This window comes from Halichoeres trimaculatus, unplaced genomic scaffold, assembly GCF_033239565.1.
Source record: "Halichoeres trimaculatus isolate MK-OKI-2021-1 unplaced genomic scaffold, fHalTri1.1 fHalTri1_scaffold_23, whole genome shotgun sequence".
NCBI lineage: Eukaryota > Metazoa > Chordata > Actinopteri > Labriformes > Labridae > Halichoeres > Halichoeres trimaculatus.
The window spans coordinates 13,461,036-13,516,950 of NW_027437201.1; the positions used below are offsets into that span (position 1 = coordinate 13,461,036).

The following is a 55,915-nucleotide window of genomic DNA, read 5'->3' on the forward strand; positions in this document are numbered from 1 at the left end:
CTTTCATGAAACTGTTCGAAGCAACCTCAAAACACAGAATGATTGATGTACAATACCCTCTGAATTGTTTGATCTAGTATAAATCCCACTCACAGGTTTGGATACTAGAGTAACACTGATCTGTGAAATTCAGCTCATGAAGGAAAGCCCGTGTTCAAATTGAAAACAGGATTTCACTGAATTTCAGCTGATGTCATCACCCAATCCTGTCAACGTCCCTTCCTGTCCAGACCTCTTTCTTCTTTATCTCACTTCACAGTTTCAACACATATCCTCCCGATTAGGCTCACAGCCCACCCAAAACATGTTTGTCATGTCTATCATTCCCAGAGAAAGGGAACGGCTCAGGATTAGTCCCCTCTGGTTTGAAAAGTAACTGAACCTGAAGGTGTGCATCACTGTGTGTTATCTCAAAGTTTCCTGGTTTGCAAAACTGGAGAGAGCTTTCTGATCAAGCGTGTATCTGGTATTTAGAAAGAAGTGCAGAACATGTGCAGTGGAAACATGCAGTATTTTAGCGCCAATTCACAAATCCATCTACTCAGATACCATCAAATTAGTAGAAAAAATTCATAAAACTTAAAACTGAAAACATATCTCCTATTTGCTACTGAGGATCCATAAGGATCCTGAGTAATGGAGCAGGCCTCATGAAATCCCTTCAGGAAGGCAGACTGCAGCAGTGACACCTAGTGGACAACAGAGTACTCCTTCCTCAATCCTCTCTACATCACACATGAAAGCTACATCAAAGATATCTTCTGTTTCATGGAAATAATTAGATTATCCCACAGGACGCCATACTCTTCACCCTGGACATTGAAACCAGTCAGCATCCCTGACACACCTTTGCTGGATTTGTGAAATCTCAGCTGCTCAGGTTTCCAACAGGCCTATAAAACGTTGTTCTCAGCTTTGGCCACAAGAGGGTGCTCTCGCTGAGAAAGTGCTTCAAAACTAAACCCAGACAGGCCATTCCAATCCTCCCCTTTGTCACTACATATTTACCATCCTCTGTGGAATCAGTGAATCAGTGAGAGTGATTAGGAATCATTATAATTTCATCACTGAGGGGACGTATATGCTGCAGGGTCAGAAAATCCTAACTGCATACAGAAAAAAAACCAGAAACCTGCAATCTCACCTGCTGAAAGCAAAACTTCCGCCTCTGTTGACCCCTGCAACCAGGGGTCACAGACAGTTTCTTAGCACCAGACCAAAACAAACAAAAGCAGTTTTTACAATACAGCTGAGGGGAAGCCATCACACTGCAAACAGAGTTTACCTGATGAACGGTGCTACCTGCGGGATGCTGTATGCTAACTTTGTTATATTAGCGTATGTGAACACAATCTTGGTGAGGTTCGCTCAGCACAGACACAATATTTTAATGGGGAAAGAGACCCCTATCTTGGTAGTGGTGGGACACTTTCACCTCCATGGTTGGGACGCTGTCAGAGCCTCAGTCCTGGAAGCAAACCCGCAATGGAGTTTGGCACAGAGACAAAGGGCCAAACATCTCTGGATTTAGCATGTCCCATCCTCACAGTCTAAATGAGGGCTGTGATGGACTGTGCGAAGGACTCACGCTGTCCCTTTAGGTACACCATGCGTCCCCTTCCCCAAACTTCTAACCCATGATGATTGTTTTAAGTGTTAACTTAAAGGTTGTCTGAGTCTGGCCTCATCCTGCATTATCTAGCAGCTAACCCAACCATAATCATCTGAATATCTGTTATTTTAAGTAAGCTAGCACCCTTTCTATCCACCCTGTGCGTGCCTGTCAGCTGATTTGTTGATATTTTGTTTAAATTTACATCTTTGGTATTTTTATGCACATATCAAGCATGGCAACATTTCTACTGGTTTAACCTGATCCATCAAAATAGCTGAAGATATTTTCAGAGATTATTTCCAGTGCAACATGGTCTTGTTTTGGTCAAACGTTTGCAGACAATTATTAAACCATATGAACAGGCCAGAGTCAGTTTTTGATGTATAAATCTTGGGTCTTTCCAGGCCAATGATCAGAGTGCTTCTTAAAAGGAGCTAAATGAAAGAGGGCAGTGTCTGTGAAAGATGCAGTAAGATGCAAATTAATGGCATGGGTTGGCAAACAAAGTAGAGACCTTTGTCAATCCCTCTCTCTGTCACTTTAAATGTAGATGAAGTGAAAGATTATTTTATACAGAAAACAAAAAGAAAGCCATCAGAAATTGTGATAAAAATGTTTGTTGACAAATATTGGAGCAGCAGGCTTTTGCTCTAGGTTAAGTAATAGACAGTGAGTAAATACTCATTGGAAGAGGATAATAGCACATAGGTGGAGCTAACAATACACAAACAGCTGGACTGATTTACACGGCCTCATGTTACAGTCTTTTTCATACATCTCTTTCAGCTGCAAGTATTTGTGGATATATTGTATGAAACTTAAACCCATGATTAAGCTCTGTCATTGGCTTTATTGCAGTGATGTTAGCAAAACAACAGTACGGTAGCAACCAAAGCACAAACCATGATTCTAATCGGGGACGCAGTACGGTTTTAGACTGAGGGTTTGGTTTTTAATAATTAGTGTAAGTGTGTAAGTGTGTAAGTGTGTATATCTGTATAGGTGTGTGTGTGTGTGTGTGTGTGTGTGTGTGTGTGTGTGTGTGTGTGTGTGTGTGTGTGTGTGTGTGTGTGTGTGTGTGCGTGTGTGTGTGTGAGTGTGTTTTGGTTTTGGCCATCAACTAAATTTAGGAGCGAGGAGAAGAAAGACAAAAGATGCAGCACCAGATAAAGGAAAAGGTCTTGAGTCACACATTCTGACGTTACCACCTTTAACAGGAAGTGAAGACTTCCTGCCTCTATGTGGTAGTTCAAACACATCGCACTCGCAGCTTCCCTTTATCACACAATACACACACAAAGCACACCAAGAGGAGTATGGTCGTCTGATATTAGCATCAAAATGTCAAGTAGCTCTGAGCCCACAGACACCGGAAACAATCTACTGCAAACACCTGAACAGGTAGGACTTCATGTACTTTATTTATATACTAGATGTGTTGATGTTTTGTTCTTGGCTCAAATTTTTAATGGCACTGTGTTGATAATCAAAGTGATGCTGCTGTCCAGTATACCAAGTATTAGCCTCTTTTATTCAGAAGGTATTCTTTATGTGCCTTTTTTATCAGATCTGCACAGAATTTAAAGCCTCATGTAATCTTTACTAATGTGGTGCAATGATTCTCTTACAATGGAGCCCAAAAATCCCCAAACCTTCAATAGTCTACAATGTAAAACCCCAATCTTGGATGGTGACTCATATTGTCCAATCTGGTTTTTTTTAAAAGGCAGTGACTGTGACTAACAGATATTTCAGTCATAAACCTGGATCAGATGATGCACAATGAGGTTTATTTTTCTCTGAAGGCGGTGTTGCAGCATGGTGCTGTATGTTGCAAGTGTTGACAATTAGATGTTGTAAATTCAGCTGATTGAAAAAGTCATTTTTCATTTCTTTTTTTGAGCTCAAAATGTGTCAAAGCAGTGCTGCTGTTTTCAGACAAGATTTAAGCGCTAAGGTGTGTGAATGTGAGACACTGAAGGGCTCTTTGCATATTTGTATTAGTGTCTAAAAGAGTCTCCTTTAAGTTAGTTTCCTTGGCTTGAACATTGAGTAAGTTGTTGCCTGTAACTCATTTTCGTTATCAGAAATAGAGGAAGTGAAGATGGCCCTTATCAGAGATCAAAACCATGACTGTTTCTGTTCCTAATGTCTATGTACATATTTGATGAACTCCCTTCTTAAACACCAATAAACCTTAATCTTCTCATTTCTTTTTTTGCTTACAGGGAAATGGCTCAAGACGCAAACAGGTAAATAAAATCTGCCTCACATCTAGGGTTTTTCTCTTATTAAAGCTGTAGCTCCTTCATTTCACTACTTTAGCACTGGCATTGAAGTTTACCATCACGGTTCACATTGGGTCTCTTGAAGTGCACCGCTAGACTCTCAATATATAAAACTAAGTTAAAACTGTTGAAGGGGAAACACGTTCAAACCATAGCATGCTTTGTAAAACATTTAGCTGTTTCATTTCCTTCAAAATTCACCAGCCAACAGTATCTACAGTCTTGTCCTTGAAGTCTTTGTAGCTGAACTGTATTTCATCTCTTCTGTTAGTTTTCTCCTGGCCATGTTCGTAAATTTGGGGTGACAAGGAAAGTTCGTGAAAGGAGGGTATGCAACTCTTTTTTAACTTATAATACCTGATTTTATTTACAGATAATCTTTTTCAGTAACGTGCATTTGATATCATTGAAGGTCAATTTCACTATCTCTCTGTTTAGGATCTAAAGGAAGATGAAAACCCAGAGGAGAAAGCACGAAAACACAAGGAGATGGAGGTATCACGAGTCACATGTTGTGTTTTCCTCCATATTTTCCTCCTTCTTTAGTGACGCTCACTTTTCATGTCTGTTTCCAGCTGAAGCCTCTGTATAAAGAGCTGTTATACACTATTGCTCATAAAATGGGAAACCCATCATCCACTGAGGTCTTCACAGAGAGCCAGCTTCAACAGTACATCAAGGAGGTAGACTTTATCTTCACACTTAACTTAACCACAGGCTCCACGCTGTGATTGTTTGACTAACTTTGTCGCTTCTTCACGTATCTCCATCCTATATACCAGGCTTTCGCTATGACAGACTCGGAGCATGAGAGCTTAAGTGAGAAAGTACAGAGCACAGAGGTGAGAGAAAAACACACTTGTTACTGTGAACACATTTCAGAGACCCCCACATCTGTTCATACTCCCCAACCAAACATCTTAATGTTTAACAGCTTCCATTTCCTGTGGAAAAGATGATAAGTGTCTATCTGAGTATCATCATAACTGTAAATCTGCACATCCCTTACAGCCCCCAGTTTACTGCCTGATGGCCACCGTCAAAGAGGCAAAGGGAATCCTGGGTAAAGATGTCACCGGTGAGTTCTTTTTTTCACTTTGGACCAAGCAGCTTGAATTCTTCTCTCAAATCTCTGAATGTTATAGCAGCTTTCTTGTGTGTTTTGAACAGGTTTCAGCGACCCATACTGCATGCTGACAATAATGGAGGATGAAGAAGAGAGTCGAACACGCAAGTCCAGAGCCAAGCCCTGCAAATCTGTCGTTAAAGATGCTGTTTCTGACGACAAAATTTACCAGACAGATATAAAGAAGCAAACTCTGAACCCCATCTGGAACCAAACCTTTATACTGTGAGTTCATGTCTCTATCCGTGAATGAAAGGTAACGGGTTGAACCCAGCTTCTTACAGCTTTTCTTTTTGTTTTAGAGAGTTTGAAGACATCATTGGCGCCAGCTTCCACCTTGAGATGTGGTGAGAAAACATCCAGAGCTCCTCCAAGAAATCTTCCTCTGTTTCCTTCACTTCATCAACTCTGCTTCTGTTTCAGGGATAAGGATGAAGAGGTTTCACTCTCTCAGAAACTAGAGGAGATTAAGACTAATTTCAACAGTTTGAGAAGGTACTGAGCTCTCAATGAATCACATACAAACAATTTTCAAGCCAGAGAGGTGAACTTTCCATGTTTCTCTGTTTAGGATGATCAAAGAGGCCAAAAAAGAGAAAGGCACAGATGACTTTTTGGGAAGTGTTGTCCTGAAACTACAGGATCTCCACTGTACTGAGGACAACTGGTACAATCTGGAGCCCAGAACAGAGACGTACCCTGATCGGGGACAGTGTCACCTGAACCTCAAGTTCATACATAAGTCGGTAGGGTTTCTGCCTTATTGGCCTTTTTTTTAAAGCTATCTTATGAAAATTTTTCACACTCGTTATGATGAATACTATTTTTGAGATTTTTTGTGCTAGTTTAAAGCCCATACACTTTTGGTAATAACATTTCTAAACCTGTGTTTTATGCTCAACAGAGAGATGGGACACTGAGCGCTGGTCGTAGCGCTTACATCAACTACTGTGGGATCCTGCAGCAGTTTGTTCAGGCGTACATCTCCAAGGAGCAGGTAAAAAGCTTCAAAAAGTGTCATAAAAACCCCAAATCCTTATCATTTTTATCATAATAAAAGCCCATCTCATGTGATCTCCCCCAGAGTTCTGCTCCGTGGAAAGGAGCTCTATGTGGTGAAGCCCAGACGCTGCTGGAACTCTACGCCACACAGAACAACCTGTCACCTTTCCTGCAGGACCTTGCGTAAGCGCCGTGCTCATGTTCGATTATCTGAGAGAAAAAGAAGTGTTGGTGTTAGTTTCTCATTCTCTTCGTGTGGATGGCTCTGTGACAGGAAATGGGTGGCTTACAGTAAGCTGTACCAGAGCTTAGAGGTGGACTCATCCGTTCTGTTCCAGCAGCTCACCAGTATAGAGTACCACTGGCACCAGCAGGAGCTGCCATATCAACAGGTGAATGCTTCACTTTGAGTTACCAACTGTTATTTCATTACGTTGGAAGTTATGTTCCTTTTAACTCCCCCAACTGTAGTTTTTAATGTCTTCTCTGGTGGATGTTGGTGCCTTCAAAAGATTTTTTTTATTTTGGTTTGACTAAAGAAGCTAAACTATTCAAGATGATCCACCTGGTTAAGATTTTTTTAAATCTCATTTTTAATAGAAACAGGAACTCGGAGACTCTCTCCACAGTTTTCTGCAGTATGGATTGTGTCTGGTGGCCAAATACAGAGACATCTTCCCTCCATCCTCCAGCGCTACTCCAAAACTACACACACTCCTCAGGTACACAAAAAGACGCGTGTTAATGCAGCTGCTGTAATTGTTATTGCAAATGAATGTACAGATAGTTTGTTGTTGTCTTTATTCAGAATCCTGGTCCAGATCTGTAAGACTCAGGCTTTTCAGAAACTGAACCCAGCACAGTTTGACTTACAAGATGAAGTCTGTGATGCCATACAGGTCAGAGGTCACACACTAAGTATTACCACCAGTGTGTGCACCATTACGAGTCTTTAATCTTTTACACAATAATGTTCGTGACAGACAGGAACACAGGAGTGGTTTACCATCAAGAAAGGTTTACATCAGCCCATGACAAAGGTAAAGACAAGCAAATATCGAAGATCATAACTTCCGTTTATTTTATTTTCCAGGAAGTATTGTCTTCATTTTGTTTTGTTTTTTTAAAATCATATCCACATTCAGGACCTGTCAGAGATTGTAGGCGCCCTCTCCAACTTGATCAGGGAGGTGCAAGAAGACATCAAACACAATAAGGACACGTGGAACAGAGTGTTTGTCAGGTGAGTCACTGCAGCTGGAGCAGTTGGAGTAGAGGAGTGAATTATTTTATTTTTAACATCTGGTGTGTTTGCTCTCATCATTAAAGTGCTGTTCAGGTGGACGTCTTCACTGTGGCCTACAAAAAGTTTGACAGTCTGGTAAGTTGCATTTGTATCAATCATAGATTAGACTTTTGTTTTTCAAACTTGCTGTCCTTTCATCCTCCTCTTTCCTCCTCAGCTCGCAAATGAGGTGATGGAGACCATGTCCCGGATTGAGGGTCAGATGGAGCAGAGTCTCGCAAACAGCCTCTTCCCGGTTTACCTGAGCCTGCAGACCATCCACAAAGACAAGGCCTTCTTACAGAAAAGGTCAGAAATCACACATCGATGTCAAAAATATACTTTCTGTTAGTTCAACTATAAAGTTTAGGCAGGTCAGTGTTTGAAATAAAGTGGATGAAGCGTTTAATGTGAAGTCATAATTTTTTCATCCCGCCAGCAGGGGGAGACTCGCTCCATGCAGTAGTCCCTTAAAGTTTTTTAAAAATCCTTTACTTTAAATTAACTATCCAGAATAAAGCAAATCACAACTCTAAAGTCAATGCATCAAATTTATTTAATAATCAAAACAATTCAGGATTATGCCACTTTAAAAAAAAAAAAAAAGGTTATTTCACCACTCAGAAACCATTTCCACATGAACCAGCAAACCCTTCTATAAAACATCCCATGACAGGAGTTTTTTTTTTATCTTGTTTCAGGGGATTACTTGAGCTCACAAACTTCCAAGAGGGCTTCAGAGAGGCTTTGCCCTACTGGCTGAACCAGGCGTTCACCACAACCCAAGACAGGGTGGAGAGGGCTGTGCAAGTGGACCAGGTAACACTGATGCTTCACTGTCAGGATAAAAGTTTAGTTTCCCTCAAAGGTGGAGTTATCATAGATAGATTTCAAACTCTTCTTCAGCTCCAGCCCTTACAGACTGGGGGCGTACCCATAAAACACAGCACCTCTGCGGTGGACCTGGTGGCGTGTATCCAGCCTATCTGCCAGCTGTGGGAGCAGCTGTCCTGGCCTGATCCTGAGGAGGCTTTCATGCTCATGGTTAAACTCACTGAGGTACAGTGACATGACCCAAACTCAGATGATGTATCAGTCAGAATATTCCCAGGAAATGTGGATTATGATAATTCTTTGAACTCTCTCCTGTCTGTTTGCGTGTATGGTTTTCAGGATGTGTGTAAGATTGTGGTGACCTACTGTCACATCCTGAAGGAGCGTGTGAGGGCGCTGTCTGAGAACTCTGACCCTGGCAGTGCCATCAACATGGTGAGAGCAGACAGGTGAAAAAGCTGCAGAGAAACACCTAAAGCGTCATGAATCACTGATCTGATCTCTTAATGTAGCTGTGTGTGGTTGTAAACGACTTGGAGCACTTGCGGTCAGTGCTGACCCGCCTGCCTACGCAGCTGAACTGGGCCGGGCTGAGAGATCGAACCCAAAACGTCATTGGGGAAAGCCAGTTCCAGAACACTCTGCCCTTGCAGCTCCAGCAGGCTCAGAGCGTCCTCGGCAGAGAGATTCGCTCTGCTTTAGACACTCTTGGGAAAAAGGTGACATCATCCTTTAAATCCTCCAAAATCAGTTAACCACTGAAACTATACACACATAGCCAACATGACCTCTGAACTTGGCTTGTGTCTGATTCTCCAGCTGAACACGGACATTGAAACTCATGTGAAAAGCATGGCGACCAGGCGGAGGATCCCCTCCAAGTCCACGGAGGATGTAAGAAACTATCTCAGCTGATTTCACACAGATTCAGAGGCTTTCATACTCAGCATCTTCTCTCTTTCAGGCTGCAGCACCTCTGATGCGATACCTGGAGCAGGAGCTGCAGTATATGAACGAAAACCTGGTTCAAGAGAACTTCAACAGGCAGGATTATAAAGCTCTTATGCTTCTTAAATCCTGAGGTCTAAACTTTTCACGTTTAAATCTCATAATTGTCTCTGCGGGTTTTTCCTCCAGTCTTCTGACTCCTTTGTGGAATAACTCAGTGAAGATCCTTTACCAGGTGGCGACCAAGCATCCACAACAGGAGGGGCTCATGGTGTACTGCCAGAGACTGCTCTATACACTACAGGTTTTGTTACCTCTAAAGAAAAACTTTCAGCACCCATTTGGCTTTTACATGAAGTCATGATTGTGATGTGTTTTTATATTCTCTGTTTTTGTCAGTGCTTGGAGCAGTGCTTCAACGCAGAGGGGAATGGGCTCCCTCTGAAAACACTCCACTCTGAAGAGTACAAGGTGTGTAACCTCAGACCTCAACAGAGAAGCTTGACCCCTTTCTTTCACTAGAATATAAATGATTCTGCTCTTTCTTTTTCATCTCTTCCACCTGTTTCCAGACTCTCAAAGGTCACCTGACCCACAACTCTTTGAGCAGCCGCGAGCTTGTAGAGAAGTTTTTTGAGAGGAAAATAACAGAGCAGGTGAGACCACCTCTAAGAAATGAGATTCTCTCCTCAGAGGATATCTCAAATCACTCCAACTTTTTTTATGATGATAGAAAGTGTATGGTGGAGAGAAATATGGTGCAGTCACCCTCCTCACGTCTTACCGGAGATCAGACCAAAGGCTCAGAGTTGAGGTGTTGAATGCAGTAAACCTCTTACCGATGGACTCTAACGGTGAGATTGCGAGAATCATTCTCAGACACATGCAGAAAACTCAGAGCAGTGAACAAATTTCCTGATGCCTGATGTTTGATACTTCTTCTTCCAGGTTTAAGCGACCCGTTTGTGCAGCTCTGCTTGGAGCCTAACCACATTTTTCCAGAGGTCGAGCCTCGGAGCACGCAGATTAAGAGCTGTGATCTCAACCCACTTTTTGATGAGGCCTTTGAGTTGTACGTATTTTACATCTCAGCTTTCACTTAAACAAATAAATCATCAATATTTCCAATAGTTGCTGATGTCTGTGTCCTCTCTCTCGCAGTTTGGTGTCCCTGGATCAATGCCAGACCTCAGGGGCCTGCCTTGTAGTGACAGTTCTGGACCACGACACTTTGAGGACAGATGACTTTGAAGGTGAGGCCTTCTTGGCTCTGAGGTCCATACCTGGAGTTCCTGGACGAAAGGAAGACGATGGACTCGGCTCAAAGCCGGATGCTGTTCCTGCACAGATCAGGCTGCGTCTGATGCATCCTAAACCAAACGGTAAGATCTGAGAGGCTGAATAAAAAGACTAAGATTGTACAAGTCTGCCAAATCACTTAATTATCACCTTAAAGCTTTAAATTCTCCGAGGGTGGATCTATTTATTCTGCCAGTCCTGACCTTGTTTTTTTGCATGTTTTCAGAGGACAGTATCCTGAGGTTACTGGAGTCCAGGAAAGGGGAGCGAGAGACACAAGCTTTCGTGAAGAAGAGAAGATTGAGAGAGAAACAGTCCCAGGAAGAGATTCAACAGTAACAAACTTACAAACAACATTTTCCTCCAAAAATATACAATTTGTTTTAATGATCTGTACCAAAAACAAAGAAAAGTCCACTCAGAAAGAAACACTGTTGTTGGATGAGTTGTGTATGAAAGAACGCTGAGCACGTTCTTCAAAGACCATCACAGTGATCATGATCATTCAAACCTCACATCTTATCACATCTGTCTGCTTCCTGATGTTGTGTCTAATCAGAGATAAGTTTGACATCACTTAACTACATCCCGACACAATGAAATGTTGAAGTTTACTACAGCGGTAAAAATATGGCAGAGAAACATGTCACACATTGATTTGAGATATAGAAAAAAGGGTTGATTTGAACAAAAATATCTATGTTTGAGTTAACATGAAAAGTATTTAGATAAAAATAAAAAAATGTTATTTCAAAGACTACACAAGTTGACTGAGTACATTTGCTTTGATTGTGTTAACATGCTTTCCTCTTCCAGTTTATGTAGAAGAATATAAGAGAAAACCTGAGAGCTTTAACAGAGGCCATCTGTTGTAACTTTAAAGAAATAATAATAATAATAAAGTTTTAAATAACTGTTTTTATTCAACAGTAATTGAAGTTTTGCAATTTCTCTCGCTAAAGAAACTCAAAATAATCTAGAAGTGCTACCAGCAGATAAGTGTGGCTGATTTGATTAAACCAAATATAACGTTTACATGTTTTTATTGAGACCAGATAAAGCTGTTAGGACAGCTCATTAAGCTGCTAACCTTAAGTGTCATCTATCCATCAGGGAAAGTTAAATATCTTTGCTGCTTTCCAGAAGTTTAAAAAGGCTGACATTAAGCATCCAAGTCATGCTCCAACTACTGAGAATGTAGAATCTGTTTCATGGTGTAACATAATATATGAGTGTACTTAATTACAGAGTGTACTAATTTAAACAGATGATGATGAAATCATTACCAGGACCTGACTCATGACGTTACTCTTGACATTTCTGTGCAACATTTTGGAGCTTTGACCTCTAACAAAAACAAACACTGTTCTACAAAAGAAATCTCCAATCCTCGGGGAATCAGACTGAGTGGCTTATTCCCATTCAACTGTCCTTGCTGAATCTACATTTTGTTTGTGCTTCAACCTAATAAATACATACATTTTCTTTTCCCAAGTTTTCAAATACAGATAAAAATGAGGGGCTTTGTTTTCAGTTACCTTCAGTATTTATGCTGGTTTTGTTTTTCAGACAAAATCAACCAGAGCACGGTCCCCAAGCAGACTTATCCCTACACTTATTCCCCTCGATTCTTCTCAGAGACATCAAGTGCCTTCATAAAAACATCCAAAATTCCTTATCAGTCAGTCAGAACAATGAATCACTTTGGATGAATGTAATTACAAAAAATTAACAGCTAATTCCTGACCTGAAGTTTCTCAGAGGGATAGATGACACTTCATGGGCTGCAGCTTATGCTTTAAAACATTAAGAGCTGTAGATATAAATGTTTCATAGTCACTTAAGAAGTTTAACAGCAGGTCTAATAAGTTTTGTTCACTAATGAAGAACAGGAGAAAGAACAGTGTTGCAGGTCAAAAGCGAGAATGAGTAAAATTTATGGATGTTCCACGGGCAGCGCTGGAAAAACATTTAGAGCTTTCTCATTAAAATGATCACTCTTCAGTAAACATCATCTTGAAAGTACAATACCAGATCAGTGCTAGTGTTGTCACCAGGTTATAAAATGACCCCGACTCGACTTTGAATGGAGGTCGAGGTCCAAGGCTGGTATGTGTGGAATCAGGACTGACTGGTCTGGAATCTGTGGTGGTCCTAGTGGGTGGTGAGGTCAAGAGAGGGGCTGCTCCAGGGTCTGTTCTGGGCAGAGCGGGCACTCTGTAGAGGAGGAGCAGCTCTCACACTGTAGTCCATGGCCACAGGACAGGGACACTGAACCCTGCTCCCCACATGTCACACAGCACTGTCTCTGTTTCCTGTAAACCACCTGAAACACACGGGGGAACTATTCAGACTTTTTAGCGAGGCTTACTGTGATGAGCAGAGAAGAACGTTGAACAATAAGTAAAACAGGTAAGTGAATAAGGTTGCAAGGTTTTTTTTTTCAACAGAGTTCATCCCTAAGTATTTATTTCTGGTGTTTTATTTCTGGTGAAATAATTTCTTACCTGTTCCACTGCACGTAAACAGCTACAGAGCTGAGCCTGCAAACTGAGCACTGACTCTAAGGGCAGCCTGTGTAGTAGCTGCAGTTGGTGCAGTGCTAGATGGGGATTGTCTCCACTCCTCAAGCTCTCCAGCGCCTCCTGCAGCAGAGACGCCTGTCTCTGTGCCTCCTCCTCGGCCTGTCTGGCTCTCTCTGCCTCCATGGCTAACCGTGCTGCGTGGGCTCGGGACTCTTCTGCATCTGCTTTCAGGGCGGCCCACGACTGCAGGAGGCAGAGCACAGAATATCAATTAAAAGCTGTTTTCGTCTTAAAGCATCCTCCTGTGCTTTTGAAAAACAGGCCTCAATGCTAAAATACCTGAGCTGTGTGTCTCCAGCTGTGACCCCACTGCTTCAGCGCCCTGTGCGCTTCCTCAAGTTCCTGTTTGAGCCTGGAAGACTCAGCACAGGGTCCAGAGGGCAGGAGGGTGGGGGGTGTACCAGGAGAACCCTGGCCTGAAGGAAAATGCTCCCAGATATTAGTGCTCATACCATTAAGGCCTATAAAAAAACGAGAGAAATATTAGCATGATCATATTAGAGTGCTGTTCATACATCTTTGCTGTCTTGACTATTATTCCACAAACCTAAAGAGCTATGAGATGGTCCTAAGAAGGTGCTTTCTGATTGGCCGGGTTGAGGCAGATGAGTAGAAAAGAATGGCGAAGTGTGAGGCCTGATAGGAGGGGATGGAGAAGGGGAGCTAAAAGGAGCAGAGCTGCTAAAGGATCCTGGGATATTGACGGGGGCAGAACTTTGAAACTGGCTACCTCCTACAAAAGCAAAGAGACAGAAAATGATGGGTTATGTCTCATTGCATATGCTTTGAGCTAAAGGAACATGGGTTTGTGTAAAGACTGCAAGTCGTTTGGGGAGTTTATTCTTGAGTCATTAATATTACCAAGAACGACTCCCCCACTGGGGAGCGCAGAGCTGCTCTCCAAGCTCTTCTCTAGAGCCGACACACCAAAATCGTTCAGGTCAAGATCATCCAAAGCTGACTCTAAAACACAAACACCAGATTTATTTTAGTTTTTTGGGTTTCTACTGTCATAGCTGCTTGAAATGAGAGTTTAGTATTGATTTTCACTTACCAACCACTGACTCTACAGTCTCACTGGTGGGGTAAAAGGGCAGGGCGTTAGCATTCATGCCTGACGAGATGCTGGACCCTGGTGGTCCAGGAGGGGCAGGACTGGGTGGCGTGGCAGCCAGACTGGAGGGAATGCTGGAGGATAAACTCAATGGGCTGCCCACAGGTAGAAAGACTAACAGGTCCTAAAGGCAAGAAAAACAGATGAGATTGGGCATAAATAGAAGTAATAATGAAAAAACAATTGTAACAAGTTCAGTTTGAGGTCATCTTACCTGTTTGCTTTGTGTTGATGATAACTCTCTGCTTCGCTGCTCAAGAGCGAAACTTCTTTGTTTAGCCTGGAATCACAAAGAGTGGCGATGCAGTGTGAATATTAACAGAGGATTGACATGTGTGCTGTTGATAGCTGCGCAAAAAAAGCATACTGAAAATAAACCAGCTAACACAGAGCGTAAAAACAGGATTCATTCTGTGGTGCTGTTACAAACTTCTTACCTGATCCTCCCTCTCAAACCCTGGCGCTCTGCAGTACCCTCCCTCTCCTGCCCACGGAGACAGCGGCTCTGCTCCTCCACTCACGTCTTCACACAAAGATAAAACACCACCAAGGAGTCCCTGCTTCGCTGCATAAGACCCTGCAGACGGAGTGAAGGGGTCTGAAACAGATCCTAAACTTGACACAGGCCCCAGGCTGTGTCTGCTGGGACTTGATGACGCTTCCTGGGGAGGGAGAGGGTCTGGGGGTCTGGGAGGTGGAGGGGAGCTTGGTGTAGGGAATGATGGCTCCTCTGGGACAAAGGGCTCTGGAATAAGAGAATAAAAGTGTAATGAGGACCAGAAAATGAGTCTGAGAGGAAGTGAAGAATAGCTTAAAAATGTAATGTGGATACTCACTTTCAACATGAGCAAAGGCACAGAAGGGGCCTCTAGGGCAGCTGCCACACTGCTGCATATCATTACACTTAGTGGATTTATAGATCTGTGAAAAAGAATATGTTAATATTCATCTTCTGTGACTTTCTGTTCATGACTTTAAAAAGTTTTTACTTAAAGAAACAAACCTCAGGATGGAACTGTTGCTCTGTTCTAGTGTGGCAGTACTGACATCCCTCTGCTCCCTCACATTTACTGGGATCACCCCATTCCTCACTCTGCTTCACAGCTGGACATGGCAGGGCTCTGCAGTGGAGAAACCAACATGAATAACTTTGTCAAACACATCCACAGCTGGTTAAAAAAATGTTGGAATATGTGACAGTGGATGATACTGCACCTGTATTTGTGCTTGTGTGGGCTGCGCCTCCTGTCTTTGCTGTTATGGTAGTATGGACAAGCATAACCCTGACGGCACAGACGCGGTGGTTTCTTACAGAGCTCTGTCTTGTAGTGGGACAGCACGTAGTTGTTATCTAAAGATTTTAAAGAGGAACATAATAGAGCTGGTTAGGTGCTCCTGGAACAAGATGTCCTCAGATACTGAAGTTTCCGTGATGAAAGGACCAAAAGTTAACATGCATTCACAAAGCTCTGACTCACCCTGCCAGCGCGGTTCTTCACTGAGGATCTTCTCGATGAGGGCTGTACTTGCTGCTTGTCCCGACTGTCCATCTCCACCACCTCCCTCTGTGGATCCTGGACCCCCCTGAGACTCCATGATCTGCACTTCTCTGTAAAAATGATAACTTTGTAAATATAATTTGCATGCCATCACAGCACATGTGCACAGACAGAGAGTAACACAAGATCAAAAGCAGACTGGTTTCTTCTGTAAAGTATGTTCTTTTGGTACCTGATATCATAAACAGGGCTGCGAAGGTCATGTGATCCATGTGCAAAGGCACAGTGGGAGCCGTTTTTACTGCAGTGGCCTTTTGCATCTGTTTCATGGATGCATGATCCTGTCTTGTAGTAGCGTAGATGGTACCTACGTTCTGTGTCACCAGCTGTTCGGTGTAGAAAAGGGCATCTAGAACAAACAAAACACAGAAAGGGTCAAATGACAAAACTGCGTTGCTATAATCTTCTTCTACTGGATTAAACACACTTTACAATGAAAACCACACTAAGGCTCTACGTCACTTCAAAGAACCATTAACTATTGATACAGCTGATTACTGCTTCTACAAATGCAGATTAAACTGCTCCACACAAAGAGAAATCCAGGACAGGAGCCTGAAATGTGAAGGACCTTGTGTTTGAGCCGTTGGAGCCTGCTTGAGATGAACTGGGTCTTGTTTTTGGAGCACAGTTCAAAGCCAGCATTTGTATTGGATCAGGATTGCACACGCGCCCATGGCATGGTGAGCTTACACATCATCACCAAAATTTTAAGCTGCCAAAATCTAAATTTGCACTATATACTTAAATCTACCCTCTAAATCTAGAGCTACGAGTGAAAGGTGAAAACAAACTCAGCAGACTCTGACGACTGTAGACAAGCCATTTTGATCTCGAACCATCTCCTATCGTTTGTTTGCATTTCTACAACTGTGACTGACAAGACAAGCTTAACAAAGACCACAAAGGGCGAACATCTTACAGTCTCTAGAGACGCACAGAAGGGCAGAGTGTCATGTTTAACAGGAGATACATATGGTAATAACCAGCCAAAGTGTTCCATTGACTTACAATAGCATACAAGTGTATCCTCAACAACCACTTGACTTTGAAAAGGCACTGTATGCTGTGCAAGTGATGTGGTTTTTAACTTCAGCATTTCCTTTTTTAAATGTCAAAGCTGTTCACAGTTCACAAATAAGTATCTGAAAGTTCTGAGTTAACCACAGACTCCTACCACTTAGAGATTTATGCAAACTCTCTATGGCATACTAAAAAACTGAGATTTTTTTTCGCTGAGGGTAACATGATAAAATACATAAAGTGAAAAATGTAAAATCTTGATTTTTCATTACAATGTATGCAATGCCTACACGCTCTTTACTCATATTTCTGATCTTAAATAGTAAAATACCTGTACCACAGAGAAACCCCTGACTTTGATGGCTCATTAAGGGAATGATGAGAATCAGTCTTTACAGAAACTAATGCCTCAGCCGCACTCACTCATCTCCATCGGGACAGGTGCCTGATCCCTCATCATATTTGGTACAGTAAACATCTGGACTATAGTTGAAGGTTCCATCCCGTCTGCGGATGGGCCTGCGGCGTCGTTGGTTCAGGAAGTGCCAGTGGAAACAGGAAAAAGGCCTGTGTTGTGTACATTTATGCTGTACGAACAGAGGGCACTGTTCTGTTCTGAATTCCTTCAGATACCTGAGAGGAAGCAAAACAACAATGAGGATTGCACTTTTTGCAGCAGCGAATCATAAACAAAAATTAATAGCTATATCTACACTGCACTAAACTGAATTAGAAATCTTATTGTAACGTTAGGCCTCTTTGATGAGACCCGAACGCGTTATACTGATTTTCGCAGTCTTTACTTTCTTGAATCCTCTTTAAGAAAACTTAACCCTGTAATTCTTTCCCAAATATTATTCAACTTAAGATTGATATATGTTATTTCACGTGAGGTTGTGCATATTTGGCTGGCTAATCCAGCTAACTAGCTACGTACGTGTAATGTTGAGGTTTCTCTGGCTGCACGTTCAACACGGTTGCGGGAGATGTCGAGCCCCCAGCGGGCGAGGATGAGGAGGACGAAGAAGGTCCTCCGGTAGTCGTTGCTGCCGAAGATATCGGGGGTTGTGGGTGTGTTTTGGACATTCTATCTGTTTAAAGTCTTACAACATGAACCTTGTTTTTAGCTTACTAGCTAGCTATTCTTATTAGCTTCGAAATCCGCATTCTACTACGATATGAGCATGCGCAAGGTAGGAGGAAGTAGTAGCAAAGGGACAACTATGGACAACATGGGATTATGGGATATGAAGTCTTCTATATATGTGTGACAATTTTACGCACAAACTCGATACATAGCAAACTCATAAAAGGTTTAGTATTCCAGTAGTTTTCAACCAAACAATCGAGAAGAGAGCTTAAGTCTTGTGTTAATGTGTACATGTTATCAATTAATACTTGGATGAACAAACAATATTAAAAAAAGATTTGCAAATTGTGAGACAATTGATTTAATAAGAATTATCATGCATAAACATGCGATTTCCCTTTCAAGTTATACACATTTTTACATACTGTTAAGTATCAAACAGCCATAGCATTCTCTGAAGGCAACTCAAATATGGCAATAAAGCTAATACTACCAATCAGTAACAATTTAGTGAGCCCAATAAAAAACAACTGAAAAACACACAACCCCGGTGTGCCATGAACATATAAACCAATGCAATTTTTTTAAATTCAAAACTGGGCAAAAAGCTCTGTATCCCTGTTTTAAGCAATTTAAAGGGCCTGTTGAGCTTCCGTAGTGATAACAAAATTATTAAAGCTTGGGCTGTTCCCAGTTTGTCTATGAGATAGGTGAACCAATCAGCACGACTTTTTCTGAAATGACGTCACAACTTTCTTATAAATAAGCGGCCTGCAGCCTTCCCCCACACACATCGTTTTTAGCGGATACACCTTGTAAGGACGCTCCGGACACAGCTGTTACTGAAGCTCTCCTGGAAACTCAAAAGTGTAAGTAAAATTCCTTATACATATGTACTTTCAGTGTCATTTATAATATATGAATCGATATCCTCCGCTCGTCTATAGATGAGGTAAACGGGCCACCGTGTCATGAGGCTAACATTAGCATTAGCTAAAAATAGAACAATGGAATTTGTCGCCTTGGTTATCAATCCAGAGCCTCATGTAGTTAATCTTTTATGATTGATTTCGAGATGAGTTGCCACAACACAGCGTGAAGCCTCTGTATTACACTTTTCGTTTTAGAACAATCTATTCCAAACGATCTCTTTTCGTTTAGCCGAATTATTCGTTTAACAAGCCAATATCGCCTGAAAGTAGAAGGCAGTAAAAATGGCGATCTCGGAAACGAGCGGCAGACATGTTGGGCTGGTGAAGGCCCGATTGTTTTGACGCAATGTCTGAGGCAGCAATCTATAGAATAACATCCCATAGTATGGCTGTCGTCAGTCCATTGGCACACCTCTATAGTTGACAAACAGATATATGATTTTGAAATCTCAATCACGGTATTTCTACGATGGTTGTAAAGGATTAGCATTAAAAAAAGCTACTAGGGCAGTCGGACGCCTCCCACTGTCACCACCTGGGGGGAGGGGTAGCCAGCAACAACAGGAAACTGATCAGAGTGGCTGCTATGATTCCGTCAGTTTATTTCAGCATATTGTCAGGACAAATTCTGATTTAGGCGTGTTTCTGTATTTTTGTAGAAGGATGGCCCGTACTAAGCAGACTGCCCGTAAATCTACCGGAGGAAAGGCGCCAAGGAAGCAGCTTGCTACCAAGGCCGCCAGGAAAAGTGCACCATCTACAGGAGGAGTGAAGAAGCCCCATCGTTACAGGTAAACCGTTTGATTTCACTATTACTTGTTTTTTTTCACTGCAAGTATCTATTTTGTTGTACTTTGACTGAAGGTTTTTGCTCCATTTAATATCTTTTGATGTTAAGGCCTGGAACTGTGGCTCTGAGAGAGATTCGTCGTTACCAGAAGTCCACTGAGCTGCTCATCCGCAAGCTGCCCTTCCAGCGTCTGGTGAGAGAAATCGCCCAGGATTTCAAGACCGACCTGCGCTTCCAGAGTGCTGCCATTGGTGCCCTCCAGGTAATGAATTCACTGACTACTATGGACTCTGACTGGTGGAGAATTTGTGACAGTCGTGGTAACCTTTTTTCCTCTTTTCCTTTAACAGGAAGCCAGTGAGGCATACCTGGTGGGTCTGTTTGAGGACACCAACCTGTGCGCCATCCACGCCAAACGTGTCACCATCATGCCCAAAGACATCCAGCTGGCTCGTAGGATAAGGGGAGAGAGAGCCTAAGCAGCTAGTGGCAGCATCACCAAGACAAATGATACTATTTATCGTACTTAACCATTTTTGTGGACATTTTATTTCTTGGGTATTTTTATAATTTTTCTGTTCGGATTTTGTATCGTATTTTAGATTGGGACAAGTCATTTATCATTCCACAATCCTAAATCTACTTAGGGTAGTTAAAAATTGTTGCAGTAGAGGAAAAGGCCTATCCTGTCATTGGTCATTACGTGTGTAGGTCATACTATCTCTTTGCAATGTGTGTGGGTATAATAATGCTGTCTGGAGATGACCTCGGATAAAATCATCACATCTTTTAAGAGGGTCAAAATTTCATCACAAATCTACGATTTACCACAAAATGCCAGCATGTCTTGCTGAACAGGTCGCTGTGCAACGGTATTGGCTTTGACAGTTGATGCTGTGCACTTGGTGACCATGAGCATGGGAGACCCTCCTGTATTTTTCTGGACTGCTTTTTACATGTTTTTCAACAAAACTTGGCAGCTACATTGAATACTATTTATGAAGATGTTGTCACATGTCTTTCTATTAAAGGTCTTTATGAGTAGAAAACATTCTTTGTGTGGTGCTTTAAAGATGATGCAGAACATATTTTAAGGTACATCACTTTATTTACAAGAAATATTACATCTGTAGACATGGATCACACAAACCACTCTGTGTGCTTGAAACCAGTGGCTGTAAGGAAAGAGATGGAATTAGTATCTGTCAGCTGCAATTATTAATTGCTAAAAAACACAATGCTCACCTATTCGAAATACAATCTCTTCACATTCTTTGATGCTGCTGGCTCTCAGTGCAACACAACAGAAGCCTGTAGACTGAGGGGTGTCCGGAGAGTCTCTGCAGAACAGATTATTAATTAGATTTTTATTTTATCCAGGGATGTAACATGCCTAAAAAACTTGATAACACAATAATTGAAGTGTATTTGGCATGGAAAGGGGTGCACTTACGCTACACAGAATGCAAATATTGTGTAATCTGGTTGGCTGTATCTCCCTACACATGATATTTCTGGATAGTGATGCTCAAAAATCTCCTGAGGAATAAAAAGATCAGCATTAGATAACACCAGAGGGAAACAGGTTAGTTACAGTAGTAACACTCACCATTGTACTGCCTCTATCTGTACACGTGAGGTGTGTCTCCTTCAGATCTAAGAGCACCTCCTGCATGACATAAAATGCAGTTTGTCACATGCTGATAAAGAGATAAAGTTTATTGGAAACATGATGGTCTACCTGCCCTGGGGCATAGGAGAGGCTTCATCACCTTGCTGGGCAGGTTTTTCTGCAGTACTTGTGGGATGGCTTGCTGCAGCACTTCCTTACCTCCAAACTAAAAGGAATTCATCACCATTGATCAGTACTGTGATGGATAGACATAGGCATGTGATAATTTGCCTGAGGAGTAATTTACCATTCCAATGTTAGCTTTGCCCAAGAACTGGACTATATGCACAATCCTGTTAAAGAGAGCAGTCGTTCTCTTAATTTCAAAGACTTTTCAAAGCATATGTCAAATCACTGTAAAGGATTTGTTGACTAACTTGCCTCCCTTCTTTGAGGCATTGTGATGGAGCACTTTTCTTCTCCATGATGGCAGACTGCTGTGCAGGAACAGGGCCAAGCTGAAGGGTGGGGTTCTCTATCCTCAGGGCCTGCAGGAATTTGATAAGGGGCCGATACACTGTTCCATCCTGAGCCCTCCATCGCAGGATCGAGATGGACAGAGGGCAGCCTTTGAGTCGAGACAGGACAACTCCAGCCTGAGAATGTAGAGAAGTTTGTTTCACTGCAGTAGTAAATAAAAAGAGCTACATGGGTAATGTTTTCACACATATTTAAATAGCTGCAGTTTATAAAGGGTGCCTGGTCGATGTCATTTTTCGATCAATAGGACACTTGCAGCTGCACCATCCATCAAAAGGCTTCTATCCACATCAGTAAGAACAAAGCCGCAGGAGATGCTTATTTCAACAAAATCCACAAATCCTTTTCTCACTCCTTTTGCTTAAACTCCCTTCAGGTACCTCATTATAGCCTTATCTCACACCCACACAAGGATTCACAGCAGCAAAACTGATAATCAGGCAGGGGGCACTATATGGGAAAATGTGCAAAGTCATGGTATCAGTAAAGTAAACAAATAACGCTATTATCTCATCTCATGGAGAACAGGGCACTAAAACAGAAATTCAGGAAGATGTCAAACTGTCACACCTAAACTGTTAAGGAGACTCATACAGTGAATATTCGTTTATCTTTTCACATCCTGTAAGTTCACAACAATGACAGCAGAATGAATTCAAGTCTGCTTTTAGAGGATGATTGCTTCAGGTAGTATGACTCATGCAGGATGGTTTGGCACAGTGTTCAAGGGCAGCAGCTTCATAGGTAAACTCTTGAGTCTTTGAATCTGGTGATATTTTTACAGTTTGGTGGGTACATGACTGAATTTAATCCATTTAATATATGTCTCTAACATTGCCTTGATATTACAGTATGTGATTTCTCAATGACAAAAACTTGTATGTTTTAGACAATGCTTGAAAGGATTATAAAATATTGTCTAATCCACAATTCTCCTTTAAGAAGACATCACTGTACAGTCCAACTGCTTCCCACTCATATGCCTTTTAATTCAAAGTTCCTCATAAGACACACCAAGCACAGATATCTAATTTGCCTGCTCATCTTGTATACGGACTGTGTGCTTCGAGTTACCTGTCCATTTTTAGAATTCCTCAGTGAGGTTCCGTTGATCTCATCTATGACATCTCCTGGACAGATAAACTTGTCAGCGTGTGCCTGACTGCCAGGAATCAACTTCAGCACAAAGACACGTCCACTGAGATATCTGCAACACAGTACCAAAACAAAGGAAACAATGCAGATTGCAGAATACAGATTAAGAGGTCATAAAAAAATCTTTACAGTGGAACACACAAACCTCAAAACCATTCCCACCTCCCGACAGGGCACAATCTCATATGTGTCACGAACCTGGAACCACAGGAAACAAGAATCAGACAATCTCTCACATCCTGCTAACACTGTTTTCCATTGTTGTGCAGCAGTTTTAGCACCCTGTTGTGTTCTTAGGGTTCCCATGGTAATTCAAAGCCTATTAAGATTAAAGTGATGCTGTGAGTAACAGAATATTAATCCTCTTTCTTACCGGTAGGATCCAGCTCTCATCAAGAAAACTGCAATTCTGTTTGAAGAACACAGACTGTGGTTTAAGAAGAGTCACTGTATTTGAAGGAATGTCATTTTGTGATTAGTTTGAAAATGGTTACACAGCTTATATACAGTGTCTCTGTGCTCTGACCTCCATGTTCAGTTTAAAATCCATGTGGGAGAGGACGAGCAGCAGCGACATGAACGGCTCTGGAAGAGGCAAAACACTGGTGTACTGTTGACTGTACTTAATGAGAATGATGACAAGAATTTCCTCAACATTTATTTCAAAGAACAAGCCTCACCCATGAGCTCTTGATTTCTAAAGATTGAAACTTCTGGGCTGTACCACTAGAGAGGAAACAGTGTAAACAAATTTGTTTGAGTCTATTACAGAGACTTATTAACAGTTTAAATATGAGTTTGTAGCAGTCTCAAAATGTATTATTCAAACTGTATCCTGTCCACATATCTGACCTCCAGGACTCTGTGTGTGTGCAGCAGGTGTGTGATGAACTGTGGCAGAGCCTTGCGGCTGAGGGCCAGCCTGAGCAGGTAGCGACCTCGGCCCTGAGCTGAGAGCAGCTTCCTGCAAACTCGACTCTGTTCCACTGCAAAGGACAGAGCAGACAGCCTACACACACGTGCACATCAGAAGAGAGGTAACACTGCCTGAATTATCCCATTATTACAGAAAAGTGTACTGGAGTGTGAAGTCATTCATCAGATGAGTTTTCTGTAAAGGTTATATTACCTGCCACAGGTGTCTTGTTGGATTATCTGTTCAAAACACTGCCAGTAGTCTCTGTGTACCAGACTGAGAACTGGCTCTGCAAGGTGAGCACACAAACACTCAGTGCATGATGCATTTAAGAATTCAGGTTTACTGTAGCTCATTTGGATTAATGTATGCATAAAATACTGCTCCCAATATGTTGATATAAGAATAAATGAAAGATACACAAGCTGTGAAATAGTACATTTGTGTGGTGGAGGTTGTATAAAAGAAATATAGTCTGTCTAGAAATACTGACGCTGGAGTCCTTTCCTGAGAACCAGCTCCAGGAGCTCACAGCAGGAGGCGAGGTGAGGGTTGATGTCAGTCACGATCTCTCCATCTGACTGCAGGTTCAGCACACACACTGGGAGGAACAAAACAGCTGTCTGTCATTCCCCACACATTATTTTTATACAACCTGCCTCCTCACACGTTCACAAAAAGAAGATACGTCCGATTTGACACATTTCATCTGTTACGATGTCCATGCATCTGCAGTAGTAGCAGAATTGAGCGGGGAAGGCGTTTGATCACGGAGCCTTACGAAACGAATCAATCACCTGTGACTGACACCGAGAGGCTGCACTGTGATGAAATTAAAACGTGTACATTTCATAATTGTTCTGTATATTTACCTTTGAGAGTGCCGAGCAGAGGGTCTTTAGGTGCCATATTGAAACCAGCTGTGTTCAGACGTTGACAACACGCGTAAAAAGCCTCCTGTCAGTTACAGTCAAAGCGCTGTAGGCTCACTTCCGTGTACACAACGAACATACCGACACTTTCCCATTCCAACGAGCTTACCTGTGACAAAGATGCGAAGCAGGTGGAATAAAATAGCCAATACAATTAAAAAATAAAAATAGCTTATATGGAAAACACTATTGAAAATATTTAAGATTTGATCGATTTGTTCATTTTTACGCGTCTGTGGAGGCATCTACTGGCGATGTTCTGAATACCTGCGCTACCTTGATATCATATGTTTCTATGAAAAGCTGTTTTCTCTTTATGTAGGCCTGTTTTTTTTTTCTTTTTATCATGACGGTCTGTGTATCTCTTTTTTAAAATAGACCCATCTGTGTTTTTAAATGATGTAAGAGCAAAGTAACGTGTTACAACCTTTTTTTTCTTTTCCACAAACGTCCTCACGCCGAATGATGTCACTTTTACTCACTGTTATGCAAATTAAACACTCACCTTGAAGGAAATACATGCAGTATCTAGTGACAAATGATCTTAAGTTAATTTTTGATATTTTTCCAAATACTCTATCAAGTAAAAACAAAGCAAGACAAAGTCAAGGCATGTCAGCTTTAACTGTCTAATGTCACAATAACTTGGTTAGAGACCAGATTATACATGCAAAGGTTTCATGTAGTGGAGCCATGAATAAATGGTTTTATAGTTAATGCAAAATCATGGTTAAATAAATAAATAAATAAATAAATACGTAAACAAATAAGACAAATTACAAAAGTTTTTGCTGTGTAGCAAGACATCAGGAAGGCCTCAATGATATATCTGCATACCTTCATCTTTTTATTTATTTATTTATTTATTTTGCTCAAACTTAAAGAAGTAAAAGGATATTTGAGTACTTAGTTTGAGAACTTGATGAGTCAAATACAGACCCTACCCAAATTAAAGTTGGGCACAATGACATACACAATGACCTCTTACATTTCTTTTCTTGCTGCAAATTTTTATTTTATTATTATTTTTTTTTATATGAAGCAGTATTGTGTTGCCCTTTGTATCGAATTTCACTCCAAATGTTATATTTACAACCTCGTAGGCCTATGCACGTTTACGTCCATGTATGTTGTGCGTCAATGGTGACCTCGCGCGGCTCTGTCTTGTAACTGCAGCTCAGTGGAGCTCGGTGCTACTTTAAGGCGCGCGCTCTGGCTCGTGCCGCAGTTGACTTGAGGATGAAGCAGAGGATCCGTGGAGGATGTGCTGAAGGAGTCCGAGTTTGGTGAAAATATCAAAGAGAAGCTCTGCAAAGTTTTCCTATCTTAAAGCACGATTCTCTTATAAAAAGGTAAGATTCATTTTTGTTCGTTTAACTTCATTTTGGAATCAGCATTATGCTTTTGAGTACAATTTGTCGTTGTTTGCATGTGATTGATATGCGAGGACAAATGCTTCATGCTCTTGATAGCGTGCATTTTTTCTTTTTCATTAAAGAACATAGCCCTCTTCTCTTAAAGATGCAGTTTACACATTTAAACGTCTTGCATAAATCCCCCAGCCCTCTTTTTCTGCTTTTTACTGTGCAGAATGTGTTGTTTGTTTTGATGTTGACTTTCAGGCTGAAGTTTGTCCATCACTTCTGTTATAGAAGGACACTGTACCCGTGATTGAACTGCAATAGCACTCGTGATAATCCTGGATTTCCTCTAATCTCCCAGCTCCTCTTCATTACAAACAACTTCTCTGCCACAAACTCTCTGCATTCATTAGCTAAAATCAAATTCACTCTGGCAAATCAAGTGTATATAAGCACTTTTCTGTTTTGTTTTGTTTTTAGACATTTCATTGATAAAATATCCCTTTGCTGTGTTTACTCTGAGTTATTTGACTGTCTGAGTGTTGTATCGACTTAATGAGTTAACAGGCTCAGAGGCCAGAGGGATGTCCTCTCCCTTTTCAGCACGTGTTAAGACATCTGCAGCCTTGACTTGTGACTCTGTGATGTGAACCACAACAGAGTGCTATTCTATTTTAATGTGTGCTACGTTAGTTCCCACAAATTACTCTGTTAATATTTTTATTTGAGGGTAAAGTTTTAAACTGGGCTGATAACCCTTCTCTTGATTGTTTTTCTCTCTGCCAAACTTCTCATATATTGTCTCCAGTCCTTGGAAAGTCAGTCCCAGCTCCCCTTGGCTCTGCTGCCACCCCTTCATCACAGAAAGAACAGTAAATCCCCTCAGCGCATCAAATCGGCCAGCAGAGGCGGACTGCTGAATCAACAGCAAACCAGTCCAACGATCCCCCGCACCCTCCGCAGTCTCTTCAAAATGCTCTGCACTGCTGTCTCACATCTCCTCTGGGAATAAATTTCCAATTTCAAGGCCACGATCACGATGCATCGACCCACACACATCAGGAAATCCTGTTACAGTGCAATATTTTCTTCCTGTTACGACACAGTTTCTCTCAGCAGCTGACTTTTCTGCCTTTTGTCTGAGTGCTGAGTAGGTGGGCTGTCTCTTTTCACACCTCAATGTGTGTGGGTCTCCTCTCCCCTCCTCCTCCTCCTCCTCCTCCTCCTCCTCAGCCTCCTCCTCCTCTCCCACTGATAGCTCAGAGTGCCTCATTATGACATCTCTGTGGACCTGGTAGTGCAGAGCTGTGGGGAAAGTTCTGCAGTGCTTACTCTTTCTCTCTTTCCACATGCTTGTACCTTTTGCCACCTCTCATAAATTACGTATTTCTGCTCCCTCATCGATTCATGTGGGCAGCAGGAGCACAGTCAGCTTCACCTCCGCTCCGGCTTCTGAGTGAGTGCCAGCATACTAAAGCTTTTTATTACTGTATACCACAGGGCATCGGCCACTCTCCAGCTGCCAGCATGATGAAGGACTGCCTGCAGTTCCTTATTGAGCCGGCCAAAAAGCTCAAGATTCGACTGAAGGTAAGATAAACAACTCCTCTGTTTGCTCAGGATCTGCTGCAAGTGCTAAATCTGTACATCTTGATCCAAATAGACTCCAGGTCCTGTTTTTATTCCTTTTCTATCGTCTGTGTTTGTGCTGCAGGAGTCTCGTAAGCGAGTGAAACTTGAGAAAAAGGAGCCACTGGTGGAGAGCCAGGTTTTTATAATGGAACTGGCACGTGAGCTCAACAAAATCTGCCAGGTAAACACAGGTTTTCTTTTTGTCCTTTGTAACCATACAATTATGAAGTCAGAATCTTTGTAGGTTTGGCAAAGAGAGCAGTGGCAATCTTTTTTTAAAAAAAGTCTGATGGATGTGAAAGTGTTTTACTGCAGAGATATCAGGATTTTAAAAAAGGCAAAGAGGAGTCTCCAAACGTCATCTTTCTTTATCAGTTCAAGGTGATTTATGTTAAAATGATAAGACTGTGCCGACAGTAGGAGAGTTTTGCTTCAGTTGAACTGAGTCTTGAAGTGAAAGCTCATAAAATATGTTTTCTTACTAGAAGATGATTAAAAAAAAAATCTCCATTTAACATGAGAAAGATTCACTTCTTGAAGCAGAACAACCTCAGCATGCTTGATTTTTCCTATGGAGGGAACAAACTAAAAAAAAACATCCAAAAGAAGAAAAGTTTATTCTGAAAATGTTTGAAAAGTGGAGAATGAGTCACACCTTCTTCTTTTTGAGCTCATTTCGATGAGTTTTTGAGTATGTCTAAAAACTGAAACAAGTGCTCAACGGCCTCAGAGAGGGTGAGTTGTTGATGACGTAACAGAGCTGTTGAATAACGTGGGTGATTAAACCTTCTGCTCTTCTTTGGCTGAAAAAAAAAAAATCCTGTGTTACATTATTTTGTTTATTATTAGTAAATTGTGCTGAGGCTTTGGCTTCTTCTCTCTTTCAATATGTTTCCCTTATACTATAATTTTCTTGCCTTTAGAGGTCAAACATCCTCAGCCACATCTGGACCAGCGAGGATATCTGGCCAGCCAGTGTGTGCCGTGACTTTATTGTGGAGTGGGCTGCAGTTTTGGAGAAGAGGACACAGGTATTTTAGTCAGTTTGAATGTGTGAAAAAAAGCAAACACAGTTGACACTTTTAGCTTGAATAAATGATCGTTTAAAAAGTCAGAAAAAGTTGCAGAGGGAATCACAGATTGGTGATTGTCTTTTATTATTTTCAGTCAAAGATCATCCAGTTCGACCACCACTATGACAAACCCGAGAAGAAGGACTGGAAGGAGCAGCTCCTCTGTATCCTGGAGTCAGGAGGAGAGTGTGACATGGGGCCCCACAGGAGAGTCATCATGGAGTGGGTTCGGGAGATGAAAGGCAGACCTCAGGTGATTATCGACGTAGAGCACAAGATGTGCTGGTGTCTGGATGTCTTTTCTGTGACCTAATTCCCTCTGTGGGTCTGATAAAGATGATTAGACCTTGTTGATCATCCCGTCACACTCAGACATGCTGGAGTTGTGATCCCTCTCTGAGTGCTTCGTTGTGTAACCCTGAAACTGCTTCTCCCCAGCCCACTGTGTGGCCAGGTGAGCCGGTGCTCATGATGCTGGACGACCTGGAGTTTCAGTGGAAGAGGGGTCGTCTGCCGAACCTGCTCCCTGCCATGGAGCTCATCCTGCTGGCTGTGCTGAACTCAGACAGCCCTCTGAAGGTTGGTAATTCAGTCACATAACATCCTAAAACATGATGCGTTTACATGACACTGTTAGAATACAATGAGGAGTGTTACGTGGTGTTATGAAACTCAGCCAGGCTAATCTCTTTATCACATCGTCAGCCTCACTTTACTCTGCTTTGTCTCTGTGTGTTGTGTAATTATGCATGTGTGTGTGTGTGTTTAGGAGGATGTGACGAAGCAGTGGCTGCTGAGAAAACAGAGGAGCCAGAGGATTGGTGCGTATATCTGATCTCTCTTTCTTATCTAGCCAATAAACACCTCCTCTCTTTAAAAAACCCCATTACAAAGAAGCAGCCAGTCAGCATTCAGGAGGATGAAGAGCCGTCCCTAATGTGTGAATCGTTATCGACCAACACTAAATGTTTGCAGACTGAAGCACTTTTAACTTAATCAAAGTCTGAAGCAGGCGTGAATCCTGACAACTCATTTTTATTAGAAGTAATCAGAGGAGATATTTGGTGAGAGGATGATGTAGAAAGGCAGAAAAAGGAAAATTAAAGACTGTTGTCTCTTTTTTGTTCCAGATGCAGCTCGCTACATCCCTCATAGCGGTGAGTACAAATCCCAACCTGAGCACAGCTTTGATTTGGAAAAGTTTGGAGGTTGTTGTATACTATAATAATAAAGTAGAAATGGAGTCATGAAAAATACGTGCAAATTTTGAATTGATGCAGGCAACATCTTTTTATAAGAAAGTCATGGCAAGGACGTCAAAATGCTGAAAAAAGCAGAAAAACACTCAGATAGCACAGACCTCCTCCAAGCATGTTGTGATTGTCACCAACACTTTAGTCCTACTTTAATGTTATACTCCCTTTCAGCAGACTGTCTGCTACAATTTGGTGTCAGTTGCAGGTTTGTACGATAATTTGTTACCTGACAGTGTTGAAAATTATGATGACCCAGTACATATTTCATATTCCAGATCTTAGTATCCAGAAAATTGCCAGGACCTGGATTGTACTTTAAAATCTGTCAGAAATTATGGTGACCTTGTCTTGTATTGTTTTGCAAAGCAATCGGACCATTTATCATGGAGTTATATACACATATGGTGAAAATGGCCCTATCTTACAATGATAAAGAATCCTTAAAAAAAGTCCTGGATCCAGATCACCTCCAAAATTGAATCACCTCTTCCTTATCCCATTTTGAACATTTCCTGAAAATTTCATCAAGATCTGTTTGTTAGTTTTTGAGTTATGTTGTTCACAGACAAACTCTCCCAAAAACATAACCTCCATGGCGGCATAATGGCATGGCATAATAATGAAATCACATCTGAAAGGAACATTTAACAACTGATTTTGATGTGCATCAGATTTGTAATATGACTGTAAATACAAAGGCTAGAAAAACTGATTCCCACATGAGCAAACAGTTTCACTATTTTACAAAAATATTCCTCAGAATTCAAGATTTTGTCCTCCAGGTCCTTAAAAGATTCAAAGATTTTTCAATTCTCTCGTCTTCTGTATGAATGCACAAATAAAGTTAACACACTGAGTTTGTAGTCGAATGAATGCTGCATGTTTTGAAGGTTTTTCTTCTTTGTCTTCACAGTGTGGAACTGGATAAACGAGGCTGCAGGTATGAACACTGTTCTGTCTGAAAGTCTACCCTTAGTTTTCATGTTTTCTCATAACTCACAGTTTGTAATCTAACCCTCCACAGAGGAAGTCACTTTGGATTCAGAAACAGCCAACCCTGACATGCTCATCTCCAGCGATGAAAAGCACATGCGGTGTGGCCTCGAGCGCAGAGATGTCCCACGCTGCCAGCAGCGCTTTGACGGGTGGTGGTGCGCCGTGGGCCGAGAGGGCTTCACCTCAGGACGCCACTACTGGGAGGTGGAGGTCGGTGAACGAGACTGGCGACTTGGTGTGGCCAAAGCCTCCGCGGTGAGACAGGGCTTCCGTACGCTCAACACAGATTCAGGCTACTTCACTCTCCGCCTGGAGAGGGGCGCTGATTTGAAAGCCCTCACAGTGCCCTCCACTCCTCTGCCTCAGAGTCTGGTGCCCAGGAAGGTTGGCGTGTACCTGGACTTTGAGCATGGTCAGCTGTCTTTCTACGACGTGGAGAAGCGCTCTCACTTGTACACGTACAACGAAAAGTTCACAGAGAAACTCTACCCTGTGTTTGGGACTGTGGAGGTGGTCAAAGACATGGTGATCAGGCCTGCAGATGTCAGACAGCCATGCCTCTGCCCTGGACCCTGCCTCTGGACCTGAACAGCTGGAAACACATCACGCAGGCTGCAAAACCGTGACTTTTACTCTGCTCCATCATTTGGAGATCCTCTGTCATGTGTGCTGATTTTTGGACTTGTAATCAGACTCTGTCTGTGACTGTAAGGTCAGGAGGAAAGCAGCCATCGTTCTGCTTTCCGTTCTTTGAAGTCCAAACCCGGGATGCATAATGAGAAAGCTGAGAGTGAGTTGTCAGAACTGACTGACTGATAAATGCACATAGATCTGTGCCAGTTAGACCAGACTCTAACTATGCTCATGTCCTTTGTGCTACTCACTACACTGAGATACTGTACCCACCAAAGAGAAGCTGCAGTGAAATGACGAGGGCATGTTGCAGACATTATCCTTTTCTTTCTCATTATCATTTTTGCATGTAAAGTGTGCGTTTAGAAAAGCATTTTGTAGTTTGTCAACAAAGGAAACATAAGTAGGCAGAAGAAACTTCTGAACTTGTATGCATACATTAGCAGTGGATCAAGACTTTGGTTGTGTATTATAAAAATGTTGCCAAATTGGATTTCAGCTTGCATTTGATTTGCAGATTATCAGAAAGTAAAAAAAAAAACATTTTAGACTCCTTTTTCCCTCTCTGTGCACATTGGAGGTTGATACTCTGCTTCTACAGAAATTACACAAAGAACAACTTTTTTATTCAAAGCTGTAAAAAAAAAAATCTGCACCCTTCAATGCAAAAAAGGTGATATTTTAATCCATTTTGGAATTTTAATTTTGATTTTATTCGCTGAAATGCTTGTGATTTACAGCATGGAGACACTTAAATATGCAAGCCACTGTGTGCACACAAACTGTGCAGCTGCTAAACTTGTAATCATGCAGGTAGATTAACCGATGGGTTGATGCATGAGAAGATTTGATTCTTCCTGCCATCCTTTGTTATGAACAGTTCCTGGAGATGTTTTTTTGTCAATAAATCAAATGTAAATTCAAAGCTTCAATAAACTGAGAGCATATTCTTAATTTCTTCTCGAGCGTTGATACAGATTTAGGGAATCACAGATCCATACGTTCAAATCTTTATTAAGTGCAATAGAATTGACAAAAGTAACAATGTAGAAAAGAGAAATTGATAAATGTTTATCAAAAGTTGAAGAATACTTAACTGAGAGTGCTTTTGGTGTGAAGTTTGCCCGTTCAACCCCATCGGACTTTCTGACAGAGACTCAACAAGAAGTGGACCCAGAATACAGTAGAGCTTGCATGAGAGCAAATACAATCTTTCTGTCTTTGTACACTATTTTTAAAGATTATCAGGAGTGTAAATTAATCTACTCAGAGTGAAAATACTGAGGACTACTTGAAACAGTGTTAACCAGAATTTGGAGAATAAAACCACTTCTGACATGGAACAGATCTTTGATCATCAGCGCGTGTTTTCTGTGAGATTATGCATCCGTGTCAGAATAAAACACCTCCTGTGTATTTGGCATTAAATCTAATGTCAATCTGCTGAAGTAATAATCTTACAAAGTATTAAATATGCTTAAAAACACTGACAACACTTTCATATAATACAAAACTATGAACAAAACTCCCAAATACACCACTTTTAAAATCTTGATCGCTCAGGATTAAATTGATAAACCTCTTAAAACATTTACAGAAACCAGAATCCAATCTCTCCTGCAGGTTTAACCTGAACTAGTGAAAGTCTTCACACAGAGACGGATCTCTCTTACAGACAGGTGGAGGATGGGAGACAAAGGCAAAGGTCACTTTGGATTACTCAGATTACTGCTCCGTGCAGGCTCGACTTAAAGCCTGAGTGTGTTTCCAGATCCTAACCAAGAGAGGGAGCAGAGAGCAACACAACATGATATGCTTAGTGGAAAAAAAACAGGATGATATACAACAAAAAAAAGAAATATAATTAGTGAAATAAACTTTCGGTGTAAGCCACCTGTCTGTTTGTAACAGACAGGACGAAGCCGCCTTCTCTCCCTCTATCATTTAGTCATTAATTTGGTCTCATAAAACATGCAGTGATTGTGTTTGAGCTCTCTGAAGCCGACTCTTCTAAAAGAGGATTTCAGATATGATTCAATGTCAGTCATGTTGGACCTTTTTGGTTCAGTTTCGTCACATTTATGATTCATAAAACATCTTCTTTGTGACGGTGGCTCCACCAGTGACGCTCCTCTGAACCACCTCCTTGGTGATCTGACGTGTCACCATGCCGCTGGTCTCTGTGCGCTGCGAGGTCATCATCATCCCGTCTGTTAGACAAGAGGAGAGGGTTTTAATGTTAGATCATTTTTCGGATCAGGAGAAATGATGAATGAAAGAGGTGCTGGGTTTATACCTGAGAAGAATGAGTCGAACATGGGGTCATTGGATTGCAGCGGCAACTGGGAAATGTTTTCCAGCTGCATCGACTGCATGTTGTACTGAGACATGGCACCTGTGCATCAGAAAGGAAAAATATCAGTCCACTGGTTTGTGCATGAGCGTTAGACATAAAGAGAAAGTGACTGGACAGCTGAACAGAAGAGAAAAACAGTGAAAATCAAACAGAAATCATTCTCAGATCAAATTAGAAATCTTGAAATTTAGTTTTACAGTTAAATGAGTAAAGAATTATCTTTTTAATTCTTCTCCTGATTCTCTTCTGTTTCTTTTCTGATGTATGATCAAAGAACATGTAGGAAAACAGCTTTGAGTGTTAAAATGTTTATAAACTTCACTTTTTCATGTGAGCTTTGTTTAAAATCAAGAAAAAAAAAGGTTGGAAAAAGTTGTGAAAGTAGATTTTCTACAATAACTTTTATGCCTTTGGCTTGGTGTTTTGAAGCCTCTAGTGGCCAAAAGGAGTATTACAAAAACAATACATCAACCATATTCTCCCAGTGTCATGTTTTTGAACTTAACGAGTTACAAAGTTTCTTCCTGCTCTTTTAGTTCAACCAGTGTTGAAGTTCAGAGTCTTATTTTCATAAAAAGAAGAAAGAAGAGTTCCTCCCACCTGCATCCTGAGACTCAATGGTGATGATTCCCTCCCTCTCCGGACCAAAGCCCTGCGTGGTTCGAGCCTGGACTTTGAATTTGTAGGGGACGTTCTCGGTCAAGTTTGGGACAGTCAGACTGGTCTCATTGCTGTCCCCATTCACCTGGAAGGTGCGTAAGTCTCCTAAAGGATGTGAGAAACAGGTTGAGCTCAAGTTTTAAAGAAGAAGAAAAAAAAAACATTTTTCCTTCCAAAGACTTACCTCCACTATGCAGCTGCTCGCAGGTGACGACATATCCCAGGATGTCTCCGTTTGGCTTGCGAGGTTTCTCCCAGCTCAGCTGCAGAGAGTCTGGACTCAAGGCGGTGAAGACCAGGGGGCCTGGGGCGCTTGGGGTGCTCAGGGTGAACGGGGAGCCTAAAGAGAAATAGGACAAACACTGAGTCACACTAGAGGGGCGCTGCACCGTCATTATGCCTCTGGGTTAATCCATGCTGTGACAGCAGAGTCAGCAGAATCGGTACCTGGCATGGGGCTGAGAGGACTCTTGGGGTCGACAGCAGACTCGATAGTGATGACCCCCTCCCTTTCCGGGCCCCAGCCCTCCTGGCTCTGAGCCTTCACCTTAAATAGGTAGGAGTGATTTGGCAGCAGGTCCTGGATGATCACAGAGTTCTCTGCAGGGTTGCTCACATTAATACGCTTTGGCTCGCCTAGAAGGGAGGACAATAGATTACAATGAAGCAGTTTATACATCAGTGATTGCATGGAGAGCAACAAAAAGTGCAGGGATAGTTTACCTCCACTGAGCAGCTGGTAGAGGACGCTGTAGCCCAGGATGTCTTTCTCGCAGTGCGGCTCCTGCCAGCTGACCTTGAGGGCAGTGGGACCCAGAGCAGAAAACACCAGTCTGCTGGGGGTGTCTGGAACACCTGGAGAAAGTCTTGCATCTAACAGGTGACACACAGATCAAGGATTAAAACTTATTTCACAGCAAAGAGTCGATCAGAGCGGGAGAAAAACTCAGAGGGCAGGAATAAAGGGGGCAGAGAGGGAGTGCGTTATGCCTTGAACCCAGCAGACAAATCCTGTGCCTTCATGCTGTGACGCTGCAGACTTACCCTGGAGCACCCTGTCCAGATTAAACAGAGCTTCATTGACATCTGGAGACAGGTTCCTGGTCCGTGGACTCAGAGACATGCCGTAGCTGAACTGGCTCTGAGAGCTGCTCTGCATCCCAGTGTAGCCGAAACCACCTGATGGCGTATCGAGCAGGAGGAGGAAGGGTTGGTAAGGATGGGAGGTACAGGAAGCGATAACAGAGGCAGAGTGACAGAGAAAGGGAGTGGGGGCAGGTTGGGAGAAACAGGGATAGTCAGCCTAGCTCCTGCAAAGTCAGTGCTGCACAGCCAAGAGCCCCGAACCCTGCTGTCCAAGCCTTTGGCCTCATGCGCTTTCAGAGTTCCTCGTAAACATTGCAATCCAAAGTGAAATCTTTCTTCAGCTAGAAAGACAGCGCTACCTCTGTTTGACTTTGGAATAGATGCAAACCACTGCTGAGGTCTGAAGCTTACCAGGACTTTGCAGCTTGGCTGACAGATCTCCCATGACGATAGAGTCACGGATGTTTTCATCTGTGTATCCTCTGTTCTCTGAGCGCTTCCTCATGATCACCTCTGTCGTGTGGAGTCCTCCTCCTCCTCCTCCGATGAATTCCTGCCTACGAGTTCCTCCTTCAGGACAGAGGAAAGAAGTCAGAACAATTTATATCTCGACATAATATGTTAAATATTCCCTCTTTCACCACTCTTTCTAACCTGGTCCGGTCATGTATGTGGTGGTTGTTTCTGTGGTGTAGGTGCCTCCTGCCCCTCCTCTGTAGTTTGAGCTCAGAGTGGACATGGGAGAGGATGATGCTGACAGGTTGCGTGTCCCTGAGCCACCAGGGAAAAGGAAGCTCTGATCCCACTTCCCATTCAGGTTGTAATCTGTGGAGTGACACAGGAGGAAGCACAAGAGTCTGTTAACAGACTGAGTGAAGACAGGATCAGCAGATTTTGGACATTAATTGGAGCTAGAGAGTGCGAGTGATGTCAAGCACCCCAAAACCAGGCTCAGCCAGTCTACAAAGGAAGCAGCGGCAGATTAATGTAAAAACTTGAGACAAAGCAACAGTTATTTACACAGCGGCTTGGCCTCCAGTGTGGCTAAAACTCGTTTTTACATTTAGCAGAAGTAAAATCTTAAAAGCCGTAAACAGAGCTAAACGACTGGGAATAAATTTGAAACTGTCCTCATAGAGGCTCTGCAGCCTGCAAAGGAACAATAATTTAGGAGATATCAACATACATTAAAAATAATCAATAGCTGTACATAGAGATGGATTTCCCTGCAGAGATGAGACTGTATTTAATTAGACCGACATCAGACATCATTTCTGGGATGGAGAGCGCACAGACAGAGACAGGCACCTAGGAAAGCCTGCCCCCGATCATCAACTACAGGACGGGCAGTTGATGCCTGGGCTCCTCTCTGGCAGAATAGATGGAATAGCTGCAAACTAGGGGCAGGTGGATAAGGACTGAAGCCCAAAGTTGAATGATTAGACAAATGTTGATACGTCTGTTGGATCAATCACGAAGACAGAGAGAGGCGCTGGTTGCCTTGCCGGGCACCTGACTAGCCGTGCAAAATAGCTTGCATGCTCGCTCCCTGTCTGCCTAACTGCTGCTCTGATGGAGATGTCTTCACCTGTCAGGTGTGATTTGGTGTAGGACTCATCTGAGCTGGCCTCTGTGTCTGTGCTGAGCCGGTATGGGATGAGGTCCACCCGGTTTTTCCATGACACCTTACGGAGATCCAGGTTGGACCCCACCAACTTGACATGATTCCAGCCTTGTGTGTGTGGGGGGGTTGTGGGGAAAAGCAAGCAAGCCAAGGATAGATAGGTAGTGAAGGAGTGTCACGGTTTGGTTTCTCTTCACATTACTTCACAATAAAAGCTCCTCTAAACAGTTCTGGATGAATTGTTAAATTAATCATTTGAAAAATATGTGCACTGGAAAAAGATATGACTGGTTTTTCAGCCGTTCCCATCCAGAGAGAAACTTGTCTGAATGTCAGCTTGCTCAGTGGACAGTGTATTGTCCAAATCATATTTTACTCCCCTTGCCTTGTCAGGTACCGGAGCATTTTGCTTGGATGGTGGGCTCAGCGAACGGTTGTGAAGCTGGACAGCAGCACATAAAAGCACAAAGAGCTAAAGTTTGAAGATAAATTTGGATGAGGATGAGGTTATTATGCACTGGTTTCAGTTTGGTGCACTGCTAAACGACCAACAAACATGATTTACATCTTTCAAACCAAAGGATGACTTTCTGATAACTTAACGGGAGGGCATGTTATAACTTTGTTAATTGTATTAGTTAAATGATAGTTGTAGACTAGTTCGGTATCTGTTAATGTTGAACAATTAGGCATTTGTTTTTATAAACCAAACATCGAACAAAACTTGAACAGCTCACTCCTCTTACCACTTCTTCTCCCTGCCCTTTTTATGAATATTTTTGCACTGATAAAGAGTTGTATTTTAGCTTTGTTGTACAGTGTACAATGACTATAAAAGTATATTCATGAAATAATAACATGTTTATTTTGTTACATGTTTGAACTTAAAAAGTCTACTTTCAGAGTGCAGGGGTGAGGATTAAGTTGCATCAGTGAAAAAGATGGGAGTTGACAGTATTTTCTCATCAGATTTATGTCACAGAAGTCAAATTGTCTTTAGAGAAGAACTGATGAAGAGTGGAGGATGACAGCAGAGCTAATAAGAAAAAGCTTTGTGGTTTGGAAACGTAAAGTGCTTCTGTTGCAGATATCTGTGGATGCATTGAAAGCAGTTTTTTGTTTTTGCTGCCTGGAGAAAAAATGTCGCCCACGATGAAATCGATTTTAAATTTGCCATGACAATGCCCGCCCTGAGCTTCAGTACGCTTCCATATCTTTGTTAATGAGGCAGAGTAATCATGCCAGAGGAGGATTAGTAAGAGTCAGACACAAGTAGAAGAGATCTAATTCTGAGACTTCCATGAGAAGTCACCTCTGCTGGGTAAAATCCTGCAGATCTGACTAATATTTCATCATGTGCTCCCTCCAGAATTCAACACTACAAGAACAAAGCGCCATGCTTGGGAGCACTGATAATGAGGACTGACATAATTGGATCCACATTAATCTGGTAGTCTGGCAGTCAGATGCAGCATCTTTCCAGAGCCAGAAACTCATTGGAATAGAGCTCTACCACAAAGAGATCACAATGTCAGCTGTTGGGAGTAGCTTGTGGTTTTGGCTCTGGGTACCCACCATCACCAGAGACGCTGGGTGTCTTGGAGCCTGCAGGGGACTTCAGCACCTCATTGCTGTACATCAGGTAACCATCATACTCATCTCCTGCTTCCGCATCCACAATGGGGATGTCTGGGATGATGGGAACTAAAGACGGAGAGAAAATGAAGTAAATATCTCTTTGGGACACAGGTGGAGTGAGGTGAAGTGTTAATTCTCAGACTTACTGGACAGAGGTCTGGTGGGCTGCGATGCCAGGTTGATAGTGGCATCCCTGAAGGGTCCCCAGCCCACGCTGTTCTTTGCTCGTACTTTGTATTGGTATGTCTGGGCATTCTGGAGGTTCTCAATCAGCAGCATCCTCTTTTTGGGATTGTCAATCTTGACTTTCTTAGCAGCTCCCACTGGCTCTGTGAGGGGAGTATGATTAAAGAAGTGATGAAAATTACATACGACACATCTTCATGTGGAACATCCTGTTTAAGGTTTAGACTCCGTCTCTTACTCAAGTCATCATCGATGGGCGTGTAGATGACCTCATAAGCAGTAATGTTGCCGTTGGTCTCTGCAGGCTCTGCCCAGCTGACCTGAGTGACAGTGGGACTGATGACGTTGAAGGCGAGACGTCCAGGTTCACCGGGCACTGAGAGAAAACAGGATGGGATGTTTTCTGAGTTCAACCTCAGCAACACGTTTCCAAATATACATAAACCATACAGTAGTTTTCAAAACAAGTGCTAACATGATTCTGTTTGCTATATCTAACCTTGTATTTGATCATTTGCAGTCAAATAACGAGGTAAATTATGATGTCTCAATTTACTAGTTTTTCTAACACACTTTGACTTTATACTGATTCAAATGTCACCGTTTTACTCACCACCATACAACTACAGCTAAAATTACAAATCAGAGGAAGAACACAACAAATTGAAACTAAAGAAATTACCATCCTCCAGTGTCTGACAGGGAATGATTTCTGTGTACTGCCCGTCTCCTAAGGCGTTGTAGCCACACACTCGCATCTCATAGTCACAATATGGGTACAGGTTAGTCAAATCAGCTTGAGGAGTCTTCACATCTATGACCTCAGCATCTTTCTCTGGGTCGCCGTAGATCCAGTATTTGACCTTAAATGCACGAGAAAGCAAAAGATACAGCATGTGAGAAACAGCTGGCCTTCAGTGAACACAACTTGAAGCCAGCCACAGTGTGGTTTTGAAGTACCTTGTAGCCCTTGGGGTTTCCAGGTAGTGGGTCCCAGTTGAGTCGGATGTTTCTGGGTCCGGTTGCCTGGGCCTTGGGATTACCTGGGGAGAAGAGGCGACCACCTGGGGAGGTGACTGGCCTGGAATTGCCTAATATCATTTGGGCTCTCTCTGGACCTGCAGGAAGGAAATAAAGGTCACAGGTTGAAACAAACGTTAACAACACACTGTACTTGTGTATTTCAAAGGTAACGCTAATATTTTATTCACTTTGTTTGTATTTTTGGAATCTCATGTTATCTTTGGTGTGATGATTTTGAAAGGATGACTCTCACCATCAGAAATATTGAGAACTGTGGTCTTCCTTTCTCCAAGAGAAGTGCCGGGACTTGGCTGAAGGAGCTCCAGGGTGAGGTTGTCAGGTCTTTTTGTTCCAAAGGTCTTTGGGTCAATCACTATATTCTTCTCTTTCTCTCCAGGATCGAAATTAAGCATGCCTCCTATCATATCATAAGGCTGGCCCTTCTTGGTGCGCCATGCTACTGATAGAGGTTTTTCCAGGTTGCGAGTGCGGACGACGGGTATGTTGTAGGTTGGGTCAGATGAAGTGAAGCTGTGGGTGCCTTTTTTGAACGCTACCACACCAGCATCTAAGATGAGGCAATAAAGGAGAGGAAATGTCAGAAATCAGCTTCAGCAAATAACAACTAGTAAAAAATCAGCTATGAAATGTCGCTTGTGTCTGTTACCTGGTGGGTCTGCGATGGTGACAGTCGTTCTCGGGTAGCGTCCCAGCCGGGACCCCCGTCGTGGGTCACTGAGATCCATTACAAACTGCTTAATCTGTTTGTCTTCCAACAGGCCATCTTTCATCCCTAGCTCCAGCAGAGGAACAGGCACGATTTTCTCGGTCTCACCGGGGCTATAGTTCAGGTCTCCTTCCACTTTTATATAATCCTGAAACATGAAACATGTAAGGAACAGGGTCCAACAACAGGCCTATGCCTCACATATTTGCCTCAAATGTCTAACTCAATGGGAACATCCTCATCAGTCTTGGACTAAATTAAATTATGTTTGTAAGAAGCGTAAAAGTTTTCAAAGCAAAGTGTTGGTAACAGTGCTCCTGGAGTTAGTGAGGGCAGTGCATTCACTTACTTTCTTGTCCTTGGCTGTGAGGTCTGAAGTACGATAGGAGACCTGAGCGTTACCGTCCTCGATGATTTCTCTGCTGATTGGAATGTTGGCCACCTTATCCAGCCTGCTGTAAGTGTAGGCCGGCTGAAGGAAGGAGAAGATACTGGCAGCTGGAGGGAGGGGACAATCCGTTAGACAGTGAAAGTTAACAAGTCCCCCCGCAACCTCACGCCCTATTTCCTGCACCATCCACTGTCCTGTCCTCTGGTTAAAGGCAAAAAAGCCTGAAAATATAACTTAAAAAAAGATTGGATTCTTGATCAGCCAAGCTAAGACTTGAAACCAGTCTGTGCTGTTCTGTCCATACTGCAGCCACTATATAATTTGGCTGGAAAGCTTGAAGAGACTTCAAACTAGCCAGTACAACAGGAGCTGTGGTGATTCGAATATTGACTTGAGTTCATACACAAAGCTTGAGGATTTTTTCAAGAGTAAAGAAATCCAGAGAAATCCAAAATGTCTCACCTTGATCTTTGATGATGGTAATCTTGACAGAGGGTTTTCCAATCTCAGCGATTCCCAGCGGCACATCCACAGCCTCAACCAGCAGCTGTTTCTTGTCATCATCTTCAGGCTTGGCAAAGTGGGGCACGTAAACATCGATTGACTCCACACCTTCTTGGAACTCAATGGCGCCCGCAGCCTCTGCAGAGAAAAGTGGATTGAAGCACAGAAACTGGGGGTGAGTGATACAGAAAGGAATCCTCAGCTGAACATCAGAACGGGATGGATAACACACACCTCTGTCTGTGGCCACAGTGTAGAAGCCAGGAACCACTTTGAGATTATTGATGTTTCCTGACTGGACGTTTTTTTCTACAAGTTTGACAATATCCGGGTAGTTGCCACGAGGGGCAGTTAGTACGGTGTCCACAATGGCATTGTTCTGCCTAAAAAAAGCACAAGAGTTACAGAGAAGTCAAACATGCTTTTAAAGTACTTACAATGTGTTTTTTTTTAGTTGTATCAAGCAGATGTTTACCTCTTTCCAGCATTTTTCTGCATTCTACAAAAAATATAACAAAAAAACAAAAAATTAATTATAAGCAATTCTTTAGCTGTTTTGAAAATAATCAGCGTTATCCTACAAAGGTCAGGATCTAGAGAAGTAGTGTAACATATCCTACCTAAATGAAGTATTTGTCACCTTCTGTGCATGTGGAATCTGCCTGAAGACTTCATTTAGCTGGAGTGAGAAAACAAACAATGCTCAATGACAGTCTTTTTAATGCTATTTAATATATTTCCTGTGAATGTACAAAACACTCACATTTTCAGCCACTTCTTGACGGAGTTGTTCGGCATCTCTGGCATCAGGTCGGGTCAAGCTCTCAGAAAACGCCCTGTTCAGTCGGAGGGAGATCGGGTACTGGACTGCAAGGGGAAAGGGAAACCAGGTTACAGAGCATACACAAAACGAATTCATTGGTTAACAAGAGTCGATCAACTTACTTATCTCTTTAGGGCTGGGCTTTATCAGGTTTGCAGGGTGGCTGGGTGATCGGTGTACGTTGTCCGTCACCTTCCAACGAACCACATCTGTCCCCTTTGGTGGACCGGTCCTGATCATTGGTGTTTCCTGAAACGGTGTGTGAAGGCTAGAGTGGCGGAGCACATGCTCATTTTCTTTGAAGCCAACCATGCGACCTAAAGAGGAGCAACACAGGGTGATGTTATTCTGTGAGGTCCCCGACAGCAGGAGAAGGAAAGGTTCAAACATGATGCAAGTGTCTCACCTTTTCTACAGCAAGGCAGCAGGGCAAGGCAGCTCTGTGTCGAGGGAAGACAGAGAGTGTTGTTTCAGGCTCAAATTAACGGTCAACATGTATGAGTGTAAATTTCTTCGCTGTAATACCTGGCAGCAGGTTTTGCAGGCGGCACAGTATTTCCAGCAGCAGAGAAGCAGGAGTGCCAGCAGCAACAAGAGGAACAGGAGAAGAGGGAGCAACCACAGGAGGCTGGCAGGAGGACAATCTGAGGGTTTATCAGGAAGAGAAGATGAGGTTTGGAATAAAGAAAGATGCTCAAGTCCATAATAAGTGTTAAATATCCCCCATCTTGATACATTAACACACTAGAAAATGTATAGGTTGTTTTATTTGGCTGTTCTGTTTTAAACACAAGAGTTTGGATATTTTTCAAAATAAATTCTCAACCAAAGGAAAATAATGTGATGAATTTATTGTTACTGTCTGCATAACATCTTTATTGTGTTATTCTAAAGGATCCAATTGCTCACAGTAAGACACAGGACTTCAAAAGAGCCAATTAGTTTTGATCAAAGAGACTACATAATGAGACCTGGACATCTGGGTCACTCACCTTTCTTTTTGAGCACCTCAACCAACAAATCTTTAACAGCTGGATCTTTAGAGTTCTCAGCAGTGTAGTGGTATGTACAGTCGTCATCCTCATCACGGAAACTGCAGGAATCCAGCACCTTCTTTGCTGGAAAAGTAAAACACACAGACATACAAACAAAGAAGAGTGACATGAGAATCATGTACATAATATTTAAGCTAACAGCAGTTTTTATTTTTCACGTTATATGCCCCTACCTTCTTTGAGTTCATCCACCATGACAATTTTGAAAGGACACTTATCACACTCCGCTTTGTCTTTCTTCTCTCCCGTCTTCCAGGCCTGACACTGAACACAGGTCCTCGTAGCCTCACACACGCCTAACTGAGCCTAGATATGAGCAAAGAGAGGGGGAGAGATGTTATAAAACTAGATTCAAATGAAGCATTTTGTTTATGTTCTGAGGAGTCACTACATCAAATTGTACTGTATTTCCACAAACCTGGAAATTGGGCTCACAGAATGGCGTCATCTCAATCCCAGTGTCTGTACACTCGCAGCGGCCACAGACACATTTCCCTCGCCCGTTGCAAACACCCTGGTGCAGTCAAAAAATCAGAGTCAGGTATGGAAAGAAGCATAATGAGATATGATAAAACAACCCACAGAGTAAATGTACTCACGCCTTTAGTGTCCAGACAGGTTTGGTTGCTCTTTGAGCACTCACAAGCATTGCCCTCCCAGCCCTCTGTACACGCACAGCGACCCATCACGCAGGACCCACGGTCTGAAGACAGAACAAAGACTCTGGATTAACTTTTTCTCCTGTTTACTTTTACTTCTGATGTGTGCACAGCAAATGGTGTCAAAGCGTATGATATCGTGCTGTATCCTCAGATAAAAGTCCCACTGATTCTGCACGGATGGTAAAATCATCCCAGTGGCCTGTCACTGTTTGCAGCCATGTTTGTGGGTTGTGAGTGAGGCTTATTGTATAATCTGCATAATGTGTCACCCTGACGCTATGGGAGCTTCCCCCTTTGAGTGGGCAACGTGAATTAGATGTTGTCTGTTGGTCTCTTTGCACAGGTTTAACAGGTACAACTGTGAAATCCCTTTGCAAATCAAGCCTTGACTGTCAAACATAGATGTGATGTTTTCTAGCTTTCTGAGTTCAGGTTTGTGTCCAACTCAGCATCCAGAAACTGTCATACCATTGCAGAGGAATCCTCCGTATCGCTGACACTGGGTCTTATCATACTGACAGTAGGGTCCTTCATACTTTTCTGGGTTGTAGCACACACAGACTCCACACTCGGTGCAGTCTCCACGACCTGAGCACGGTTCGGTTGAGCCGGGAGCTATACACTGGCTGCTGTCCTGACCCCTTGCACTTGATGAGCAGTTACAAAATGTGCTCAGCCTGAAGAAGACACATGGAAAATATAAGATTCAGTCATCCTGTCACCTCACAGGAGTGTTGAGACATGACTGAAAACTCACCAGCCTTGGTAGCACTCGCACCTCCCACACACCAAGTCTCCGTTGCCGTAGCACCTCGGTGCATTACGGATTCTTGTCTTGAGGAAAAAGGTCAAAATGATAAATCTCTCACATCAATCTTTAATCAGACTTTTTTCATGCTTCACCATCAATCTTTAAATCTACCTTTTCACAATCGCAGACTGGACATAAAACTGAAGCCTTCACATTAACAGCAGCGTTAAAGGTTGTTGGTTTGACCCTCATCGTTCCCTCCTTCTGGTTCTGATCCAGGTTACAGATAGGCTCGTCCTCGACCTGTCTGTTGGCTTTGACCTGCATCTTGAATTTGCCCTGAAAAACACACACACACACAGACAGACACACACACACGCACAATAAGCATGTTTGAACCAAGAAGACAAAGACATTTTCACGTCACCTTCTTCTCTTTGAAGGAATAAATGAAGGCATAATGGTTATATTCTGTAAAGATACAGTAACAACTATCAGCTTAAAAAAACTGTCAACTCTCCTTCGTTTAATCAGTCACATTATGTTTGATTTGTACTCACTATAGCCCCAGGCTTGAAATCAAAGGCCCCGTATTCTGCAATACTCCCACTGGTACTCAGGAACTGTGTTGTGAAAGCTTTCGGTCGGTCCTCGGCCTGGATGCTCATCTTAGATCGAATACTCTGAAGAAATAGAGAAATAAAGGTATGCATCGCTGCTGCAACAAACCAAAAATTGTCTCCCTCGAGGTAAATGAGGAGTTTATGTCTTACTTCAAAGGCAGTCTCCATGACTTGAAGGATGTTGGATGAGTCTTCTTGCAGCAGACCGACCTCAGCAATTGGAAAATACTCTTTGAGTTTCTGCACAGTGAAGAACATACATTACAAAGCAGAAACAAAACTATGATCTGCAACTTGAGAAGTGAAGGGTGGAAGCTCACAAACCTGATAGTACAGGAAAGAGTGGTTGGTGACTGCAAAGATGGGGATGATGTTGTGTTGGCGCAGGATACGGACAAGTGTTGGTATCGAAGGGTAATCTTGTTTGGTATCTTTTGAGTATTTTTCGAGTCCATCCAGGTGGCAGAGCTCGTCGTTCCGGGTTAGGATGCCTGAGAGCACGTTGGCCCCATCGGTCTCATAGTGAAAGGCAGACTCAGTGGAGAAAACCAGGAGATGTGTGCTGTATTGACGCCAGCCAATTTTTTCCTGGAACAGTAGTTAAAACAAAAAAGTGGAGAGTGAAAAAGAAGCTGATTGGAATAAATTAAAGAATCGTTTTTTGAGGCCACCGGAGAATCGAAACTTGACTCACCGTACACACTGCAGCCTGCAATATGGCATCAAATCCTCCCTCAGGAGCATCCAAGTTTCCAGATATGTTCTGCGTCTGAAGCTTACTGTTGAAATCATTCAGGTCTTTGGTCAGCTTGATGACGTTTTGGAAGGAGAAAGGTGGGTCACTGTCGGGCCACGGTCTCTTGAGCCTGAGAAAGAGAAAGATAAGACAATAGATAAAGTTACACGTCTGGATCTTTGCATGTGTTTATAAACGGAACATTTCATAACTTGTCTTTTATGTTCAGTTGCTCTCTTACTTTGATGGTCTCATGTCAGTCTGGGGCTCAATCACTTTATCCACAAACTTTCCAAAGCCAATGGTGTAGTCGTCTGACAGTGTCTCCACCAGCGTAGCTGTAGATAAGACATTCGCAATCAGCAACAAAACAACCATCTGAACAGTCATCACAGCACACTGCTGATGCTAACATGCTCACCGAGCTCTTTGCCCATCCTCTTCAGGTTGTTCAAATCATCAACCATGGAGTTAGAGAAGTCCATAAGAATATAAAGGTCCAAAGGACCTTTTGTTGGAGCAAACACCTCCACATCCACCTCCTTCTCCTCTCCTGGCAGAAAGCTCATGCTCATCAGCTGTGGAGACACTTGAGACTGCTGAATCTTCATGTTGATTTTTTGAGCCTGAGCCACAAACAAACACAGGTTTGGTTAAATTAACAACTTTAAGGTAGAAAAATGATTGAATGTGAGGAAACAGAAAGACAAAAATGATGCAGAATAACCTTTTGTATCTCCAAACTGCTTCGAGCCGTGATGAGTGCCGCACTGCCGCCGCCGCTGCCGCAGCCACGGGCGATGATGTTCTCTTGGAAGTCACAGCGAGGGCCATTAAAGGTCTGAGCAACACACAGTTTGATTAGTGGTTTGGACATTAACTTAAAGAGTCTTGGTTTACTTTTCAAACAAAAAGATAATAATGTTCACATAAGAGTGAGCCAGTCACATTGCACAAAGACAAACGTCTCAATTTCCTTTTGAGCCTGAGAACAAAAGAAATCCCTCCTTTTGTTTTCCGCTCTCACCTCTTCTGCGCAGTAGGCACAGCCCACTCCAGACTGCAGGCACTCTGAGCAGGTCTTCGCTCTGGAGGCAAAGCAGTAGTTCTCTGTGGGGGTGAGAGGGGGGAGCCTTAGAGGGAGTCACAGAGCAGCAACAAAGCAAGAATCCCATCCATGAAACATACCAAGGATATCTGCAATAACTCGTAACAGACTTTGGCTCAACATCTTATTTTTCTGCAGGATCAGATGCTTCCAGGTGCTTCACTCATGGTGGATAAAGATGAGAAACAATCTCATCCTGATTCTGGGTATATGGTAAAATTACATGACGAGAAATTTAGCTTGGAGCTGATCTTTTTACTACAGTAGTGGGAACAACATTAGTGGTGATCTGGCTGCGTTTAGACACAGACTGAAAGATTGAGACAGTGTTTTATCAACCCCAGTATAAATAAAATAAACCTAGACTATAAGAAATGCATGTTTTAGTACTTAAAATACTATATGGAGATGTTTTCATGGCACGAATACACCAAAGGGCAAAAGATGTAGCTGCATGACATCTTGTATAGCATCAGGATGAAATGAATGAGTATTTAATCAGGGTGCAGAAAGGGTGCATTTCTGCTCACATATCACTTTTTTTAATCATATTTTTCTGCTTTTATTTTCATTTTAATTACAAAAACATCACACAATTGTTCAGCATTATAAAAGAAATCCTTTTGACCACCCAGAATTAATGAAACTGCTTCATTTTTGTAGAAGAGACTATGGTAAAAGAATTTAGTTTATGTTGGTTTAATATGCTGAAAATCAGAAACTCTTGCATCACAGAGGTATCTATAAAAGAAAGTGAAGAGAAACAGAAATGTTGCTAGAAAAATGACAAACAAATGTTGTTTGTCAACTCCCTGACCCTTATGTGCCTATTTTTCTCCCATGAAATGTTCACTTCCCTCTTACAATCAGAAACAAGTCCCTCCATCAAAGACGTTAACAGCCATCTAACCCTCTGAGTCTCTTTCATGCTAACACAGGCTTCCTCACCTTCAGCATAACAGCAGGTCAACATGAGGGTGAGAAGCCCGAGCCCCACCGAGAGATGAAACGTCCATCTCCCCATCGCCTTCCTGAAACACAGACACGAGAAAACACATCATGCACAGTTGACGTGCTTATAAATAATCCACTGATGGAGAAGAGAAAGAGAGACTCTTGGCCCTACAGCGATGTTTCTGCAGACTGTGCTGTAACTTGAACCACCTGGACTTTCACTTTTGAATTCTGGAGAAAGTGAGCAAGTGAACAAGCCAAGACTTTCTCCTTACTCTCATTTCAGTTTGTGGAAAGAGAAGGAACAATAACCAAACTCAATACACATTTCCTCTGTTATAATCACTTTAAAGCTGCCTACATTTATTTGACTGTGCTTATCTATTCACCCAACACTTGTGAATATCTATGCTGTACTTTATTCAAACTCCAAAACATGATAGAGGGAAAACTGACATTTTATTGTCTGATAAAAATGTGTAAATTATGTCTGAAACTGCTTTCTAAAGAAGAAAAAGGGACACATTATGTATGATTTTCTGTTGTTTTCAGTCTCAAACACACTAGTATCAATATCTCTCAGAATCTCAGTTTTGTGTTTTATTATACAAAAGGAATTCCTAATTTAAGATTTGATCTTTAATTTTTAATGCAAATATTTATCAAACCCTTGACTGTAATGTGCGGGAGCTTTCATCCAGATTCAGCTATTTGACAGTGAAAATTCAGACTTTTAAATACATCTGACATTTTGCATTATTAAAAGTAACACAAAACTTTAAAGCAACCTATCTTATGTGTGTATATGTTACAGCATTTGTGCTAAAGCACAACCCTTAAAATGCAGGTGTGTTTCTCCCCTGGCTTTAAATTTGCGTGTTTAGTAATCTGATTAATTTCAGGCAAAGAAAAGCTGCACAGAGCTTGTTGAGGCTTGATGAAATGAGATAGAAGAACCACAACAGGAAGAGTGATTCTGGGTGGGGCCTGGAAAACTCCAGACATCATGCTGCTGCGTGGACCCTCCATAATAAAACTCTTCTTTATAATTGTATGCAGGAATGTTTGATAGGGGACGATCTGATAGACAGGAAGCTCGTCTCCAAAACAGACAGGAGGTGGAAACTGAACAAAGGGCACTATGTGGCATAAAATGTCCCAGTAATTGTCTCAGTGGGCACAAATCTGAACTCTGTCAACACAAAATGATGATTTGTTCTTTGTAGATTTACAACTAGGAGAAGGAATTTCTCCTTGAGGCGAGAGAATGACCTGTCCAAGTTAAAAACACAGGCTGGAAACACATGGGAAAGTCACCTTAGCACATTGCTGTGAACTTGAGCTGAGTACAGGTGTGTGTGCATGAGGTGTCATGTAATAAATCACTGAGCGAGGAAAGGAAAAACAGAGCAGAGCAGACCCTGCCCTGCAAACTTGACCATCACTACAGAGTGAGCTGAAAAAAACAGAATTAAAGTCCCAGAGGAGTTTGCAAGACACTGACAGCAAATTACAGCTCAAGAGGAGCAGAAAATAGATCTGAGTCAGTCATTCAGAGGCTCTGTGGCGCATAACAGAGGGGACATTTTCCCAGAGATCAAAGCTGCGGTTGTCATCTCTTCAGACAACAAAATGCCTACTGGGAGGACATACCGCCACTGGGTGTGGGCCTGACCCTCTTATGACATCATCTGTCAGAGGTTAGGGGGCTTGAGTTGCACCTTCAGGGGTCGTGCTCTGATGCAGGTTCAATCAGAGCCACACACAAGATGGAAAACCCACTCACAAACCAAAGTACCGCAGCAAAACCTGCTGATACATAATCTGCCTAATCTGCAGCTTCTATCTTTGTTCTCACCTGTGCTGCAATGTAATCTGTGCAATCATGCAGAAAACGCCTAAATCAGACCAACAGGAAATAAACACTCAGCTGTGTTCAAATCTACAGTGACATAAATAAAAACTTTACCATCTCTCATAAGGTGATAAACATAAAAAACAGCAGAATAATCCACCAGCTTTGCAGGTGTGAGCAGAAGAACATGTTGCAGAAAACAATGGAACCATTAAGAAATTTATGACTGCATTCATGGAGATTACTGATCAAACAAACCTCTTACTGTGCCCTCGCCCAGTCCAGGTCCAAAAGTCCAACAATAAAGTGAAAAAAAAAAACAATTCCTTTTTGTTTCGTCTGACCTGAGAGTCTGGAAAAGTTTGTATCCACCCGCAGAAAAAAAAGAAGAAAACAAAAACTTCTTCAAGGTTTTGTGTCCCAGGTAAAAAGATCCAAAGATACGGACACACTTTCTGTCCACGTTTCTTCTCCTCACTGCGGTTTCCTTCCTGTACAGTCTGCTCTGGTCAAAGATTGACTTATTTGCCCTCAAACCCGCTTGGGTTGTGTGTGTCTCTGCGCGCGTGTGTGTGTGTGTCTCCGCGTGTGTTATTGCGTGTGTGCTGGAGGAAGATATGAGAGACAGTGAGACTCAGAGCAACTGAGTGAAAACGAGTGAGTGTGCTGTGACTTGATCCCTCCTTTACCCTCAGCGCACATGCACACCCGCCCACATGCACACACACACACACACACACACACACTTATACACTCCCTTTCTCCAGGTGAGTGTCTGTGACGGAGAGTTAACTCCCTTCCTCTACCTTCACGATATCTTCTCCCCACCCTGTCAGAAGTTAAAAGCTCTTCACCTCGGTGTGTGAAGGCCCCCTCCCTGCTGCATTCCACCCGACAGGAGTTCACCTGTGTGGGCTTGAGAGAGGAGAGTCAGGCTCCTCCCTCCGTGGCCTCCTCCCAGGCTCCTGGGAGTGGCACAGAGCAGATCACTGCCTGCAGGCTATGGGAAACAGCTTTGTGACTCTAGTGTTTACACAATCATGTGCTCATAACAGGCACATTTTCTACTCTTCAAATATTTGACATGAACAATTTGATTGCAACACAACTTTTCTCCTTTTCTGGAAGTAAAACCATTTCCTGAGGTCTGGATTTGTGAATAGAGGCCTTCACATTTCATGCTTTTATATGTTTTTACATCAAGTGTGGACAGACGTGACGAGGACCGTAGTTTGCAGAGTGAAAGTGACAATTGTGGTTGAATAAGCACATGATCCCCTCACTCTATCTTTTTCCTTCCCTATCCACTGTCCTATCATTAAAAGAGACATAAAAGTCCCAATGGTTAAACTGTTATAACACAATTTCCTTCAGGATTAATAGAATGAATCTTATCTTATCTTTAAAAACAAAAGTTGGGCACTTTATGCACCAAGACAAGTCATATAAACCTCCCTTTTACCTGCAGAAATCATTTCCTAGGGATGGTGAAGACCATGCAGCAGGGACGGCGCCAGGATTTCAGTTTTGGGTGGGCCAGACAAATTCTGTCTAGGCCTTTAGTTACAAAAGTTTGTAGACCATTAATTTGATTAATTAAAATGACTAACAATGTACTACTACTACTAATAATAATACGTTTCATTCATAGAGTGCTTTTCAAAAACTCAAAAACGTGAGCAAGTTAAAAATAGATAGAAATATAAAAAATAATCAAATAACAGTAAAAAAATAAAATAAAAAAAAGACAAAAACAGTTAAAAGTAAAAAGCAAAGTCAGGATTTCGAGAAGTTAAGTTTGAGAAAATTACTTTGCAACCAGTAACTAATGTTACTATGTAAGGAAACTAACCACAGTAAAATAAAAGGAAGAAAAATCTACTGTCTTTCCTGAAATAATGTTCTGATCCTGCCCACATAAAGCTGAATTTTTCTTGACTCAGTTTTTTTTTAAATAATTTCCCAGCAGGTTAAAACCATGACTCATGACTCTTACAAGGACAGACTCTAACACCAACAAGAAATAAAATTATAAATTAAATGACTTCTTTCAGGTTGCATGTGACGAATCGATTCAAACAGGATGAGGAGAATAAGAAATAAACCAGCCGTAAGAAGTCTGGTGGCAAGACACCCTCATTAAATTAAATCTGATTTGCTCTACAGATGCATCAATAGAGTTTTGGCTCTCTTTTTCCATTTAACACTTAGTTCATATTTTTGGCAAGCCAACATCAAATACTGGAATTCACCAAAGCTTATTTTGATCAGCCTTTGTTGACATATGAACTGTATGATTAGGAAGACAGTTAGTGTCATACAAGATTAACTGGATCATATAACTTGATAAGAGTTGCTTTGGTTGATTGAAAAGTGCTTTGAGATGAAATGACACAACAGGAAGTCAAAGCAGACTTCCTTTTTCTTAATCACTCTTAGAGATGAAGAGTTTATTCCTGGATCATTCCCTGATTTATAATCTCAAAGAGTTCAGGAACTCATGCTGGGAAACTTCAAGTGGATTCAAAAATGTTGTTGTTGAAAAAGTAAAATCTGGATAAATGAATAAGTTGTATTTAAAAACCTGTGCATCAAAGGATAAGTCAGCCTTTTGGGAGCTTGTCTTTCAATATTCCCAAGACTCTCTTATAGCTCCTATAAAGATGCTAAAACCTGTGTTTACATCCTGACTGCATCTGAAAAGATCACTTCTATAATAGGATGCTGGGAGCCTTATATTAGTTTGACTGGATCAGTATTTCAGACATGGCAAGCACTGACGAGAGGCTTCAAACGTAACCCCAGAAACAAACTCATGACGCTGCAGGGATCACACCCATTTTTTTATAATTTATGGGTAAATTCCATTTTAAGTAGTTTGGAGTTTAACTTTAAGTAGTTTAAAGTATAATTAAAACTGATTTTCTATCAGTCTCTGAGTGGATTAAAATCCAGGCAAAGAGAGCTACTCTCAATCACAGCTACAGGACCACACCCCATCACACACCTCAACACTGTACACACACACACACATACACATTGTCAGATTCTTACTAACAGGAAACCTGGGACAAACTTGGGGATTCAAGCAGTTAACATGACTCAGAGGCGTCTCAGCCTTCCCCTCCTGACTGTACATACCACACTGGGCAGCCTGAAAAGAGACATACATAGTTCTGTCCCCAGCAACCAGATCTGGTTTGATACAAAGGCTCACTTCTTTAGAGAAGAACAAAACCTCTGCAGAATCAACTTGTCTGCCCCCCTCCCTGCTCTCCTCTCCTCTCCTCTTGGCTGACACTCTGGCAATGATGCCAGTCAAAACACGGAGGAGGAGGACGAGCTGGAAGGGAGTGTCCCGGAGGCTGTATCACTTTTTAGACGAGTTAAGATTCCATCGAAGCGCAGAGATAAAACATTTCAAGCTCAGTTTGAAACATAAACAAAGAACTACACAGAAACATTGTCTACTGTAAATGAAGGCGAGATGATACTTTTTGATTTAGACAAACTTCCTGTTACAAAATATTATCTTATAAAGAGTGTATTATCCTCTAACACGACAACTGTCTCTATTTAAACTTGTTGATCAGTACAGGTTGGACCTTAAAGCCAGACTGATAACTGATCATTTAACTGATTTAAAGCTCCTGTGAGTAACTTTTAACAAGCAGGATTTTTAGCGCCACCAGCCTAGGTAACTGTATATCTGGTACTTTAAACCTGCTGCAACTACAATTAGGGATGGGTACCTTTCACATTTGAAATGATACGGTACCGATGCCAGGTACCTGGCAGTCGGTACTGGTACTCAACGGTACTAATTTTTGGTACTTTTTGTGTTTATGTAGTTAAAAAATCCATTTGTTTAATATTTTTTTCACAATTTAACAAATTCATGATCTAATACATAACCTTGCAATGCTGTATTCATGTCCAGTTTAGAAAATCACCTACTCCTCCACTCCCTCACAGTCACAAGGATGCATTTAGGTACCGAAACATGGTACCTTTTGGTTTTACATGAATCAGTTCCTGGTACTTATGACAGATATAAGTACCTAATTAAGTACCCATCCCTACAACATAAACAAGCAAACTCAATAAATGTCATTTGATCAATTCTGATATTAATATGTATTAAATATAGAACACATCCTGCATCATCTTTGAAATTCATTAATTATACAATATTATTGCAAAAATAAGAAGAATTAATATCATTAGAAAGCTATAAACATTCTATAAAATGTGATGCTTATTGAGTCCTGTGTATTCGCAAATGGTGCATGCACATCTGATCAGTGTTGAAAATGTTTCAAAGAATGCTGGGGTCAATCACATCTAACATGCAGTCATGTGAGAAAAAAAAGTCAGTTGAAATCTTTGTTGTTCTGTATGGGTCACTATCAGAGAAAAGGTTAAAGTTTGCTGAAGAAAAATCTACCCTCTACCCCGGGAGACCAGAGGCCTCTTTGATTTATAGCCTCCCTCTGGTGAGTGCACTGTGCATTTAAAGTAGAAAACATGACTGATGTGACCTGAAAGCCTTTCTTATAATATTCCCCTAAAGATGAAAAGATGCCACATATGCTTCATTTCTGCATCAAATGTGTGACTAAAGGTGGTACTCACAGAGAAAGGGTTGCTCCCAAAGCGACCTGGACTCATTAGCAGATCAGGGAGAGCAGCACTCCCCTCACAGGCTGCAGATAAACAAAACAATCCACTCAAACAAGTTTACCAGCACAAGTTTTTGGACACTTATAAACTTCCAACAGGAATATTCCCCTCTCCACTGTGAGCTCTCTGTTCAGCACTCCAGACTGAGTCCAGTGGGTCTGAACTCCTCTCCAATTTACATGACAAAAACTGCTCTTTTTGGATCAGTGAGTTCATTCAGGGCACAATGGCGTCACTCTTTTTTTCCATCCAGTAAATCTGCCAGAGTGATGTAGACTACAGCACAGAGGACACCGGCGACGTCTCATTACGCACAGTGACACACTGCTGCAGAACTCAAGCTCAGTGGGACTCAGTAAAAGTTATTTAAGGTGAAAACACAACATGTAGCAAACTTTCTACGGCAGGAATTAGATGTAAATAAAGAGGGGTGACGGGGATAATGTCGTAGCTGGTGACAACTGCTCCAAACTTCGTCAACACCACGACTAGTACTGACAGCTATGCTAGTAATAGCCTAATTAACCACAATTACAAACACTGAACACAAAATCTTTATTGAATTGACTAATAAACTGCTTAGTTCATATCTCAGCTCGACCAGCCCAAACACACGCACCTGCAGGTATAAAAAATGGGTGAATTTCTTTTGAAGTCTTGCGTAAACACCTTCAGTCTTCCTGTGTTACGACAGCGGCTAAACAGAAATATGGATGGAGACTGAGGAGGGAAAGTTTGAAGCTGTTAGGTACAGTTTGTACACAAGGTGTGTCTGAGCAGCACAATGCACGCGCTCACACGAATTCACACCTGCGGGGATGAGGAGCTCGCGAGAGTGAATCATCCCAATAACATTCATCTGAGGACATATATG

At 42.1% G+C, this 55,915-nt stretch overlaps 6 protein-coding genes across 8 annotated transcripts; 3 read left to right on the forward strand and 3 right to left on the reverse strand.

Moving 5' to 3' along the window:
- The first annotated feature begins 2,902 nt into the window (after nucleotides 1-2,902).
- Nucleotides 2,903-10,761, forward strand: unc13d (unc-13 homolog D (C. elegans)). The gene is made up of 33 exons (XM_074662721.1): nucleotides 2,903-3,016; nucleotides 3,844-3,867; nucleotides 4,175-4,231; nucleotides 4,342-4,398; nucleotides 4,479-4,586; nucleotides 4,686-4,745; nucleotides 4,915-4,981; nucleotides 5,074-5,254; nucleotides 5,332-5,376; nucleotides 5,453-5,524; nucleotides 5,601-5,775; nucleotides 5,934-6,026; nucleotides 6,114-6,214; nucleotides 6,306-6,423; nucleotides 6,632-6,753; nucleotides 6,840-6,930; nucleotides 7,015-7,071; nucleotides 7,177-7,274; nucleotides 7,361-7,412; nucleotides 7,495-7,625; nucleotides 8,018-8,135; nucleotides 8,223-8,375; nucleotides 8,490-8,585; nucleotides 8,663-8,869; nucleotides 8,970-9,044; nucleotides 9,115-9,194; nucleotides 9,288-9,402; nucleotides 9,498-9,569; nucleotides 9,671-9,754; nucleotides 9,832-9,952; nucleotides 10,047-10,170; nucleotides 10,260-10,480; nucleotides 10,624-10,761. Exons 1-33 carry the CDS (start codon nucleotides 2,957-2,959, stop codon nucleotides 10,734-10,736), a joined length of 3,348 nt encoding a protein of 1,115 aa, XP_074518822.1. The 5' UTR covers nucleotides 2,903-2,956; the 3' UTR covers nucleotides 10,737-10,761.
- On the reverse strand, nucleotides 10,751-17,877 carry unk (unk zinc finger). The gene is made up of 15 exons (XM_074662717.1): nucleotides 17,616-17,877; nucleotides 17,102-17,311; nucleotides 15,828-16,004; nucleotides 15,575-15,705; nucleotides 15,312-15,447; nucleotides 15,100-15,217; nucleotides 14,933-15,017; nucleotides 14,534-14,841; nucleotides 14,311-14,376; nucleotides 14,037-14,220; nucleotides 13,844-13,945; nucleotides 13,530-13,715; nucleotides 13,262-13,443; nucleotides 12,905-13,165; nucleotides 10,751-12,723 (listed from the first exon to the last, which is right to left on the reverse strand). Exons 1-15 carry the CDS (start codon nucleotides 17,762-17,764, stop codon nucleotides 12,568-12,570), a joined length of 2,451 nt encoding a protein of 816 aa, XP_074518818.1. The 5' UTR covers nucleotides 17,765-17,877; the 3' UTR covers nucleotides 10,751-12,567.
- A 606-nt stretch (nucleotides 17,878-18,483) lies between these two features.
- On the forward strand, nucleotides 18,484-20,532 carry LOC141784820 (histone H3.3A). The gene is made up of 4 exons (XM_074662720.1): nucleotides 18,484-18,637; nucleotides 19,360-19,491; nucleotides 19,599-19,752; nucleotides 19,841-20,532. Exons 2-4 carry the CDS (start codon nucleotides 19,364-19,366, stop codon nucleotides 19,967-19,969), a joined length of 411 nt encoding a protein of 136 aa, XP_074518821.1. The 5' UTR covers nucleotides 18,484-18,637; nucleotides 19,360-19,363; the 3' UTR covers nucleotides 19,970-20,532.
- Nucleotides 20,533-20,575: 43 nt separating this feature from the next.
- LOC141784819 (uncharacterized) lies at nucleotides 20,576-24,922 on the reverse strand. 2 transcript variants are annotated; one of them, XM_074662718.1, is made up of 17 exons: nucleotides 24,755-24,922; nucleotides 24,586-24,633; nucleotides 24,207-24,314; nucleotides 23,927-24,002; nucleotides 23,650-23,806; nucleotides 23,478-23,523; nucleotides 23,324-23,382; nucleotides 23,171-23,206; nucleotides 22,943-22,995; nucleotides 22,717-22,849; nucleotides 21,544-21,758; nucleotides 21,410-21,455; nucleotides 21,263-21,328; nucleotides 21,100-21,159; nucleotides 20,944-21,029; nucleotides 20,736-20,830; nucleotides 20,576-20,665 (listed from the first exon to the last, which is right to left on the reverse strand). In XM_074662718.1, the coding sequence occupies exons 1-17, from the start codon at nucleotides 24,888-24,890 to the stop codon at nucleotides 20,631-20,633; spliced, it is 1,455 nt and encodes a 484-aa protein (XP_074518819.1). In that variant the 5' UTR covers nucleotides 24,891-24,922; the 3' UTR covers nucleotides 20,576-20,630. The 2 variants fall into 2 exon arrangements, with proteins under 2 accessions (XP_074518819.1, XP_074518820.1); XM_074662719.1 differs by having other exon boundaries at nucleotides 20,577-20,665; nucleotides 24,586-24,670.
- Nucleotides 24,923-25,944: 1,022 nt separating this feature from the next.
- LOC141785017 (butyrophilin subfamily 2 member A2) lies at nucleotides 25,945-32,397 on the forward strand. Its single transcript, XM_074663080.1, has 10 exons — nucleotides 25,945-25,997; nucleotides 27,507-27,596; nucleotides 27,721-27,819; nucleotides 28,562-28,669; nucleotides 28,806-28,964; nucleotides 29,150-29,290; nucleotides 29,481-29,532; nucleotides 29,842-29,868; nucleotides 30,881-30,907; nucleotides 30,992-32,397. Exons 2-10 carry the CDS (start codon nucleotides 27,534-27,536, stop codon nucleotides 31,549-31,551), a joined length of 1,236 nt encoding a protein of 411 aa, XP_074519181.1. The 5' UTR covers nucleotides 25,945-25,997; nucleotides 27,507-27,533; the 3' UTR covers nucleotides 31,552-32,397.
- Nucleotides 32,398-32,528: 131 nt separating this feature from the next.
- On the reverse strand, nucleotides 32,529-55,164 carry itgb4 (integrin, beta 4). Of its 2 annotated transcripts, none has more exons than XM_074663078.1 (42): nucleotides 54,994-55,164; nucleotides 48,498-48,580; nucleotides 47,469-47,551; nucleotides 47,169-47,282; nucleotides 46,863-47,067; nucleotides 46,683-46,779; nucleotides 46,400-46,571; nucleotides 46,030-46,293; nucleotides 45,856-45,945; nucleotides 45,643-45,765; nucleotides 45,254-45,421; nucleotides 45,089-45,165; nucleotides 44,800-45,008; nucleotides 44,269-44,372; nucleotides 44,088-44,183; nucleotides 43,843-43,975; nucleotides 43,607-43,732; nucleotides 43,140-43,258; nucleotides 43,021-43,054; nucleotides 42,737-42,931; nucleotides 42,555-42,658; nucleotides 42,412-42,470; nucleotides 42,267-42,290; nucleotides 42,026-42,174; nucleotides 41,750-41,929; nucleotides 41,246-41,394; nucleotides 40,837-41,044; nucleotides 40,423-40,737; nucleotides 40,107-40,264; nucleotides 39,829-40,009; nucleotides 39,385-39,522; nucleotides 39,107-39,289; nucleotides 38,898-39,026; nucleotides 36,353-36,523; nucleotides 36,110-36,268; nucleotides 35,657-35,791; nucleotides 35,336-35,485; nucleotides 35,060-35,248; nucleotides 34,797-34,952; nucleotides 34,553-34,717; nucleotides 33,893-33,991; nucleotides 32,529-33,806 (listed from the first exon to the last, which is right to left on the reverse strand). In XM_074663078.1, the coding sequence occupies exons 2-42, from the start codon at nucleotides 48,571-48,573 to the stop codon at nucleotides 33,676-33,678; spliced, it is 5,817 nt and encodes a 1,938-aa protein (XP_074519179.1). In that variant the 5' UTR covers nucleotides 48,574-48,580; nucleotides 54,994-55,164; the 3' UTR covers nucleotides 32,529-33,675. The 2 variants fall into 2 exon arrangements, with proteins under 2 accessions (XP_074519179.1, XP_074519180.1); XM_074663079.1 differs by lacking the exon at nucleotides 54,994-55,164 and adding an exon at nucleotides 50,617-50,719.
- Between the last annotated feature and the right edge of the window lie 751 nt (nucleotides 55,165-55,915).

What these genes read in the sequence shown, in the direction of transcription:
- itgb4 (XM_074663078.1), bottom strand. Translation starts at nt 48,573, where the DNA reads ATGGGGAGATGGACGTTTCATCTCTCGGTGGGGCTCGGGCTTCTCACC. An exon ending in GTGCCTACTGCGCAGAAGAG is followed by an intron (nt 47,283 to 47,468) that starts GTGAGAGCGGAA and finishes TGTGTTGCTCAG; the next exon opens with ACCTTTAATGGCCCTCGCTG. An exon ending in TGCAGGCTGCAGTGTGTACG is followed by an intron (nt 46,294 to 46,399) that starts GTGAGTCAAGTT and finishes CTACTGTTCCAG; the next exon opens with GAAAAAATTGGCTGGCGTCA.
- unk (XM_074662717.1), bottom strand. Translation starts at nt 17,764, where the DNA reads ATGTCCAAAACACACCCACAACCCCCGATATCTTCGGCAGCAACGACT. An exon ending in GAGAAACCTCAACATTACAC is followed by an intron (nt 17,312 to 17,615) that starts GTACGTAGCTAG and finishes GCTTCCTCTCAG; the next exon opens with GTATCTGAAGGAATTCAGAA. An exon ending in ACCTGTCCCGATGGAGATGA is followed by an intron (nt 16,005 to 17,101) that starts GTGAGTGCGGCT and finishes TGTTTGTTCTAG; the next exon opens with ATGCCCTTTTCTACACCGAA.
- LOC141784820 (XM_074662720.1), top strand. Translation starts at nt 19,364, where the DNA reads ATGGCCCGTACTAAGCAGACTGCCCGTAAATCTACCGGAGGAAAGGCG. An exon ending in AAGAAGCCCCATCGTTACAG is followed by an intron (nt 19,492 to 19,598) that starts GTAAACCGTTTG and finishes TTTGATGTTAAG; the next exon opens with GCCTGGAACTGTGGCTCTGA. An exon ending in CTGCCATTGGTGCCCTCCAG is followed by an intron (nt 19,753 to 19,840) that starts GTAATGAATTCA and finishes TTCCTTTAACAG; the next exon opens with GAAGCCAGTGAGGCATACCT.
- LOC141785017 (XM_074663080.1), top strand. Translation starts at nt 27,534, where the DNA reads ATGATGAAGGACTGCCTGCAGTTCCTTATTGAGCCGGCCAAAAAGCTC. An exon ending in AGCTCAACAAAATCTGCCAG is followed by an intron (nt 27,820 to 28,561) that starts GTAAACACAGGT and finishes TCTTGCCTTTAG; the next exon opens with AGGTCAAACATCCTCAGCCA. An exon ending in ACAGAGGAGCCAGAGGATTG is followed by an intron (nt 29,533 to 29,841) that starts GTGCGTATATCT and finishes TTTTTGTTCCAG; the next exon opens with ATGCAGCTCGCTACATCCCT.
- unc13d (XM_074662721.1), top strand. Translation starts at nt 2,957, where the DNA reads ATGTCAAGTAGCTCTGAGCCCACAGACACCGGAAACAATCTACTGCAA. An exon ending in CCTTTCCTGCAGGACCTTGC is followed by an intron (nt 6,215 to 6,305) that starts GTAAGCGCCGTG and finishes GCTCTGTGACAG; the next exon opens with GAAATGGGTGGCTTACAGTA. An exon ending in GTTCAAGAGAACTTCAACAG is followed by an intron (nt 9,195 to 9,287) that starts GCAGGATTATAA and finishes TTTTTCCTCCAG; the next exon opens with TCTTCTGACTCCTTTGTGGA.
- LOC141784819 (XM_074662718.1), bottom strand. Translation starts at nt 24,890, where the DNA reads ATGCCTCCACAGACGCGTAAAAATGAACAAATCGATCAAATCTTAAAT. An exon ending in GAGGTGGGAATGGTTTTGAG is followed by an intron (nt 22,850 to 22,942) that starts GTTTGTGTGTTC and finishes ACTGTGTTGCAG; the next exon opens with ATATCTCAGTGGACGTGTCT. An exon ending in AGAGATTGTATTTCGAATAG is followed by an intron (nt 20,666 to 20,735) that starts GTGAGCATTGTG and finishes CTTTCCTTACAG; the next exon opens with CCACTGGTTTCAAGCACACA.